At 40.8% G+C, this 62,670-nt stretch overlaps 2 protein-coding genes across 4 annotated transcripts in view; both read right to left on the bottom strand.

Moving 5' to 3' along the window:
- The window catches only part of LOC146561090 (zinc finger matrin-type protein 4), a 74,444-nt gene extending 66,352 nt beyond the window's left edge, over positions 1–8,092 (bottom strand). For all 3 annotated transcript variants that reach the window (XR_014894836.1, XM_085296860.1, XM_085296859.1), the window contains exon 1: positions 7,593–8,092. The gene's annotated coding sequence lies outside the window, so the exon portion shown is untranslated. The remainder of the gene's footprint in view (positions 1–7,592) is intronic.
- Positions 8,093–38,877: 30,785 nt separating this feature from the next.
- Positions 38,878–55,175, bottom strand: sfrp5 (secreted frizzled-related protein 5). Its single transcript, XM_085296861.1, has 3 exons — positions 54,198–55,175; positions 47,179–47,256; positions 38,878–40,374 (listed from the first exon to the last, which is right to left on the bottom strand). The coding sequence occupies exons 1-3, from the start codon at positions 54,751–54,753 to the stop codon at positions 40,046–40,048; spliced, it is 963 nt and encodes a 320-aa protein (XP_085152987.1). The 5' UTR covers positions 54,754–55,175; the 3' UTR covers positions 38,878–40,045.
- Between the last annotated feature and the right edge of the window lie 7,495 nt (positions 55,176–62,670).

Genomic DNA, 62,670 nt, shown 5'->3' on the forward strand with positions numbered 1-62,670 from the left:
CCACTTATTTTGGAAAACAACGAGTGTGTAATCACTCACATGGTACAACCAATCTAATCCCTAATTCTGATACTGTTAGTCAAAGACAGTCACAGTATGCTTTGTATCTCACTGTCTCTTATCTTCATCTCATTTGCCTCTTTTCTCTCCCAGTGGTGGAAATATGCCCTTTAGGGCAGGGATTATTCATGAAAGATGGTGTAGGCTCGACTTATCCACTCTTGGGAGAGAAGAGGAGATAAGCTGCAGTATTATGCACCTTACTACTGGAATGAATTTTAGTGAAACTTAAAGTTGGAGACTCACATTCGTCCAAGAGGTATATACTGGTATTTTATGTAATATTTGAGATGGATGTATATGTGAATTCTGAGCTTATCCCAGCCAAGGAGATGATCATTATAATAGTAATAATAACAGTAATAGTGACTTAACAAAATAAGCTTAACAGAAACAAAACAAAATTGTAAAAACACATTTTCCTGATTAGTCAGCCTTTAGCATACAGACTCAATTACGTCTATTGTGCAACGCACAAGAATTTTTCAGTGTAACTTATTAGGGGTTTGGCAGCTTTGACAGATGGCTGGCAGCTCAGGTAGCTGTAGCTGATTTGAGCTCATTAGAATCACTGAGCCTTTTAACAATGTTTATGGTTTTGGTGTTATGTCTTTTTAGCAGAATACACAATATGGGCTGCTGTCTATGACAAAAACACAGTGAGCCAACCACCACCAACACCAGCAGATGCCATGGCAGCCCAAATCATCATAGACTGTGGAAACTTCACATTGGACATCAAACACTTTGGATTCTGTGCCTCTTGATCCTTCCTCCAGTTTCTGGGACCCCGATTTCCAAATGAAATACAAAATTCTTTTAAATCTGAAAAGAGGCATTTTCAGACGAAAGCACAGTTAGCACAGGTAAGATGCATCTGACGATATTCAGTTTTTTAAGGTACACTGGTACATAGATATTTACTTCTATTAAATGCACCAATCCACACAGACTACTAGAGTTTAGACTCTGATTATGCACCTGTTTTCTGGCTTTGCTGTCAATACAAAGCGATCAATGAAACGACTAAATCTATCAACACTGTTTATTGCTTCATTTTAGTGTTTCCATTAAGAATATTTATGCTGTCAGTCAGCTTGGTGAAGACAGTTTATCTGAACGCTCTCCTTTCAGCTCCTCTGTACTTCTGAGAGACAGACTGGTTCTGAAGGCAGTGATACTGAAGGCAGATCGGTACTGGTGTGGATTGAATAGATCAAAAGCTTCAGTGGTGCTTTTGTGTTTTGTGTGTGTCTGATTTTCCATAAGTAAAAGTGTCTATTAGTCATCTCTATTTATCAATGCATTTATATTTTATAACCTCTCTGGCTTGATGAGACCCTTGTATTCATGAGGGTACTCTGTTAGTTTTATCTCTGAAAATCTCTCTCAGTGGACCATTAGTTGTTAATGGTATTAATAACAGATCTAACCCTTTAGGCCATAATATGGGCTCATTAGAGGGAGAAAGAAGACCATTATCCTGGGCAAAGTTAGGTTTGCAGTTTAACAGCTCACATTTCCGCGTAGTGTCTCTCTGCCTGTGTGTGTGTATTCAGTAACAGACTTCTAGGCAAACTGAGTTAATGGTGGGAGACCGAAGGCAGCCTGAAATTTGAATGGGGGCTGTTAAGTTACTTTAACATATGGGAAATGCCATGTTAGAAAGCAACAAAACTGTTGGGGTTTATCAGTTTCATTAGCAACTGATTGGATTTTCCTTTTATATGCTTATATAGTTTGCCCCCTTTTGGCCAGATGTTCTTTTTCTATGTTATGGGACTTTCTGGACATGTTTTCATTTTAAAATCTCTATTTGAAAAAGGTAAAACAACTTTTGACAAAATGCAGACTTGGTATTTGGATGGCACCCCCCCAAAAAAAACTATGTGACATCAAAGAACAGTCTGAAGATCCAATATAAGCACGAAAGTGGAGAGGAACTTTGTACAAAAGAACATGCTGCAAGGATTTTGGCTTTTAATGGTTGTCTCAGTGTACATTATGGCAGCAGCTATACACACAGAGACCTGTTCTGACAGGCAGTGAATGGAAGTGGGATCAAGGCACTAAAGATAAGTCAGTATTTTCATGAATATATTTTCCCAAGTCCAAACAAAAAGTCATTCAGGAATAATATTGTTCCTTTTTTTCCACCTAGAAACCATATTATACAAGCAGATTAGAGCAGAAGTGAGCAAGCAGACAGATTTCCCAAGAGCACCTCAATGCGAAAGATATACATTTGAGACCAAGCAGGAGGGAGATGCACACAATATGAGAACATACTGGAAAGACACAGAAGTAAAAAATTAATCGGGCATAAAATTTAGTGGAACAACTAAAACGACACAAGCCACATAACTCTGACATGATTTCATAAAGCTAATTGCCAATCGCTCTTCCTAATTACCAAAACAAGCTTGTTTAGCTTCAAAATTCACAGAAGCATCAATACATACAGATTATCCCACAGCATCATTCAGTTAAATAACTGCATGTCTTCTTATCGCATGTCTGACTATGAAGCAGGTGTGTGAGTAGATACAGTACAATACAGCTGAGAGTTGATTTTCTATTTACATCCTCAGAGGACGTTACAAAGACATCATGGTACGATCATCTGTCAGTCACAGGGCTTCTGTTTTACATATGTGTGTAATGTGTGCCTGTGTAAAGTGTGTGAATGCAAGCTGAAGTGACAAACCCATTGATGTTACTTTTGCGTGACAATTTTACTCTTGCATGTCAGCAGGCAATATTATCTGATGCAACATTAAAGCGTACAAATACTGTACACCACTAATTGCTGGTGTATGCGCAGAGAGCTGTTCAGTTGCACAGAGCCAAGCCTGGTAACTGCAGTTGTGATAAAGGATGCTGCCTGCAACTTCAAATTTGACAATTAATTTTGTATAAATTTTGCACTGTAGAGATTTTTTTTCAGTGTGCTTTTTTTTTTTAAATTTTTTTTACAATTTCAGTACAAATAGAGGCTTGACTTTTAGAGCTTGCTTGGCCCTTGGGTGTTTGTTTGAGAATTGTACTTCCATCAGCTGCGGCTCCAAGATCAGGGAAGCAATTAATGAGATTGATTACTGCAACTAGCTCAACTCCTGAAACAAAGGGAATAAACTCCATGTTGAAATTAACCAGACAAGAAAGCAACTAAAACTTTAAGCCATTTTAAGTTGAGCTAAAACTTAAACATTCGGTAACTTTTAAAATAATGCTTTCCTCCACAAGTCTGCATGATGACACAGTGGTTAGGACTGTTGCCTCACAACAAGGTCTTTCTTGCTTTCTGTTCTCCCTGTGTCTGCATGTGTTTCATCTAGGTATTCTGGCTTGCATGCAGTTAGTGGGGTTAGGTTAGGCTGAGTTGGTGATTCTAAATTGCCCATATGTATATCTCTGTGTTAGCCCTGCAACAGAGTTGCAACCTGCCCAGAGTGTAACCCGCCTCTCCCCCTATGGCAGGTATTCATTCAATCTAGATATCCACGTTTTGACACTTCAGTATGTGCCAATAAAGATGTGGATATATGAGCAATAGAATTGTTTCCTGGTTTTTTTCCAAGTCAAACTCCACAGGCAGAGATCACTCTTGTTAACTAAATAGGCCTGAAATATGACAGAATCTGCTCAGTTGCAAAAAGAGCTTCAGTGGTCAAGCAAGCTTTCAGGAGGTAAAGCATTAAACGTTAATAAACACTCACTTCCATGGCATTTTTGGAGTGAGTGTTTTGGTTTTGGGTCAAAGCCAAAGACCTAGCTTAAACATCAGTGGTGATCCTTCATATAAAAGCTAGGTAAGTTTGACCAGAGAAGATGTTTTCTCTCTGTGTCACTTTGATGGTAAATTTATAGATGTGATCAGATCAGAACAGGGCTGCAGGCAGTGATCAAAGAATAACAGCTGGGAGCGGTGCAGCCCTGCAATAAGAGATGACCTTGAATGGTCATAACTTTAAATCAAGCAGAGTTATGGAACTTTGCAGTTGCACCTCGTGTGAGTTTGGGAATCCAATTAAAAATGAAAAGCTGGTTTTTATTTCGCGTTTGAGAAATATTTTCAATACAGTACAGCACCGATTCTTTTATAGAGCAGCAAGGTTATAGGTATATGAGTTTGTACAGCCTCCACATGAACATTGTACTGCTATCGACAAAGTTAGCACACTCGCAGCACTGTGTTCACGCTGTGTGTGCATGGATGGCCACACACACGTCCTCACAAAGCAACGTGATACTGATATGACTGAATGTAAAAAACATGCTGTGCATCACACAAACAGATGTATACACACAGAGACACACACTGGCATGAAGTAAATAGGGTATGACCTTGCAGCACCTAGCCTATATAAATAGCCTGTATAAAGTGTCTTTGCTTCTTCGACTTGCATCTGTTCCTTTTGGTGTGAGTGTGTTTTTGAGAACTGAGTCTGAAAAAGAAATAAAAAGCAAAAGCATGAATTCTACATCTGATAAGCATTTTTTTTTCTTTGCTCATTCACTAATGCACCCACAATATTCCCCTCTCCTCCCCATGTTCACTCCCTATCTGGCAGCAGGCCAGTTTCCTAACACGGTGATGGAGCAAAAGAAAATTGATTTCTAAAGAGCTGCTATGCCCGGATATGAAATACGTAACCAGTTATTAGTCTAACCCCGATATTAACACAACACGACAACCGTGTCAAGATGTATATTTGAGATGTCGCTCTTGTTTCCTTTGAGAGATACATAAAAAAGGCTAAAAATGATAAACTGCCACTTGTTCAAAGCATTACAAATCAATGTCAGTATTGCATAGTTTTGATGATATCTACTTTGTTTGAGAGAAAAAGGAGAACAAAAAGCTCTAGTTGGCAATGCATTGATGCTGCTATGAGACGGACTCAGTATCTTGATTGTGTAGACAGTCAGAGTGAGCGGGTCCATATTACTTACTATACTGCTATTAATGAGAGGCCAAATGGCCCACACACTGATGTACTGTACATGGTCTCTCTTGCACGTACACTTATTAACACAGAAGCAGATGCACCCGTGCAAAGACAGCACACAGTGAGCAGTAAGGTCAGGGCTCACAGTGACTGAGAAAAAGATATTTGAAGAAGATATGCTGCCTGTTGCTATGGAGCACTCTGAGAGGAAAACATACACACAAAGACGCACACCTACACATGATGCTCTATCAATCCTAAAGAAAATGGACCAATCGCACACCCGGGAAGATAAACACACATATACATGCATGTATATACGCACACGCTCAATCAATCATTATCCTATTACAGAAAGTAATGAAGCTACAGCGTCTTTCAAGAGCATCACAGCTTCAGTTATTGCCCTCGGACTCTGTGTGTGTGTGTGTGTGTGTGTGTGTCAGCGTTTGTGTCTTTTCCTTCATATGTTTTATTTATATTTAGAAAGGAAAAAGGGGCCATTCTTCAAGAACAACATTGCTCTTCCATTTGTTCCTTTAGGACAGGGTGAATTATGCCAGTTGGTTAATCAGATTCTTCACCAGAGAGGCTCAGACAGAGGCACAGCAAGGGGGAGAATGAAATAGGCAACCATACTTCTAGACGCCTCAGAATTGGGAAGAACAAGGGCACGGCATAATGTGTGGCATAATGAGCATGCCTGTTAATTTGCTTTATTTTTTGAAGGGTGATTTAAAAACTTTAATTAGACTATGAACTCTGTTGTTCATCATAGAGGGAACTGGCACAAATAGCTGGAACAATTCTATTCACGTCAATAACAATACGTTAAATGAGCCATTATACTCTTCATGAACCCGAAAGAGAAGAATACAATAGAATGTAAAGCATAAAACATATTTACCATTGTAAATAAATGAATATGTTGTAAAGCAGTGGTAGATGATTTAGCACTCTATGTACTTTAAATCCTCTCAGACACTTTTTTTTAAAATCTATGTCCATAAACTGGCACTTTGCAATAATTCATTTGCTTTAGCTCTCATATTTTTGAACTGGGAACCTTTTACTGTAATTATTTAACAAATTTCACAGTGATATGAATGATTAGTTAGTTGTTGCCTTCAGAGGGTGTTTTTCTTTTCCGTTCCAGTGCTCAGAGACCCAGCCCACCTGCCTGCCTTCCTGCTGCACTGACCTAAAGTACAGTAAAAGTCAGTGCTGGCTGAATCGATCACAGTGTAGGACTGAAGATCACTTGCGATGACTTGTGATCGATAGTGTAACTCCATGTAAACAGAGCATGAAGGTTCAGTGCTGTTCGGACAGTTGAGGCAAATGTGGGAAAAACTGAATCAGTGCCACTCAGTGGAAGTCATATATGCTCATTTTAGGGACAAAACAAAAGACTGAAAAGGACACTGAGATGATGGCCGCATGTGATATTAGTAAGTGTAATTGTCCAAATTCATATTTCATCACATCGTGCTTAAGTGAGGGATTTTTAAGGAAAGCCTGTGCTGTTTATGTGTGTCTGTATGTGTGTGTCTGTCCTGTTGACGGGTAGGTGAATGCCTGAAAAGACCATAAGCTCTTATCACTCTGCTACAGACACCCGGTATCAAGCTGACTGGACATTCCTCCCAAAGTGACAGATGCTAGCAACAAGAGTGCTCTAAATGAGAATGGATATGGAGCAGTGAAGCAGCATCAAAACTAATCCATATTACATCCGACGCGTCTCATTTTCATGTTTCACAGGAAGTCATTGAATGTGGACCAGATGCTTTGAACAGTTTCAGAATGAGAAAATTTCCTGCACACAATTTAAACTCAAGCTCAACTTTCTGTAACTTAACTGAAAAGTGAACTCAACCAGGGATGTTTAAATCATTCCAATAAGAAAATTAATCTAATACTATTTCAGCAATGCACTGTTCATTAAAGTCATTTAACCAGCAGTCCATCTGTTCTCTGGTTTCATGTTTTCTAGTGTTGCATGCTCTCTTTGTGTCACTCCACTCTTTAGATTGCAAATGTTTAGACTCTGGCATGCTGTGATTGACGGCTTTTCTGATATTTTGTAGATCAGACAAATAAATTAACAACCTAGATTAACCGGCAATGAAAACAATTTTTAGCTGCAGACCCAAATCAGATTTCTCCACATCAGTTTAGACTTATCATGTTCAACACACTCAGAGATGGCCCCAGTGGATGAATGAATAATAAATAACTCAAAGTGCTGCTTTTTTAAATAATAAAGCAGCTAAGAAAGATGTTATGAGCATTAGATGAAAACCTGTGACACCATGCAGCAGCATGGCTGTACGTCAACATACACTGATACCACGTTTCTGGTTTGCCTACAGTTAGAGAACAAAAACAAAGTTTGCAAAGGTTTTCCCCAAACCGACGATGAGTATCCCAGCAATTCCACGTGATGCTCTGAGTGGTGTAAGAACTTAGGTATTCTACAACAAAAAATCAAACAAGGCCAATCAATACAACAAGTCATCCAATGAACAAACTGATGGGGGGACATAGCGACGGTGGAGTTTAGAGTCCATCGCTCACCTTCCGCAGAGGCACTGACTCCTCTCCGCGAACCCGATGCACCTGCGCACCTGCACCGCGAAATCCGTCAAAACTTAGCGCCAGTCCTCCCAGTGTAGCTGTTTGATTTGTTCCTCGTCTTAAGCTGCGATGTCCCCCTCCAAGAAAAACTCCCTCGCGCCGCCGTCTGTCGTGATGCGCTTGTCCCCTAGCGACTCCTCTCCAATCCTCGGTATCGCGGAGGTAAGAAGGAACGAAGCTCTGTTGATATCATCCACCACTACTCCGCGCGAAAGGCACCGCGGAGAGGAAACAAATAGAGGGAGAGAAAACACACACACACACAAAGCGAGCTATCCCAGCTTGAAGTAAGCGAGAGGGGGGACAGAGAAGAAGAAAAAAGTGTGAGCAGCCTTCACTGGGATGAATGAGAGACAGAAAGCGCTCTCGGCTCACGCAGCGTGTGAGTGATACACGGAACGCTCGATTTGTAGAGTGAGTGAGTGGGAGCACTGGTCGAGTGAGTAGGTCTTCGCACCCACACGCATGTCATATTACACGAGCATAACCCGAGAGAGCACCCAGATTCCCTGTCATTCCAGTCACTGTAATATCGATGCTCTGTTTCCATGACCCCCCTTTACAAAGTAAGGCGTCTTTGCTCACACTCACTTTTTAATCCCCATCATTTCATTATAAGGCATATCATGCACTGTTACTGTCTTGTTGAGAAGATGTAGTGTAGTTTCCAGCTGTGTGGTCTTCATCAAGCACTCAGAAGAACCACAGGGTTCATGTGCAGAGGTGCCCCGAAACCGTAATCAAGGCTGGGAATTTGACTTCATCCCAGGCCTCTCTGTCAAACAAACCACCAGACTGCAAATTCCATTTGTAGGCTAAATCAATGCGTTGATGTAACACTTACAAGACTAGTCATGAATATGTCCACTGTGCTCGTTTGAGAGAAAAGTTATCCAGATTTTTTTTCATTTTCAAGAGGAAAAAAGTATACAAAATGTACTACTTACCAAGAAATGCATCTGAATGATAACTTTTAAAGGTTTGTTAGGGCAACTGTGTGCTGCAAACACTTACACCTGCGAAGAATCAGAAAACACACAACTCATAGCATAATAATCTCTTTCCTCCACCTTTACTTTTCTTCTGACCACCTGTGCAGCCGGGCTTCTATATGCATGTTTGCCACATTTGCAGCGACAATGGTGAGATTTTGAGACGTGCGTCTACTCATCTACCAATAGAGTTTGAGATGAAGCAGCACTCTCTATGTTAAAAAGTTTGTTCTCTTCAACCCAGAATGGTCCTCTGAATCTAAATGCCGTGAGGTAAAAAAAATAAAATAAAATAAATAACAGGGATGTCAGTCTTTTGTTATATTGCTCACCGTCCACTGATGCAACTGTTTAGGTGGGTTGACATCCTGCAGACCTGCAAAACATAGAACCAGTGTGACTTTTCTTCTGTGAACAGGTTTTTGTTTTGTTTTTTTTTCCCTCAGCCACAGAGTCCATAAAATGATTATCTCAGAAAAAATAAGAAAAAGAAAAACAAATTGCTGCAAATGAACTCAATGTTTCAAGAGGAATTATTTTGAAGTGTAATCTGAATAAACAAACCGTGGCCTTTGAATCCCAATCAAACCGAGGCAATTTAACACAGTCGTGAATCCCAGTGAAACTCACAGGAACCCAGTAGCTGAAGCCAGAATGTTTACCACAGCCAACAACAGAAAACTCCCCCGGCTCTTGATCTATTAGAAATGGCATTAATTCACTGTGGCCTGCAAACAGTTCCCAAAGCAATCATGCACCAAATTTAGAGCTTAGCTGAAAAGAATGACATTGCCATGCCCCCCCTATCCTTTCTTTTTTATAATTTTTCTGTTCGATTATCCCGAGTCTTTTTGAAATGCCACATTTTCTCACTAGTGTATGGATGTGTATTCATTCCGGCAGAATGGGCGCCTATTACACGCTTTCAGAGGCTGTGACAGCAGCCCTCAGTGAGGAAGCCAAACACTTCACAGCTCAGACAATGTACCCAGGCAGACGTGCATACACACACACACACACACACACACGAATGCATGCACTCACAGTTTCAAATACACACAAACCCACTGACACAATGCACATCGACGAGATGAAAGGGCCAATTTATCAAACCACCAGCTAAGGCAGGCCCGAGGACGTATAGTGTCAGCACTGGTCTTTAGAAAGAGGACAGGATGTGCCTCTCTTTCTGTGTTTGTGTGCAACTTTCTGTGACTTTCCTTGACAGTAAAATCATTTTCCTAACATAATGTGCATTTTTGCCTTGGGCTAATTTTCTCAGGTAAAATGCATCAGCGGCTGATGCCTGCTGACACGGCTGCACGAAGCGGGGAATTTGTCGTTCTTTTGATTGCCAGGTGCTTTAATGCCAAGAAAAGAAAGTGTGCACATGAATTTGTTAGAAAGAGCCGGGGTGCTAAAGAGAGGGAGGGAGCGATGATAGAGGGGTCTGTCCCATGTTATTTCTCATTAAACTGCAAGATCGATGTTTGTTGTCAGAGTTTTACAGCATTTATAAGCCCAAATGAATCCACTATTAGACTGCCGCAAAGCAGACACAGTAAGCAGTGCTTGGGAAGAGTTTGTGTTGAAGTGACAAGCAAAAGGGAATTTCACGGCATTTTGCCGTGCAAGGATGTGCTTGCTAAGTGGCACTGGTCAGCTCTGAGATGAAGTGAATTCTGAAAATGTCTTTCTGTTTTTGCTTTTTAGGTGAAACAAGAGAGACATAAATACAAAGTAATTCAATCACAAATCAATCATGATGTAACTGCACTCTTAATTCACTTATTTCAATGATTTTGTGCAGATCGTTGATCATATAGAACAGGTGTGGTGGATGTGGATCATTGTGACTTGAGGAGAATTAAATATAACACACACATGTAAATCAGTCCTGAGGAAGTTCCTGAGGGTACCATGGATTAATACAGGTGTACTGCAATGCCCTTTTAAAGCAAGTATCTTCTTTTTCATTAAATATCTGAGACGAAGTTGTGATACTATCATTATTAACTCTGACCTTTTCAACCGTACAGTAAGACCCTCATCTAAACAAATGAAGCTTTTTTTTTCTTTTTTCTTTATAAAACAGCGAAGCACCTGCAAGGACAAACAGAAAACAGCAGAGATTAAACTCTGAGACACCAGATTTTATTTCCACTCATCTGCTAACTCCCTTGCTGAGGCAGTGTTTATATTTAGCTCAGAATATGAGTGTGTTTATGTGTGAGGGAGAACATTATAAATGTAAGTCCCCTGATTTTGTGATGTTGTCTTCAGTGTGGTGCATCTGTTGGGTTTTGGCTGCTAGGATACTGGCCCGGTCTGCTTGATACCGTTCCAAGGTCTGGGGGCAGCCTGCTGGCGCTGCCAGTTGGTGGCAAGCCGAGCAGGGTGGATTGCCCATTATATCTGGAAAAAGAAAAAAGGAGTGAGGCCAGCTCCAAGAATTGTGGTCCCCAAAGAATTTGAAAAAGTGATATGGCTGTTTGTACACCACAGGTCAGAGATGCAGAAATGCATCAATAGAAGCTTGAATGTGCAGCGTGCCTGTGTGTGTAAGGAGTTAAGTGAATGTAAAACTAAGAAGATACCGGCAAATAAAGGTCCGATGTTCTCTCCAATAAGGTGTTTATTGGCAACAGGTGAGAGCAAATCCAGGGAGAGAGAGATATTTAATTTCAGGAGCATCAGCAGCTCGTACACTTACAGCTTGGATCGCTTACAAAAAGCCATATATAGAGGACAGCTGACACTGAGGGCGTACAGAGGAAGCTAAATCAAAATTAACATGATCTTGTCACCACCCTGAACACTGGGATGGGAAGATGGAGTGAGAACAGAAAAGTAATTGATTTCTACAAAGTCGGCTCCACTACAAATTTATCTTTGTGATTGGTGTCTTATTCCTTTTACCAACAAACCTGTTAAAAGCGATTCAAAGATGAAGCCCCATTTTTGCCTCTAAGGCAAATATTACAAGTGTTTTCACCGTCAGCTCTACCCGTTTATTTACTCCACTTAATATTCGGCTTTTCTCCTCGAAACCCATCACCGAACACGTGTGACCTCCGAGTGTGTGAAAATGATTTACTGTGAGGTGACAGACAGATCTATGTCAGCCCCAGTGTACAGACCCGATACTTGTCATCAGATGCCAAGAGCTGTATTTTTAATGGTCTAGAATATGCATGAGATTATGTCATGAACCTGATGTGTGAAAAACAAATTAGCTGGACTCTTGCGAATCAATTTCTGTCATATTTGTTTTTATAAAATATCAACGCTGCTCATTTTATAGCCTCCCACAGCTCTTTAAGTGAATTTCCTCATTTTCTTCCTTGTTTTTGTGCTCTTTGATGAAATAACAAGCACAAATCTGGAGTTACAGCTTCTGGAATGCTGATTAGTATATAATGACTGGTGTGCTGCAGTTAGAGAACAATGGCTTTTGTTGACCTTCACACATTTTTAATAAGTCCTGTGGTGCTGCAAATATCAGTCTAGTGTGTAGTTGGTAGCTGTCTCCATCTAGAGGAGAAATGAGTACAGTGAGGGTTCACATGCCTTACACTAAAAGCTCTCACACTGCATTAGTGGTTTTCACCTGAAAATAATCACTCACTTCCCAATGTTATGATGAATATGTGAACATATATGTGATATATTTCATTTTTAGTGTATTTTTTTCCTACAATCCTGTTAATTTTCTGACATTTATCGTATGACTTGTCCCCTCGAAGGGGTTAATCTCCATGTGCCATAAAACTCTGTGTAGATTCACTCCGAAATCTAAATGTACATGTGCAATGTTTTTGCAAGATTTTTAGGTAATTCGCGACCCTCTTTTATGAATTGAATTGCATGTAATCTTCAATCTTCAATTGCATGTAAAATCACTGTTTGTTTCACAAGTTACTACAAATTGCAAGTAGGACAATTGTAAAGAAGCCAAAATTTACCAAATATCAAAAATGCACACTAAGAAGAGAAAAGTGAAAAAGAAACATGTCTTTGATTCACTTCCTTGTTCAATCATAAAGAAAAGAGCTGGACTATAAATAAGAGACAAAATAAAACAAACAAATATCAGTTCGTGCAAGTAAAGCAGATGGTTAGTATTTATAGAACCACAGTTATCGATAACAACAATAACAGGAACATTCTGTAAAGATTTAGTACACACATAATCCCAAATTACACATGATTTACAAGAGGAAAATTCTTCATAATAATGTGGGTAGAGTTGCTTAAAAACAAAGGACAAACGGATTGTTTTGTTATTTGTTCTTTTTATCATTTGCCTTTCTTTGTTTCACTCTCTCGGGCTCAACTTGTTGTAAAAATGTATGAAATGCGTGTAAGATTTATTTTTTATACCAGTGTCTGTGGGGGGAAATGCTTATACAAATACATATACATATAAATTGCAATGCTCAAAAACATTAAGGGAAAACTCAGTCATCACAGTATAACACAAAGTCAAACTTCAGTGACCTCAATCTGTCGATTTAGGAAGCATAAACCATCGTGAATCAATTCGACCCACTTTGGTGCAAATGAAGGTGACAACAAGTGCACTGGAGAAGCAACGGGAGAGATCATTGCTGTCTCCTTATCGTTCCAGACTCATTTTTCTCTAGTTTTACTTTGTGCGTGTGTTTGTCACAGCTGGTACCATGAGGTCATACTTATTCAGCTCATTCAGGTTGCCCAAAACTGCAGATGCATAAATGCTGTTGCAAGAAGGCTTGCTTTGTGTCCCACTAATCTCAGAAGGAGAGGTATCTGCTTCTCCGTGTTGGGAGGAACATTCCCAAAGTCCTGCAAAATGACCTCCAGCAGGCTACTCATGTGCATGCTTCTGCTCAAACTGTCCTAATCAGATTCCACGAGGGCCCACCATCCTTTAGTGGGATCTGTGCTCACAGCCCAGCAAACACGGATCTTGATTGGCATTTGTCCAGGAGCACGTTCATGCTAAGTACATGTGACAAGTGTGAAAGCGTCTGTAGATGCTTTTGTGACAGAAATTAAAACATCAAGTTCATTTCTATATATATATATATATATAAAAAATTTTAAAATTCCCTGGTAAGGTAAGACTACACGCCTTTGGAGCGCAAGTTCGATTCCCGCCTGGGGTGTCTGTATCCAGAAAGGGTCCTAAGGCTAGACCCCCCATGCTAAGTGAGCCTACCGGAGACATGAGTGAGACAGATGAAGACATGCCGGCTCGGACGTCGCCCGCATCAACAAGGTCCGCTGCAGGTGTTGAGGAACCAGGACACCCTGACAAGAAGTGGGCCACTGAAACAAGAAGGCATCGGTGCACAAGAGACGATATATATATATATGTATGTATATATATATATATATATATATATATATATATATATATATATATATATATATATATATATATATATATATATATATATATATATATATAGCTTATTTTTGAATTACATACAGAAAAATTACATAAACCAGCATTGTCACATTTTAAGATTACCAAAAGAAAATGAAAGTTTATCATTCGTAGCACAGATGTTGTATTGGACTGCATTCAGTTTTTTATACTTGTGCCCCAACCCCAAAAATGTAATCATTCAAAACAAGTGCAGAGGAAAAGTCTCAACTGTTGTAGGGGTAATTAGAGAACACAAGGTGGCGCTAGAGAGCTGCAGTTTCACTCCATGCTGGCTGAGCTGAGATTAGAGGAAAGACAAATTAGAGTACACGAGTAAGAGAGACAGAGGGAGTCAAGTCAAAACCTCAGCAATGTTTTATGACACACAATAGGCCGAGCGCTTCCATTTAAACCAACATTAATTAAATTTATGGCGAACTGAGTTTACACAGCGGAATTGAGTTTTTCTATACTGAAATCACTTTGAGTTGATTTACTTCATCTTTTCCACTTGGTTGCCTATAATTACATCCAAATGACTCAGCCCTCATTACACATGTCTCCTTGGAATTTAGACGGTTGCGTTCAGTCGCTGTGCATCTCCCTCTGCCTGGGTTTGTGTGTGTGTGTGCTCGTCTGTGTGTCTATACCCAGATCATTTTTAATTATCTTACAGTACATGTAGGTATTTACATTCTGTGTGCACTGTGGTGTGTCTTCTTTGCCATACCGGTTGAAGAGCATGTTTTTGCAATGCATCACTGACGTTCCCAGCCATGTAAAGTACTTTGCTCCTTGCCAACAATCTGTGTGACTCATGATCTGGTTCCCCTCTTGCTGAGGAAGTGGGGACATTTTAATCCCTTTTGCCCCCACTTTCTACCTTTGGACTTCCCAATCCAAACGTTTCCCTTTGCACATCCAGGTCTTATCTAGATCTCTCTGGGATATTTAAGCTGTACTGAGGTTGTACAATGCACAATTTATTCACATGCACTGAAATCCATGTGTTTGCATGGCTCAGAATGTAAATAGACACACCTACAGATGTATTTGTAGATTAATCTTACCATCATCTTTTCCAAACATGCCTAACCACAAGTTGTACCTAATCTCTGTGAATTTCCATTCCCCGTGTATCCATGCCACTCTGAACAATGACATGATCCTCAAATGGCTTTATTCTAAATCCCCAGAAATCTGTAACAACCACTGGCATGACAGTAAAGCATGGTAACCCTTTCCAACAAGCCATTATTCTCTTTCTTCTGAACAAAAGGGACTCAGCTTTCCAGCTAACAAGACTGAACTCATGGTTTCGTGGTTGTAACTGAACAAAAACATTAACAGAGACCGTATGCCGCGGGGTCTCTGTGTAGTCGCATCCATGTATTTGTGCTGGTGACTGTGTGCATGTGTGTGCGGTGTTACTGCATATTTGTTGGGGTTTTGAACTGTACCTTGACAATTCGTCTCAGGCAGTTCGTCGTTCTAGCAGATGATAGGATTACAGTCTACTGGAGACTTAGAGCAGAGCAGCCTGGGTGAAAGTGAAACTTTACACTGTGACCCTTCTCCTCAGTTGCACTTAAAACCAACAATAAGAACATACCAACAAATACAGTTTATTCACAGGCGGATTATAGCTGTTGGACACTCATCCCTGCAGAATAAGGGCTTGTTTCCTGTTTTTGTGTTTGCTGCCAAATTCATTTGGACATTACAGCCAAACAGTTTAAAGTCTCAAAACTGTGTCAATAAGCTGAACGCACATGATGCTTCCTTTCGCATCTGGACTTGATTTGATTAATTATATAAGAGAGAGGGAAAAAAAGAAGAAACAAAACAAACATGTTTTTCACAAACCTCAAAATGTTAGACACGTTTCGACCAAAGGAACTCAGGACAAATGTGGTATTTTCTGAAAAGCTTCAAGATTAACTGAGTCAGAAGAGATTTAAACCTTCACATGGCAATGTTCCAAGGCTTGGACACTGGTTTATGTGGGATAGTATGCAATGTTTATTTCAGTGAAATATGGTTCTTTGTGTGTCTTGAAGCAATGCACAGCTGGAACAAATACTTTTTAGAGTTATATCAGACTTCAAAAGGACAAAAGACAAAGAAAGCAGAGGAAATGGATTAACTTTAAGTGCATTTATTTATGAGCAATATATGGCACAAACTTGATAATTCACCGTGCAGCCGTGCACCACCATCTCATGCCTCGTCGGCTTCATGTGCTGCAGACAGTGTTGAGAGTCAGTGGAAGTCTGACGGCACCAGTTCTAAATTATTACACACTTGTTTTTTTGTATGATCTGCAAAGTTTCATACATCGCCAGTTATGATAGATGTCTATAATAGACTTCTATTTACTGATATTATTATCAGGCCAATCTTGCATCTGTCTCTACAGAAAATGCAGTCTCAGACAAATTGACCTTAGTTTAAAATTTGCTTAAAGCTTTAAGCAGAAGCAGTTATTCTATGTTAATGACAGGATCAACTTGCTTGTCAAGTAATTTTTTCCCAAGGAAGTGGGGGGAAATGAAGAAAATCTGATATGGAGAAATGTCTTAGACATGCAGAACAATTTGTGAAGTGAACCCTGGACCGATGTGAGTGCAAACCCAAATCTGTTCTGGGCAGGTGTATTTAAAAATGATTTTAAGTCAAAATACTCAGTCTTTTTTCCTCCCATCACTCCTCGCGCATTAATAAATGTGACAATATCACTCTGCGAGGGTACTCCAGTCTGCTGCGCACACTGGAATCTGCTGTGCACACTTCTTACCTTGTTCCAGTTTGGCCTGAACAAACATAAAATTTAATATTACACTGCAAGTGTTTAAACAGACAGTCCAAGAAAAATGGAAGTGGTGACTTGTCGAAGTCATCAAGGAGAATTACCTGTGAGGCCTATACCATTTGTGTATTTTGTGGTGTATGTGTCTGTGAGTGTGAAGACTGTTATTCCACTAATTCGATATCCATCATTTCCTACATTTTTCTTCTCCACTTCTGGTGTGTTTTGCCAAAACATGATTGACTGCTGTGCCAAGGTGGCTCTCTTGTGTTTGGCGCTCACTCACTAGGTCTAGTGGCAGTGATTTATGTCTCTCAGATGGACACACAGTTTCTGGGGGAAATATCAGATGGTGCAGACATCGGTAGTGTTGTTTTTCTCTGTTTTAATGCCCCAGTGATGTCTCTTAGGAGAGTGTGAATGTAAAGTAAACAGGGGAAAAGACTTTGGGACTGCACTTTACAGCCGTTACAGCTTCTGATAACAGGCTGTTTGTTTAATCACACCTGGAGATCCATCACGCAGAAGACTGCTGGCCACGCCATCACATCACAGCACCGTGTCTCTGTGGTTGCTCCTCTGCATCCTGTTGCTTCACATCTGCTCCTCTGAAGCTGTTCTCCTTGTTTCCTCACTAGCGTAGCAGAAAGACCCATTTGTCTGTTCACTCTTTCCTGTAACTGTGGGACAACTTTTTTTTGTATTGTGCACCTCTCTGCACTAATGACTTGGCATGTCCTGTGTGTGTGTCTCTGTGTGGGGATGCTGTATATATAAATGTGTCCCTTAATGACGTGGCATTTGGAACAAGTATCCTTTTGGAGCAAGATACTTAGTGAGACACAGAAATATGTCATCAGGCAGGGACAGGGTGGGGAAGGAGATTTATGAGGTGCTGAGGCGGACACAAGCCTTACTCACGTTGGTAATGCTCAGTCAGTTTTTTAGATAACAAATAATCATAAACACTTATAGCCAAGAAGTTCCCAAGGTACACATACATATTCAATATGTAGGGCAGGCGAGTGCATACAGTCACATACGACCACACACACAGAAACGCTTGGAGAAAATGTCCTTGCCATTCTTCTGTCTGTCAAACAGTAACACATTCTAAATGAACAGACAGGGAGAGGGAGGGTTTGACATGGATTTTACACGTGATTTATAAGGTGCAGATGGATCATTAAAATGTTACCAATCCGAGAAGAGCATTTAAGGTGCAGACTGAAGCTTCACTCTGTGCTGTATCATTTGTCTGGAGGCTTTGAGCCCGGGTATCCTGAACCCAGGTGCTTTAGCTGTTCTCCTGCAGCATGTGTTGACCATGACGAGCTACACTTTGGCTCACCTCAGGCCCGGAGGGCTCAGTTAGCTCCAGATGTGGATTCCGGATAATTAGGCACATAATGGAGGGCCAGTTTTACCTGCCCGAGGGTTCTTACAGGGTCAGAAGTGAGTGCTGCGCAGGGTTATATATCATACATACAGTATGTGTATAATCAAGGTAGACCACGGTGCCACTTCTTTTTAAGGAGGAAGTGGGTAGTTTTGTCATTGAAGTGGTCCAGTTTGTATACAAAACATGCTTTATGTGTCTGTAAAGTGCACTGAGGTGTGTTTTATGGGTTGTGTTTAAGCTACCAAGTAGTAACCAAGGAGCTAGTTAACTTCATTTCAAGCCTTTTCTCTCTGTTGCATTTCATATCCAACATGGAAAGAAAAACATGCATGGCAGCTCAGAAGAAAAAAAAAAAATAGGTGCCGTCCAAAACACCCAATATGAAAAGGTTTGCACAGTATTTAGCTTCAGTTGATAATTCACTTCTTGTATATAAAGAAAACTTTTTGATCCATAACCTTTTCTTCAGGAATTTGTCTCACAGCAAAAGCCCCAAATCTTTTGAAGGTGCTCTGTATCGTCTTTTCAGTGCTTTGATGAAGCTGGCATTCTCACAATATATTATATTAATGTACACTTAAGAGTGGCTGGCATAAGAACTGAGACTTCAGAAAACTGACGAGATTAAGGGATCTAAAATAAAAAGTATGGTAAGTAGGCCAAACTGAATCAGAGACTATTTCAGATGAAACCTGGTATTTGACACCGCTGCATCACAAATGAGTTAAATCCCTAAAAGACCAGAGCGATTTTTGTTTTCCTCTGCAGTGCTGCAGTTAGTCAGTCACTTTATATAAGAAAGCCAGTGCACATACAGTCTGCACCTGTGATGAGGCAAACACTGTACCATGCACAAATACCATACACTGATATAAGTGCATGCATGCACTATGTGTACATGATCAGAAACTGACCATTCAACAGGGAACCCACAGTGAACATTGGACAAGTAAGGATTAAACTTTCAGTAAGCAAATTCCTCTGTTCATGTCTTTCATCAGTGTCTAATTGGCATTTAGCTGCTTCAGTGGAGCTGGGTCAGATAGAGAGGTAAAGAGAAAGAAGGCGAGAGAGAGACAGAGAACATGGGTGTGGGATTTTTTTTTTTTGATGTCTGTTGGTGTTGATGTTTTAGACCAATCCCAGCCAGAATTACAGTACAGCGTTTTTAATGAGGGACCCGACAAGCAACAAATGCATGTGTTTGTGTGTATGAATACATATCTGAACATCCACCACGTCACTTCTTCACCATTTTATTACAAACGTGTCATATGATGAAATTTCAATAGGGGTGAGTCAGATAACAATCATCGTCAATCTTCAAGCGTGCTTGTGTGTGCAGTTATTTATGTGATTTGTAATTAGTATCTACCTGACTCATACTCTTAACGTGCTTTGTGCAACTGGACCATCTGAGCTGCTTTCATTTAACGTGACGTCGCATTTAGAGGGAATTAGAGGGGAAATACCATAACCAGACTAAACAGGCTTTACCTGCCTGTTTGCATGCGTGTGTGTGAGACTAAACAGGATTAAGAGTCAGAGACAGTAGATGTGGTTTATATCAGAATAACAAGTAGCCATTCTGTAAACAGACATCCGGAAACACGCAATTGCAGTAATGAGCGCATGTGGTTCAGTGGTGCACATCTGCTTAACATTGACACCAAGTAAATGACCATTTGTGGTGGAGTCAAGGATGAGACATGCATGGGTTTGTGTGTGGCAAGTTGGGATGTCAGTGTGTGTTTGCACAGACTACAGTGATGCTAACAGGCAGCTCTCCCAAGGGGCACTACAGTGGCAAAAACAGACACATGCACATACTTTAATGTCCACCACCACATTTAACACTCTCGGGCTCTAAGGATATTATTCCCCTCTCTGTTATTTACTTATGCTGTTAGCACTGCCATGGCAACTAGCAGTGTTTTGGAGAGTGCTTATTCAGGGAATGTGAGTCTGGGGATGGATGAAAGAATACATGGGACCCTCTCTGCTTCTTCGGGTTCCTGAGAGGGGGAGGGAAGTTAAAAGAAAGACAAAAAGGCAAACAGAAGACTTAGTAAATGACCTTTTATGTACACCTTGAATGGTATTTTACATATTACTGAACATGTCATTCAAAAGCATACATGCTCTGCGTAGTCCCAAGTGATACACATTTAAAGAAAGAAAAGGAACATCAAGTAGACATGTTGTATGAAAAGGTGCCATTTTCGTGAGTAAATCATAGTACGAGACAAAAAGCACACTAAGACAACTGGTTCTGGAAGAAAATTATATTAGGTGAGTTTTCAAAAGCACCCTAGCCTGGAGCACAGTTGCGTTATTGAAATAAAACATATTTTGTGCCTCTTGATGGCAGACAGGAGAGTAAAATTTTTAAAATCAAACCTTTCTTGTTAGAAATGGAGAAAAGGCCCTGTTTGGCAGAGCACACGGGGTCTCTCGCAAGCAACAGGGAAAAATAAGTTTTCTGCGATGCACACATTTCTATTACATTATCTGAGCTTTAATAATAGGTCCACTTGAGCTTTAAGTGGACCTATTATACACTTCCTACATTCTGTCATATATATACTGTTACAGTGATGGATGGCCATATTAAATATTGCCAGAGATTCGAATAATGAGGTCAGAGTAGGTGCAAGAAATCCATGGGAGCCAAAAACTCAGGCTGTAGACTGCTTTAATTGCTCAGTTTTTCAACTCCTGTCAAAGAGTGAGAGAGTTTACAAGACAGTACTGAAACTTGCTATGATGTGTGGTTCGAAGATGGTGGCCCTCGCAAAAAACAAACAAACTTGGAGGTTGAGCTCGAGGTGGCAAAGATACTCAGATTTTCATTTGGAGTAACCAGGATGGACTGGATTAGAAATGAGTACATCAGAGGGAGAGCCTAGGTTGAGTGATTTGGAGCCAGTGTTAGAGAGGCAAGGCTGAAATTATGGAGGAGTATAGGGAATAGAGTACAGACGGATGTTGAAGGGAAGGTGGAAGGGAAAAGAGGAAGTCCACTGAGAAGATTCATGGATGTGGTGAAGGAGGACATGCAGAATGTTGGCGCTACAGAGGATGCTAGGGATAGAAGTCAAAGACAGAAGCTATTCTTAAATATCTCAGGCACACCACTTTGGCTCTTAACATAACAGTCCCAACTCACATGATGTTCAAGTCTTTTGTTTGCAAGGAAGAGCTAATGAGAAGGAAGGAAGAGGAACTGAGGGGCTGCACCAAGGCCCAGTATGTGATAAATCACTATTGTTTCTTAACTTTGATTTTTTTTTTCGTTTAATATTTTAGGGTCTATAGCGTACAATGTAAAGGATGGCAACAGCTGTGAATTGGTGTCATGTGAATAAAACTGAAATGAACTAAACTGACAAAATATGGAGTTACCTGTCACAATTTTAAAAATCTTTTGATTTTTAGTGCAAAAATCACAGAAATGAATAGTAATTTATTGCAAAAAAACGACATCAGTAATTCCAAACTTCCCTTAATTTAATAAAGGAAAACACTTTAAGCCATTCAATTCAAGGTTAAAAGGCCAGAAGAGGGCAGTCATGTGCAGGATAAATAAATACCGGCTATGTTTACAGATAAAGCTTTTTTTTTGCGTGCTAAAATGTCTTCTGTGTCCGTATGTGTGATTTTATCTGTTGTGGGGGTGGAGGGGTTCATGCAGTGGGTTTCCCCTGCAGAGCAAAGAATCTGAGGAACGTGTATGACCTGATGAGTGAACCGGTCCAGTGGTGAGGGTGTAAATCCTTCTGTCACATACTCAGCAGATACACAGTGGCCCTTTTCCTTCTCAAATAGCCAGATTCAACTGTTTTTGCTCATCTGACGCTGTCCATAACTCAACTTCAAAGAAGGGGCTGCTTTGTGTGGTTGGAGTGATAAAACTCCCCTTGAATGTAAGAATGTTAATGATCAGGGCTGCTCTGCTTTTGATGGAAGAATATATATATAGAGTCAAGTGAAAGCGTGTGAACGGGACTAAGTGGGTGTCTATGGTATTTCACAATAAAGGCAATAAAGTGCTTGTAATACTTAACATGATGCACAGCAGAATCACAGAGATAAACAGCACTGTTAGAGTTTAATGACGTATCAGAGGAAAGAGTCCAGTGTGGCTGCTCTGGGTACTGGGCAGGCTTGTACTGTAAGTTAAAGCCGGTTAAGTGTGTGACCACAGACACTGATGAATAGCCCGTGTGAAAGTGAGGCCTGCTATGCTGTGCTGCACAGGGGGGGGGGGGGGGGGATTATGATTCAGTTCCTTTTGACACTACAACTAGAATTTGGGCTCAGAGAGAAGGAGAGAGATAGAGAGAGAAGGGCATGGAAAAAAATCAGGGAGGATTTACGGTGTCTGAGCCCTGCTGTGAGAGGGCCTTTCCTCTGAAAGGCAAGGAAATACTTCTTCAATCTGTCTCCCTGCTGACACCGGTGCGTAACAGACGCATACATGCCCCCTTAACCCACCCCTTGCCTTTCACTTTCCTGTGCTGCTCTTCATCTGCCCTGCCTTTAAATCTGCTGGTAATGATGCAGCTCATTGAAAGTGGTGAGAGGAGGGGAAGAAAGACTGTGAGTGGAAAAAAAAGTGAAAAGAAAGAGAGGAATACGTCCAGTCCCCAGAGCCTCAGGGAATTCTCAAACTGTGGAAAATGTGTGCTCGTCGTCTCTTCATCCTTCTCCAGAGAGCACAGTTTCCAGGAAGCGCAGGGGTTATGCACACACAGTTTTTTAGTGACCTCCCACCTCTGATTAGCCTTGCGTAGCTGCTAAGTGGTTCTCTGTGACTCCTCTGCTAAGCCTGCCAGATCTAAAGCATTTTCCACACAGTAGCAGCAAGCATGATCTATTTCTAAAGTCATGTTGTCCCAGGTATTGTGATAAACTGGTATGGCTTACTAATTAAGGTAGCTTGGTTTCACTTATGGTGCAAATATGCATGCCCACTCTACGACAGATCTACAGCCAGTCGAGTGGAACTGAAACATGCTACCAACAGGCTTTGGTTCTGATGCTCTGCACAAACGCCTAGAGGCAATAAGTCCAGCTTGCTTGCGGCTTTGTATTGTGTGATTTTTTTTAAAAGCTCTAATGCTGCGTAGCATAACCACCAGCTTTGCCATTGTTTTTTCCTCTTCTCCCACAGCTGACCCATTTCTGACCCGTTTTTTCTTGTCATGCTTGATATTAGAAAAGTTTAATCATTGCTGGGAGACATACAAAGAGGATTAACATTCCTAGGTCTCCTAAACTCAGACATTGCCCTTCTCCCTCCCATTTCTCTTTCACCCCCAAGCACCCCTTTCTCCCTCACTTCTCCAAACTTTATGCCTGCTTTCATTCTGCTTGTTACTTCTGTCTTGCCCTTTTTATAACTCTGCTAACAGTCTTGTCACCAATCAGATATCTATTTGTCTTCAGTCTGAAAATGTTAACACTTCCGTTAATGTCTGTAAAAGCATGTGGACTTGTCAGCATCAGATGTTCTTGTGTCTTTCCTCCCCCTGTCTTTGTTTTTATCTGTGCAGGATATGACCAAATTGTTTGTGTTTGTGCTGCATACTTAGGCTGCAATTACAGCTTTTCACCATGGAAGCTACTTTTGCTCTCAGCCTGAGGGCAGAAGACTCTGTGTGGGCTCCCCGGTGCCATGTCCTGTATAATACTTACAAGTTTTGTCTGCTGTCTATGTAGACTGTACTCAAGTGAGCGTCTGTATGCTGTCATCTAGTGTATACAGTTCTCTCTGTGTGGACAATAATAGATGGTCGGTATATCACTTTTAATGAGTTTGAAGTGAGATTAGTGAGGTTAGAGTGCACAGCTCTATATTTCTAAACATCTCCGTGCCTCTTGCATCTACAACTTATCGTGTGCACGTTTGTCTGTGGTGTGTGGTACATGTCTTCAGTACCACACACCATCAAGGTTTATGTTGCTGATTTTTCTTACATCAGACAAAATCCAAATTTGCCCTTATCAAGTGTGATTGAGCAAGGGGATGACCACCATCCCGTTCTCCCTCATTTTGGGTGTAACTCCTACTCCCTTTTGACACACCCTCCAACTATTTACCAAAGGAATGAGTGAAGGAGTATTGAATGTTCAAAATACTCCTAGCAGGCATGCAGCAGTTGTACATTAGACCTTTGATTTTAAAGAAGAAACAGCTGTCAGATCCTGTTTTACTGTGTACCCTTGTAGCATGAGTTTAAAATCAATACGTAGGCTCAGGGTGCTGATTGTGCCGCGAGATTGTGAAGCGCATGCTGAAGCTGGATGTTCACAGTTATAGAAACTGTTGAAGTATATTGAAACATTCCACATGCATGCTTTCCATGGAAAGCCTTGTGTGGGCTTAAACCAGATCACTTTCTACTGCAGCCAAAGAGCAGGGTTGTATTTCCAGGGTTTGTTTGATGTATGATGCTATCGACTGAATGTATAGCACCACCTCAGTGCTGTCTCCAGACTGTTGAGTAGTCTGCCTTAGGCTATACAGTAGAGACTTGGCTGGCCTTTGATGCTGATGAGGTCAGTCATCATTTGTCACAGCGTTGTTCCAGCCGCCCTCATCATGCTTCAAGAAGTTAAGTATTTTCTGGAATCAGGTTCTCAAAAAAGAATTTTTAAAAGCTACACTAAAATGAAAACAATTTGGGTGAGACATAATAATTTCACGGATATCTTATCATCACTGGCGACCTGTCCAGAGTGTACCCCGCCTCTCGCCCTATGACAGCTGGGATAGACTCCAGCGCCCCCCGCGACCCTGAAAAGGATAAGCGGAAGCGAATGGATGGATGGATGGATGGATGGATGGATCTTATCATTTACACTCGTGATATATTTAGCAATACACTACTATCTTATATTGATATTTTTAGTAAACATGAATGAGCTCCCCCCATATTCTCATTCATTAAATATCACAAATGTAGATAAAGTGAACAGGAATAACTGGCATTTAAAATAAGAAATTTAAAAAAAATCATTGGGAAAAATGATAGAAGATTCGAGAAACCACATCAAAGAGCTAATTAACTTAATTGAAAGAATGAAAAATACTGTATTGAAATAATTCAATACAATACAATACAGCAAAAAGACAATGCAACAAGCAAATAAAAAATGTGGCTCTTCTTTCTTCTCAATTATATCCTGTTGTATCATAGATAATCTTTTCTTGCAATTTATCAATTATCGAAGAATCACACCATCACGATACAATGGTAATCATGTAATACTGGTTACAAAGGTAAATGATTCAAATCTTCTTGTCATGCTAGATCTGGATATGACAATATTTTTTCCATAAGAGTTAAGAATGTTTTTTATTCATTGCTGTTAAGAGTTGGTTAAATTTGCCTCTGCACCATGGCATACCTCATGTTATTTCCATTCTCCTAACATATTTTTGAGATCAGCAAGACCTGATGGTCTGACCAGTTCCATCCTGCTTGCCATCACTCCCTGGTGGCATGGATCTAAAACACATGATGAGAGAGTGGCATGCATCTTCCTCAAGACTACTGACACCCGAAAAGACCAGATTCTAAATAAACTCGTCTATTAAAAAACTAACAAAACAACCACAAAACTGCTGGTCACACATTGTGATAAAACACAGACATAAACAGTGTGTTAAGAGTCAGTCACTCAGGCCTAGAGACCAGTGAGTGACCCAACTCTTGGCAAAAACCGGTCAGTAAGTGATGCAGGTTGCAAAGAGGTATGTGGACTTGCACTGAAAATCTTCTTGCAGATCGACTGGTTGCATTAAAGATGTTGACTTGTCTGCAAACACTTGTAAACAATTTATCAAGTGTGGTCGAACTGTGAAATATGTGACAGAAACCATAAACAGAGACCATTTGACTTTAAAGCAAATGTTTTGCTTTTTGGTTATTGGACTTGTCTCTGCATAGTGCTTTTGTGCTTGCACTCAAAGTGCTTCATACAACTTCACCCATTCACACACACATTCATACAAGAATATTTGATAACTAGCAAGCTCCAGCAACCAAGTACATTTCTTTGGTGACCAAAGGATTCCAGGGGGTATTTGCGTCTTAAATTTGAAATGTTATGGTTAAGACCTGTCTATTACTGACTCTTAATGCATTTCCGTTTATATATATGTTACATAATTATTTAACGCACACAAAATAATTTAGACAAAAACACAAACATACTAGCATAGCCACTTTTTGTTTAGTCAAAACTTTTCTAATTTTAGGACACTATCTATCACATTTGGAAAATAGGTTTCCAAGTCCATAATCTAATTTGGTCATTGGTGCGGCTTTTATTTTTCTTTGTCAGTGTGTTGGCCAAGCAGTAAATAGTGAAATAGCTCTGTCATTAGTGTTATCTTGCGTATGCTGCGGTGCACCCTACCACAATCTGACCCCTTCCTCTGCTTCTGCGTCGCAGCAGCTTTCATCAGTCAAAGAGCTGTTCTTCTCAGCCTATCATCAGCTGCCATTAGTGCTCTGAGAGGCCCATGCTGTTACTCACACACACACATTCACACACACATGCACAGGTGACACACTGCGAGCTGTTCTTCAAGGTTAGGTCTTAATGCCTCACCACATGGGAGTCTTTAATAATAGTTGAGTCACATGTCTCAGTGAATAAAAGACATTTTCATCATTTAGCCATTTATTTGTTGGAAATGACATTATTAAATGAAACTTTGTGACAATTTTCATCTGATGTTTTTGACCTTGTCTAGGAGGAAGAACCTTTACCTAGAAACCTCAGCACACACCCTAATTGATTGCTATTTGCCATTGACCATGACCGGTCATAACACACCAACACACAGACGCATAACTGCCCTGCTCTGATACGGTATCTTCTCCAAAGGCATTTCTTGTTGACAGGTGGCCAGTAAAGCCATCATTTTCTGGGGCGACAGGATGAATTATTGTAACCATTCTGTCCCCGTCTCTTTCTAAATACACACATTCTTCTTCCCCTGTAGTTCCTTTGACAAAGACGTGACCCACTTTGCATTCTTGAAGCCTGCAACCAGCCTTTATCATTACTTGCTTTTTATTGGTACATCCACATCCCTTCAAGCATGCTGTTCCTTTTCTTATGTGAGTGTTTTTAATCCTTGAAAAAAAGTCTTTGAAACTCTCAAACATTTGGCTTAGCTAATAAAATATGAACAGTGGTAGTATACGCACCGCCTGCTGGTTAAATCCACCAGATATTTACATGCCATATTATATGCTGTTCCTTTGGCTGTACTACATTTTAGAAACCAAAGAAAGTAGAGGAACAGATGATAAGCATAGCTATGGCTGTGTTTTTTGTGTTTGAGAATCCCCATGCTAGGAGCTGACTTAGTTACAGTAGCTCTGGCTTTTACTGGAATCTCTGGCTGATGTGAATGACTCTCAGAGCTCTTGTTGTTGTTGTGAAAATGTGTTGGTGTTTGCTTTGGCATAGGGCAAACTTGTAAAGGTCTATTCTAAGCCATTGAAAAATTAAATCAGGCAGCTGCCAAGCTGCTGGCTGTGAAGTGAGGTACTGTGTCATGTTTGTGCAGGGTAAATATAGATAAAAACATATCAATGACAATTCTGTGTGTTTCAAGTGTAACCGTGAGACTAATTACAGGCATTTGTATTTATTTGTGCTGCTAGTATGTATACGTATGTGTGCAAACTCCTGTCCATGTGTGGATGAGCCAGTGGAGCACAGTTTGAGTGTTGTATGATGAGTTCAGCACAGGAAGCTGCTCGTTTGTTGACTTGTCCCTCTACACCAACAGAGCTGCCAGCAGTTGATCTACAGCTAGTGAAATGGCAGAAAGAGAGGAAGAGAAGTTGAGGGACGCAGAGACTGGGCTGGACCACAGTGCGGGACTGGCATCACACGGATCATAGTCTCCTGTAAACTGTGTCCTGAGGATACACGCACACACCAGACAGCAGTCAACGTATGCATTAATCATTCATTTAGGGCTGCAGTTTCTAAGAGTGCAAACCCGTTTCAATATGAACATCCTCGCATTGCAGTCTGGTGCCAGCAAATGTCACCCACCGTGTAGTTCATCAGTCATCCGACTCTAATTAATTCATTTTCCGTCACTTAACCAAACGTTTTGGCATTGTAACAGCTCATGTGGTTTAGATCACACTTGTATGTGTATAACAATGCTTTCACCACTTTTATCACAAGAGCTTTCACCGCTAACAGTACACTGCAATAACATTATCCATGTGTCATACGCTGCATCTATTTTAAACAACTTTGACAGAGATTAAACACATGTTAATTGCATTTGGGTATATGGGGCATATGTTGATTTAACTGATCCTTATAATTCTATTCAAACTCTTAGCACGCAGAGAACAAAGCATATGACAGAAGCTGCTCATGTGAGTGAAACTTACACGAATAGGGTCACTACACATGAATTTTTGAGTGGTGAGTCTTGGCTTGGAATAAAACCTGACGCCGTGCCTTCCAGGCAAAGGGTCGGTCCCCTGGGTAGCACCAGTGACACATCCAGCAAGTACAGCTCATCCGAGCCTTTGAGTGGTGAACAAAAGGAAAGTTGCTTGTCAGAGCTGGTCAGAGTCAGAATGTAAGGATGGATGGAAATATTTGGTGAATGTATATTAGTGGAGGGCTGTGTTTCCAGGAAAGGGGTCTAAGGGATAATACAGAACAAGAAGGGGTAAGGCAGTGGGGTGGCAGTGTTTGTTCTGCACCCAAAGCAGATAACCCTCTTTTACTGACAGCACACATTCATAGGCTAGGAATCTCCCTTTTGATTGTGCCAGTCTGTTATATCTGAGAGAGAAAAGGCAGCATCCCAATGCAGGACACAAACAGGCTTCAGAAGATGAATTTTACTGAAATAAAAACAAGCCGGTGCAGAATCCAATAATAAAAAATAAATAAAAGCCAACGAGAAGCACAGAGAATGAACAGAGGCAGGGTACTAAACATAACGAAATGTACAACATCTAAAAAAAGGCACCAACTTGAGTCACTCAAAAAACACAGGCAACCACCAAAGGCAGCCAGGGAACACAAACAAGCTGACAACTAAAGCAGGACGAGACAAGACTATAAATATACTAATTGCAAAACAAGATGCTAGTGAAACCAATGATGGGGGGGCAGACAATCAAAAATGAGTGTATGTTTGTGTGTGCTGTCGTCCTGTGATGACTTTTCATCTTTATAAGCTGGTGTTGACAGACAGAGACAGAGGTTGTTTAGAGTATGATTAAAGAACCAGGGAAGCTCTTTCAGATAGCTGAAGGTCAAAACCACCTTCTAGGGTTTCACATCAACTACACACACCAATGTGCTTTTCCTTACAGTACTTATAAGAAAATACAACTACAAAATCATCTCTATGCTTTTTATTAATGCTTTCTAAAAGGACATGTTGCTTTTAACATGGAGAAAAAAAGAACAAGACTTAGACAAGACAAGAACAAGACAAGTTAAAATATTTAGAAAGTCATAAACTAGGATTTCAACCAAGCTCAAGATTATAACCTTGTATCTGCTTCTTTAAACTCGTAGCGGTTGAACTGTTTTCACTGTGAGGCAGCCATAAGCATGTAGATCATGCAGATGAGCCACTGTACATGTAGGATCTAGGAACTAACAGGAATAATAAACATATTCTTGTTCTGCCCAACGCCTGCAGTTGCAGCACATGTAACCAAGGTAACAGGAGCATCTTGTACATTTTGTGGTGCAGCGTGCCTTAATGTAGTTCCCTCTCAGCGAATGCGACAGGAGAAATCTTTAGACTGTATTTAAAAGATGGACATAACACCAATGAGGATACCCCATTGGTTTGTGTAGTCTCATTCTGAAGCCTCAAACACAATCATCTTGGTTTCTTGGACCCATGTATGACAAACATGGGTCTGAGTAACACTGGTAATGAGTAACAATCACAGGAAAACCACAAAGTGCTTTATGATCTATTTTACACTACTTATTTTACAGGCCTGCAATTTACTTCATCATTTAATAAATAAGACTTGAAACTAGTGATTGAGACCATAAATATGGGAAAGTGTTACTGAGGTCATAGATCATGCCAGCAGCAGTGCAATTATTACCCTGTGTTTATAGTAAAAAGACAATCAGAGGAGTTGCCCCCTGCTAGCCATTAGGAACAATGCGGGCTCAACATTAGCCTAACTTTTCAGAGTCATCTTTCATATACAGTCTATATATGATGGCTTTATTTAAAGTGCTTCAAGGTGATTCAAGTGTTCCACTGCTTCTTGTAGGAGATTGATGGCTCTTTTTTTTAAACTTGCTATAAAGAACATTGTAACATGCCATGTGTTGAGTTCAGTGTTTTTGCAACTCATTTAAGTTACTGAAAAAATCCCATGAGGAATGAATTCATGGCTATATATGATTGACATAAATGCTTTCAGCTGCACTTGCCTTTACTGTACCTACACATAAAACGTGTGGACGTTTTTAGAGTCTGTTCCGCTGTTTCATATTTTTACCACATGTGAGCGGGGTCGCCAGTAGGTCATGCAGAGAAAGCAGGTTTTACGCGATTTATGAATGATTATATGTAAAACGTTTTTGTAAAGAATGTGGCACTTGATCTGTCCTTTTAGACCAGGGATTTTAAACTTTGTGTTACCAAGTTGCACAAGGTGATGGGCCAAGATTTCATGGCACACCTCTATTCATATCTATGCAAAATAGCCTGTGTTATCTGACATCGTATCCCTTTTTCTTTTCAGACTAATGCATTTTTGACAGCCCATTTGTCATGCTAGGTATAAGGTCCTAGCACCTTGACACCTACTTTTTATTTTTTTTTTGCGAGCATGCCACAACTACATTACCTCTACTGACTTGTCAGCTTTGGTTACAGATCCAGTGCTGTTTGAAGTATCCCAAGCATCTCATAAAGGATATTTTGTTTCCATTTCCAAAAATGGGTCTTACAGGGGAAAGGTGTGTGTACAAAGTACTGATAAATACTTTAAGTTATGAAATAAATTAACAAGTTATGGGTTTTTGTGCAGTTGTATATTGCAATAGTAATACAATAATTGTAATGAACTCCCATGGTACAAATGGACTTGCCACACCCCATCTGGGAACCACTGCTCTAGACGACCACAAAACCTCCATGGTAGAGCCGAATGGCGTGCCTGTACTGTTTGAATCTCATGGCTGCATACTTTCTGTATGTGTGTTTTTTAACATATAAAAAGATTTCGGGTTAACTATTTCATTATCTATGCATACAGTCCACTAGAAAATAAAGTCTTACCTCTTCAAACAAGTTAGTAGGGTAAATAGTAGCTAGGTGCTGCTGATACTAAACCTACTAACTTAATGTGAGACCTTATAATGGCTTCTTTCCCTGATAAATTCACGACGACACAGAAAAGGAAGCAAAAATAAAATATAATATAAAAAGTTCCTTTTGATAGTCTTTCTATCAACAGAATAAAAATCATGATTGTTTTGAGTCAGTAGCTAAATGCTACTTTACCAACACAGTATCCCATTAAAAACTTGTAATAGCAAAATTCACGCTTTGCCTCTCAAAAGTGTCAAATCGACACGCATGTAACTAACTAATTAAAACAAGATAATTCTGTCTTGCAGTTGTGCTCAATGTTTTGCTATAAATTTAAAATTAGTTGGTTTTTTATGTCATAATTTCAATCGACAAAACATAAAATGGACCAAAAAAAAAGCAGTTTGAAGATGTCATGTTTGGCTTTTGGGAAATACTTATGAGGCCACTGATCAGTCAAGAAAATGCTTAACAGACTGATTGATAATGACAGAGGAGAGAATAGTTGTATCCCAGCAGCATATATCAAATGAAGGAGCAGATCTGACAAGAGGGGAGCATGATATCTGTAAATCTGAAACCTGTACTTGTGTCCAAGAAGCTCTGACGTCTACTTAAACACCTGTTTTTCATTGGTCGTCTTAGATGTCGCTGTGGTTGGACACTTGATGTTTTGACATCCTTGGGGTACTCACACAACCTAGACCACACAACCCTCATATCCCACACCATAAAACAACACAGCTCTTCTGATGAAACATTTTCCCATTGATGCACGCTCTGTCTGCTTACCCAAGTGCTCCACTATGCCAAACATGTGCTGGTCTTTTGAAATGTTGGACCGTTAATGTCCATAAACACTTCAAACACTGAAGAGCAATTTCTCTGAAACCGAGCTACATTTGCTGGGGTTATTGTTTTAGGCAGCAGGGGAAAGTACAGATTTCTATTTTTTTCTTTGGGCAAGTGATCTGCTCATGGAAAGGATTCAGAAGTTTAAAGATTTTGATGATTACAGCTTTGCAGGCCGTATTCACACCAAGGACAAATAGCAGTGGGAAACATTTAAGAACCTCAGTTAAAACAGATTTGTGTGAATATTTACCGCTTTACACTTTATTGTAAATTTTCTGGCAAAGATTTCCAGGTCTTTGTGATATATTATGAAGTTCAGAGTACTGAAAGAAAAGTGATACAAAAAAGACTGTGAGTAAAACATTAATTATATGGCTTGTCATCGGGGCAAAGAGAAGCAAAAGAAAAATAAGAAGAAGTGAAAATAAAGAAAAGGACTGAAAGCCTAACAAGATGCAAAAACAGGGTTAGGTAGGGTTTAAAACAGCTGAAACAATGCTCAACAAAGCTGATTACCATGAGAACACTTGTGCAAGTAAATCCAGCTTTTCTGTTAGAATGGTGCATACTGCACAATTGTTTCCATAAGATTACAGAAAGACAAACGTGAAGGAATCCATTTGCCAAGTTCTTTGTCTGCCTATAAATCATAAGGAAACTACACTGTACATGTTCTTTCTCTTTTCATTTCTTTGCATTTTAAAAGTGACATCTGTTATGGCTCATTTTCTGCCTTCCAATTTGAAACCCTTTAATTAGTTTTTAAATCTTGGACCACAACACACCGCACAAGCCTCCCCATAGTTGGCCTGACAACACATGTCGGCAACATTTCCAGAGTTATTAAGGAAACCAAATCTTACTAGGCAATTTATTTTCACGATTGGTTCTGATTATGTTGATTTTTTCTAACCAAGCGATTCAGTAAAAAGTCTGCTCAGATTCAGGTCCGTTAAGGAAGAGAAGGAAAGCTCCTGACAGCAGAGTGAACAATAACCCAGGGACTATTTTCACTGCACAATAGTGGTATGCCACCCAAAGACACTCTCCCCGAGACACACTGGTCTGTTTGAAAAGAGACTGGCGAGTGGGAGATGGGAGATTATGTCATTTAGTGGCCACAGTCCCACCTGACCAAACTGCCTTGTCTCTCAGGGTCTGATGGGGTCAGAGTTCATGACCTCGCTGCCAAAACATGGGGGCTCCTAACCCCCAGCTGCAAATGAGGGCTTTGACTCTGCACACAGTTTTGTCAGCCTCCAACCCCCCCACACACAAACACACTCAACAACACACTTTCACCTCCCTCCGACCTTCTGACTGACCTTGACCTCTGCTGTTGTGCGTGTGAAAAAAAAAGAGTGCCACAGAGGGTCAACAGGTCGCCAGGGAAACAGATTTATTTATTAGCCGATGCTTGTCTTTCCAAACGGGTGTAAATCTCCACTCCAGCCAAGTGTTTGTGCACGCACGTGGGCGTGCGAAGAGCATGAGCATTAGTTTCTGCTGATGTGTTTATGCCAATATTTGTTTTGTCTGAGCCATTGCATCCTGGCAAGAGTTTGTATAAATACGCATGGATGCGTGTTTGGCTGCACCTGTGGGTGGATCCTCTTTGATGTTTGTATGTGTGAGGGTGTCGGTGTGTGGGCGTGTGTTTATGTGCGCGCTTTCCATGTGGCAGTAAATCTCCAGACTGACATGTTGGTTCAGTAGTGAAACAGCAGGTTTGGGACACACTGATGGCCTTCACAGATGGCGTCAAGGCCCTGCCCATGGGAGGCCTTCTACTCCACCTATTAATTTATTCATTTTCCACTGCAGAGGAGGCATTGAGGCCAATGTGATTGTTTCCGATTGCCAAAGTCCCTTGAGAGCACCTTGGTTGTTTTCTTATCCAGTCATGTCTTCCCCCTCATTCTTTTCCCAAGTCCCTGTCCCCTGTTTTCTTTTTCCTACGTCAGTGTTGTGTATGTGTGTGATCTGTGGATGTAATCCCTGTGCTGCAGGCTAGCTGATAGGTTGTGAATGTGATTTTATTAGTATTTTTGTGTTGGTGAGTCAGTGTGGGAGAAGCAGCTCACACTTGTTCACATTCTACATTTTTGGTTAGGTTTTTTTTTAAAGTGCAAATTCAGTCAGCACTTTAGAGGAACTGCTGTTGAATGGCTCAGAAGTAGTCGGCTTCTTGTATTCTAACCAGTTTAAAATATGTGAATGTGCTTTTATTTTATGGATTTTCTATGTGCATTAGCCCTATACATTGTCATCAGATGGCATTTCTATTAAGGAGGACGAAAGAAGAAAGAAACTACTAAATGATCAGAAAGTTTCTGACAGATTGTTTTTAGCAGTCACACCTTCAAGAGTTGCAACGCGTACAGGGAAAACAAAACAGATGCAGTCAGATGAGTTATCTAAAGTTATAATACACGTTTTATCTTTTTATGAAAAATGGGACCCGGTACATGTAAACACACGTGAACACCTTTAAATAATGACGCATAAATGATGAAGCGTGCAGCAAACGGAACTGGTGTGTTAGCATGAGCGAGTATGCATGTAAATAAGAACAATGCTGTGGAAAACAGACTTCCCACTGGGAGGACCACATGTAAAAAGTTTCTTTGACTTTATTAAAGGGAGAAAATGATTCATTGGCTTGCTCTAGGCCTTTTTAAACAAGTGTTCTTAGTAAATTTATGCACATGCACAAGCACACAACAAAAACATGCTACGTCTTTATTGCATTTTACTGAACAAGGCAGGCCGGAGCTCTGAGACAGTGCAGTGCTTCTGTCAGAGCGCTGCTGTTTCCATTCTCTCCCTCTCTCACTCTCTTCTTCTAAATGAAAGAACAAGTCTGTGTGTCCACCCTTCCTGCAGAAAGGTGGTCTAGTGCTTCAGACCAGAAGGATGTTGGCTTACTGTCTAATGCTGTTTTAATGGTACCTTGTGTGGTGGTTAGAGGGAGGCATGCAGCACCTAATAGAAATTATTCTGACTCTCCAGGATGTTATATAATGGTCTCATTCTTTGCAGGCAGACTAGTCAAATTTGATTAACCTGTGAGCGTGTGCGTGTTCATTCATATGCTGACTGGTCTGAGAGTGGATATTTGAGTCTGCGTCATGTTTGTGTTTAAAGAATTTTAAAAACCTGAACAAATATTGAGATTATTCATAATTGTCCTGATAAATATGAGCGTATGAGACTTATTCTTGTAAATACACAATTTCAGGTGTGAATGATATTTTTCAGTACTTTCGCTTTACAGCAAGAAGGGTCCTGGTTTGAACTTGCATGTTCTCTCTGTCTGGCTTTCTCACAGTCCAAAGACATTATATTAGGGTAATTTGTGATTCTAAATTGGCCATAGGTATGAATGTGAGGGTGGGTGTAACCCACCTTTTGCCCAATGACAACTGGGACAGGCTCCAGCCCCCCTGTAACCCTAAATTGAATAAATGGTTAAGAAAATGGATGGTATTTTTGTTTTATTAAGAAAAAATGTTTCCTGTTGCCAGTTCCCAGTTCTCCAGGAGCATTTAATGTGAGTCTTTTTGTTGTCAGTTAAATTGAAGAGTGATGATTTCCATCCGAACTTTCCTGTAGCTCTCTCCCACCCTGAGTATTGGATCAATGGAGGTTTTTTTCTTTCATTGCCCATAACTCAAAAGGAAATCAGATGAAGTTTAAGTAATAAACAGTTTTAGGATTACTTAAAAAAAAAAAAAGAGTCAGTACTTAACAGCCACCGACTTCACATACATTCATGCTTCGTAAGCTCATTTCCCAAATGAACGTTATCACATATGCAAAATATTTTTTCAAATGTTGAAAGAAAAAGTGGTTGTAAGTCGATCACATCCAGGTCTCTGGGTTTTGTCAAAAGAAATTAGTGAAAACTTGGGAAATCAACAGCCTAAAGAAAACAAGTGGGTGGATGCTGGAAAATGTTAAAAAATATACATGTTTTTTTTTCTTTTAAAGGAAAATCAGTTTGCAATGCACACTGTATGACAGGGTGTGAGGGGCCGTGATCTAAGATATGCTTGCACGTGTGTGCCTACAATTGACAGCCTAACAGACTACCACTATTTAACTGAAAAAAATGGTCGTGCTTATCAGGACTCTGCAATAAAAATACACAATGTGGCCATTCTTCTATGGTGTGTATATGTGTGGGCACGCACGTGTGTGGTAATCCATTTTTTTCCACAATTTTTTTTCTGGACCCAATCAAGTGTATTTGAATGGAGGCCTCATTAGAATAAGGGATGTCAATGTAAGTTTGTCATCTTATTGCATATTCCCAACATATGTGTCTTTTGAATGGATGTGCGCATTTTCCACGTGTGTCACTGGTCACTCCCTCATCAGGCCCTCATTAACTACACAAGTGACCTTTGAGGAGCTGCTGATGGATGTCTTTGGGACTCAGCCAAGCTATCCCTTGTCTCTTTTTCCACCTTCCCTCTGCGCCTTCCCCTGCTTTAACTTACGTCTTGATTAATGAAAGCTGCTCATCATTTTCTTTGAAGGTACATTTTATCTACTGCACGTGTGCTGATTCACTTCTAAAGGAGAGGTCAACACTTTCCAACAAAGGCTTCCTCACTTCAGCTTCATGGCATTTAAACTTTTATCTCAGTCTTTAATCGGTTTTGATTAAGTTTCCAGTAAAGGAACTCTTGTCCAGCATATTTCTATCCAATATGCCTGTCCCCTCCTGTTTCTGTCATTCCACAGCCTAGAGACTGTGCTCTATCTCAACAATCACTTGGAAATAGGTCACCACTCCACTGGCATTTACGCTTGAAACAGCCTCCAAAACTCTCCACATTCCGGGAAATATGGGTGGAAGACAATAAACACTGTAAAGTGTCACAGTTGATCCGTTTTGCATTTTGGAGAACAAAGATTCCAAATCTTTTTTTTTGTAGTAAATTAGTAGTGTATGTGTCTGGAGTGTTCAAGCTATGTATGGTTTTGATAAAGTTGGTCAGTTTCATCGCAGCCTGCTGTCTATCTGCATCACCCCTTCACTCTGTCAATAAATACTGGTGGCTTTGTTGCCCAGGCTTTGCTTAGAGCTGAGGGCCCAGTGTGGATCTGAAAGGTTTTGGAATAGAGCAGCGCAAAAATGAGATTTTACTTCTTTGTTTCCTTTTGCAAATAGAAATGAAGGTGTGTGGCAGCCCATGCGCACTTTCACGATCCTTATCCCCTGATGTTTTTGGAAAAGCTGCAGCTTATATTGGGTGTGTGTAACACTGCCTTTGGTAACCTAAAATAATCTCCAACCTGTTCCTCAAATGACCACTCGCCCCACAAGCAAGCCAGTACACATCAGCTTCCATGTTTAAATGTCCACCTTACCAGCGGAAACAAACAATCAAACAAACTGTCAGTTTGTTACCGAAACTGTTTGGGTCTCAGTGGCTAATACCCCCATTCACAAAAACGAAACAGATTTGCTTATTTTTGACTCACTTGCTTTAAATGATGTAAAACTGAGATTGTGAATCACTTGTACTAAGAGCTATACTAATAGCTCAGTCACACTATAGTAAAAATAGGATGAGAACCTATTGGTGGATGCCCTGTTTTGTTTTTTGTTTTCACTTTCAGAGACCAATTTCAAAACCTAACACAAACTCTGGATGACCACTTTCAGTCACACAGTAATTACGAGTCCCTGGTGGAAGGAAACCTGTCTCCAAATAATTGTGGTTGGATCTGGGACTGACTGCAATCAATCTCAGGCACATTGTTGAATATTTGCAGTGTTTTTACAGCTATGTTGCAGTTAAATCACAATCCTGCAGTAGCTACGTCCCTGTTTGTGGAGAAATCTTCTTCTGTTTTAAATCTAGGAGGTTCTGGCTGGAATGTGAATTTAAATGATAAATAGACAGTGTGCTTTATGTCAAACACATCATAAGAGAATAGGATGGCCAAACCAACAAACAAAAATCCCTGTTTTTGATTTACAGCCTACAGTGAACATTGAGAAACATCAGACCAAGACATTTTCAACTTGTCAACTTTATTTTATGCTTTGACAGTTGTTGTGGTAGATTCAAAAATTTAAAAAGTGTAAATCAGAGTAGTTTCCTTTTCTATTCGCCCCATTTTATTGCATCTAATTGGCCAGTGAGAAAAGTATCTGTTTAATATGAAAAATGTTAAAAAATAAATGAAGTCGTAAAATACTGAGCATCCTCATTCAAGTGTGTTAGTTACTTACGCGCTTTTTTTTTTTAAACCAGTCGAACATTTTATGCAGATGATAGTCTGAAAATAATTTTTTTAGGCATGAATATACACTTTGTGGTTTATTGGTAATAAATGTGAAACATGACATTTCAAGCAGGTGTTCTTTATAAAAATTTAAAATATATTTTATTCATTAACTTTTTCTGTAAAACAAAGATCTATTTCAGTAACAGAACTACTTACAGGTTAATAGGTTAGAAAAAAAATCTCTCATTGTTACAGCAACAGTGTATTCAGGTGCTCTGTGTGTATGATTTTTTGTTTTCATACCATAGATGTTTAACTGAAGCGTTTAAAAAAAAAAGTACAAGAAAAGAAACATTTGAAGACTGATAGTGAAAAATAGCGAGTACAAGAGACTTATGAATCCAACATTGTTGGTTGTGTCCAGAGTCTCTCTCTCTTTCTTTCTCTTTTATTCTCCACTTGTTTTCCAGACGATGCCTTCACTGCCCTAACTTTATTCTCTTTCAAAATTAAAAAGTAAAAAATATTCAAGTTTCCCTCTTTCAGGCCACAGAAATGGTTCTGTACAAAGTCAGTGGAAGCATCAGTCAGTCTGTCTCATTCCATCAGTCTTCGTTCCCAGCATGGATAAGAAAAAAAACAAATCCCAGTTTTCTAAGCATTTAGTATTGGTCTGAATTACCTACTTTTTACAACATGCAGTTAAGTGGATCATCAATATTTCTGTGCTTTGATGTTGTTCCTTGGAGCACTGTGCCAGCGTGTGCACTGGTACATCACACAACCCACATACGTTCACTCTCTCATTGCTCTCAGCACTTTTTGCACAGAAACAAACCTTCCCATAATTTTCATTTCACTACAGCGTCGAGCGTCTTTTCTTTCCAGTAGTTAAATTTCCATTTCTTAATGCTGATGTCTAAGAAGATTGCTTTAGGATATGATTTAAGTGATTCTATAATATCAGAATAGGCAAGCATATTAATGAAGAGTACATTAGATTCCAGGATGTGAATCAATATGAAATCATTCTTATTGTCTTTTTTTTATGGAAGGGAGGGACTTGACTTATTTAAAAAGCAGTTTTCCTCTCTCCAATAATAATAATAATGATCTCTAACATCAAAGGAGAAAAGGACAACTACCTGATTCGTGTTTAGCTTCGGGGCTGGTAAAAGATTTTATAGGATCCATGACTCAGGGATGCATTAGTGAAATAACTGCTATAATCTAAGTGAAACAAAGGTTGAATCTGAAAAGCAAAGTTGTGGAAAGTTCAGCGAACACTGCAGTGAAGCAGGTCACTGGAAGACGGTGTGGTAGGTGGGGCACTGATGGGACTTCATGTATTTGATGGCGACCTTGAGCTCCTTGCTCTTCTTGTCCCACTTGTGAATGGATGTGAGAAGCAGTTGTTGGTCCACTTTGCGGCCCATGATGAGGAAGTTGGAGCCCAGGCTGTCCAGCTGGGAGCACGGACAATTGGCACCATTCTTAATGTACAAGGTCAGCTTCTTCAGGTCCTTCTTCCTCAGCACGCCCTGCTTCAGAACTTTCTTCTTCTTTTGTGCTGCAATCAGCTTCCGGTCACCCTTTTCCTTTTTCACCTCCTTGATTTTCATCTTTAGGACTAAAGGAGAAGAGAAGAAGATATTTAAATTTATTTTTATTCAGTAAAACCCTAAAGGTCTTACAGTTTTTTCTGAATGCTTAAACCCTAACTGTGATTCCTGTAGCACAATCTCTAAAACTATTCAGACTTATAGCAAAACCACTCACTGAGTTTGCAAAACTAAAAGCACAAAAACTGCTTTGCACTCAGTTTGCAATTTTGTAACACACACTTTGCAAAACTGTAGGCACAATTCACTGCACAACACTCAATTACCAAATTTCCAACACACTCCTAGCAAAAGTATACACATGTATGGCTATCATTAACACTAATTTGCCAACTGTCTGGCACACTTTCACATGTGAAAACTTTTTTAGATAATTAGTTCACTTTGCAATCAGCCTAAGCACTATAATACAGGTAAGCTGTGTGTGCGGAGTACAATGGAGGGAGCAGAAAGAGTGAGAAGTAGAGGAGGCCGAGGAAGAGGACGTGGAGGTGAAGAAGTAGGATGAAGAGGACGACAAGGACAAGGAGGAGCAAGAGGAAGACGAGGAGGGGGGAGAGGAAGATGAGGAGGGGGGAGAGGAAGGGTAGGAAGAGTAAGAAATAGAATCGCTGATGACATCAGAGCTACAATAGTGAACCATGTAATCAACCGTGGAATGACCCTGAGGGTAGCTGGCCAACGGGTCCAGCCTAACTCGAGCCGCTACACTGTAGCAAGTACCATAAGGACATTTTGAAATGAGAATCGGTTAGCACAGTCACTTCGCACAAAGATTTGTAGCACTGCCATATGCCAATGAGAAACACACCAATACCATTGATGTGAAAATACTGAAATTGTTACTTTAGAGAATTGCTAGATGACCAGATGCTGGGGCAGAGGAAGCATGTTCACTGCAGACCAAGTAACCCATAGAGTCATTATGGCGATTGCAAATAATCCTATACTTGGAAATAAACACTTGTGTTTGTTTTGATGTGTGTGAATAAACACCAGTACTTGAAGTTTGGATCCCTCTATGCTTATGGATCTATGACAGAAGTATGAGCTCAAACTGACATAGCCTACCTTGTGCACAGAGAAAGCAAAGGCCAGATGTGTTTTGTATTCATACCATCAGTGTGCAGTTGGCGCATTGTGTGCTTAGTAGATGATGGCTTGTGTGTACTGTTTGATACGGAAACACCATTTTTACAAAGGTGTGAAGAGTTAATCTAGCTGTGTTTGCTTTTGCAAGAGAACTACAATGTTTTGATGATTGGGTGACAGGTTTTCTTATTTGTGTGAAGAGTTTTGCAAAATTAGCCAATAGTTACAAAAAATGTGCTTAAGCAATCAGAAAAAACTGTAATGTGTCACTCTGATCCCAGTGTTTCACTCTTATTTAAGCAGCTGTGGTATTTTTTTTTAACTTCTGGAAGTCTAGTACTGAGCTCTGTACTGTTCTAAAGCAGTAGCTATTTTACACCTCCCCCGAGTATCATCATTTAGACTTTCCTGAGCAGTGTGCAAAAACTGCATCCTTGTGAATGTCTGACTCGGGAAAAACTCCACAGTCCAACATCTTTTTGGAATTTGGTGTACATATTTTGGCAATATAAATCACAAGTCTTCTCTTTGTTGTTGTCGGGCTATTCCTGAGCAAAAATCATCTTAAATGATTTTGCTTTCAAGTCTCAGACAAAGTCAGATTTATAGTGAGGTTCAGGGCAACATCCATAAGTCTAAAAAACTGCTTGCAGCATAAGATTAATATTGCTACATGGAATCATTATCATCTGTTGTCATTCTGCCCTGCCTGTGTCATTGTTTACACACTTGCAGTGCAGTGTTTTGCGACCAGCTGTGTATTTTTAGGCAAAACATATGTAGAACAGAGAACCTCTGTGCACAGTTTTATTACATGTAGGATCCGGTTACAGCAAACTCAAAGTTTATCAGCCTAATGAAGTACTGACTTGAATCTCCCATTGCACCTTCTGTTTATAAGTTCATATTTTTATATGCGAGAGATTAAAATTGAACTGCCAAACATTCAAAAGAGGAATTCTCTGGGTGAGAATTTTGACAGGTGAAATTAATCACGGGTCGGGCAAAGGTGTGGGGTCGGTATGAAGCATCGCTATGTACCCCGGCCTGCTGGAAGATCGCCATTTCACTTCTCGCCTGCTTGTCTATGGTTGCATAAACATCCCTCGGTACGCTCAGATAGGTATACAGTACATGTGAAGTGATAGCGTGTTCAAAAAGGAATGCGTGCATTGAGTTGCCCCTTGTTCACATCCTGTTTCACATCCAGCTCCTTCGCCGCGAGTATGTTTATGCGCTGTATTTGCCTGCCTACATGCCTGAGCCGCGTGTGTTTTTGTGAAAGACTGCATTCATGTGTATGTACGGCGTGTGTTCAGTAAAGGTACGGAGGATAATTCATCTCCCTCTGCTTCACTTTAAATGCCCACCTGTAATCAGTCATATTTAGTCATAAGTGATGCAGTGGGGCCCTCTGTGCGGCCTGGCCAGCATCTTTGTGACAAGCTGTGCCCACGTCTTTATACAAAGTCGCTCTCTTTAAAGTGAGCAGAGGAGGGCGTAGAGGTAGAAGCAGCTGGAAAGAGAGGGAGTGAGGAGTGTGCCATCGTTTTGAGGAGAAACAGGTTTTCTTCAAACTGAAGCAAGCAATCTACTTTACAGTTTTTGCCCGTTGCTTGAACACTATAAACCCATGCTCAGACTAAAGTAACACAACGTGAAGCTTTTGTTACCATACCTCAAACACATGTACCCATACCTTAAACAAAAGCGCTGCTTTGCACCCCAGTACCAATTATGCAACACTCCTACTCCTTTATGCAACACACCTACCCCTTTATGCAACACACATGGTCCTGCATGCTACACTCTATTTCATACATAAGACACTTCGCTCACAAAATGAAATCTCAGGGTGCCATTTGGAAAACACATGTATCCAAAATACAAAACACATCGGATAATTGCAACCACTCAAATACACACCTGAAGGCACGTACTTGCAAAACCGAACACCAATTAGCCAACTACAAAAAGCCCTCAGCGTAGCCATTTCAAGAACTTTGCAAGCATGGATGGAGGGAGAGCAAGAGGAAGAGGTAGAGGAGGAGGAGGAAGAGGAGGAGAAGGCCGAAGAGGCCATGAACGGACCCATATTTCTGATGAAATAAGAGCAACTTTGGTGGACCATGTCATCAACCATGGCCTGACTATGAGGGAAGCTGGGCAGAGAGTCCACCCACATCTAAGCCGCTTCACAGTGGCATCTGTAATACGAACATTCCGACTAGAAAACAGGTATGTCTTCACCTCCATACCTTCTGCTCTACTCAGATGGTTTCATAGCACTGTTCTACAGTATATCACATTACCATATCAAGTGTACGGGGTGCTAATGCTCCTTTTGCAGCCAAAGTGGCTGATTCCTTATATTGAAGTACAGTGTTGTACAGTGGATGACACAGTACATACAGTAAAGTACTGTAAGAAAAATAAGCAAACCGATGACAATATGTGGTTGTATTTCTCCAGAATGACTCGAAGACCTTCTGGGGGAGGACGGCAACGCCTGTTCACACAACAGCAGGAACTTGCCGTTGTGGACCTAGTGAGGGCAGACAATGCCATCCGTCTCCACCAGCTACGACGGAAAATACTTGCAGACAGGCGAGTGTTCAGCAACATAAACCATGTGAGCATCACCACCATCAGACGCATCTTGGGTAAACTCAGCATCACCATGAAGCAGCTCTACAGAGTCCCATTCGAGAGGAACAGTGACAGGGTTTCGACATGCAAGAGGATATTTTCCCCGGTGCCCAGCGGGAGAGGACACTGCTTGCGATGTTGATGAGGTCCTGTGGCCAGACCCCAACAGACGGCGGGATCCATGAGCCCACTTATGCACAATTGTCATGGTTTTTTGTGTTTACAGTATAGTGTTTTTTCTATTGCAGTATTATTGTGTTGTGGTTTTTTTTTTTTTGCTTTATCTGAATTCATGGTACTGCGATGTACACTATTGAGTAGGTCTATTTGCGTTTTTGGTTGTTTGGAAATGTGTCTCCTGTAAATGTGCCTTCTGAATACACAATGGAAATCAAGGACTGCAGTGTTTTATGTAAAGAAGACTAGTGTGTTCCCCCTGATCTGTAAGTGTTTGCATATGATGCAAGTATGTGTCATTTTGTCAACAGAGTTACATTTTGACAGAGGAATGTTAGGTTTTGACAGCAGAGTTTAGGTTTTGGGAGTGGAGTTTCATTTTGGCACAGATGTGTATGGTATATTTCCCAGTGTTGTGTCGTGTTTACTTGTGTTTAGAGTTTTGGCACAATGAGCGACGTTTTGCCAAATGTGTTCAAGCAACGGGCAAAAACTGTAACAACAAGGTGTCGGCTAAACAAGACTCTTGTCATTTGTACAGCAGCTGGATAGTGCAGTAAGAAACGTCATGAGATCGTCCATGAAAAGCAGACCGTAGCAAAAACAGTGTCCAAAGATGAATAGGTAGCAGCATTCATGGGGTATGAGCTCAAGCTCTCGCACTACAGAATAACATTGTAGAGTTGTTCCTTCCTTGATCTCCAAATCCATATGTCACACTTACCTTTTCGACGCATTCCCTTGTGTCCTCCAGCCACATAAAGGCTGAGCCAATAAAACGTCTTTCTGCGGCTATCTGCAATCATGTTTCATATTACAGTTTTTTCTGATTGCTTAAGCACATTTTTTGTAACTATTGGCTAATTTTGCAAAACTCTTCACACAAATAAGAAAACCTGTCACCCAATCATCAAAACATTGTAGTTCTCTTGCAAAAGCAAACACAGCTAGACTAACTCTTCACACCTTCGTAAAAGTGGTGTTTCCGTATCAAACAGTACACACAAGCCATCATCTACTAAGCACACAACTAACCGATTCTCATTTCAAGATGTCCTTATGGTGCTTGCTACAGTGTAGCGGCTCGAGTTAGGCTGGACCCATTGGCCAGCTACCCTCAGGGTCACTCCACGGTTGATTACATGGTCCACTATTGTAGCTCTGATGTCATCAGTAATTCTATTTCTTACTCTTCCTACCCTTCCTCTCCCCCCTCCTCATTTTCCTCTCCCCCCTCCTCATTTTCCTCTCCCCCCTCCTCATCTTCCTCTTGCTCCTCCTTGTCCTTGTCGTCCTCTTCATCCTACTTCTTCACCTCCACGTCCTCTTCCTCGGCCTCCTCTTCTTCTCACTCTTTCTGCTCCCTCCATTGTACTCCGCACACACAGCTTACCTGTATTATAGTGCTTAGGCAGATTGCAAAGTGAACTGATTATCTAAAAAAGTTTTCACATGTGAAAGTGTGCCAGACAGTTGGCAAATTAGTGTTAATGATAGCCATACATGTGTATACTTTTGCTAGGAGTGTGTTGGAAATTTGGTAATTGAGTGTTGTGCAGTGAATTGTGCCTACAGTTTTGCAAAGTGTGTGTTACAAAATTGCAAACTGAGTGCAAAGCAGTTTTTGTGCTTTTAGTTTTGCAGACTCAGTGAGTGGTTTTGCTATAAGTCTGAATAGTTTTAGAGATTGTGCTACAGGAATCACAGTTAGGGTTTAAGCATTCAGAAAAAACTGTAAAAGATTGAGATATATAATCCTGCAATTAATCAGACAAATAAATATCCCTGATTTGGTAACGTCACGATGAATTACAGGAGACGTGTCTGCGTTTTGGTTGCGGCTCAGAGAGTCAGGAAGGTGCGCACGGACGTGTTTTGTTGTTGTTGGATGTGGTTTTATCATTTATTATGGGTCATGCTCTGTATATTCTGGCTCTTTTGTACATGTGGTTATTTTGTAAAACTGTTTTATACTGCAGGCATCTCCTCTGCGGGAAACATAAAATATGCAGAGAAAAAAATGATCCTGGCCACACATGCTTTTGTAATTTCACAACTTTTTGTCACCCTTCCTCATTTGGTGCTTAACGTGTTTGGAACAGAGCAAATAGACAGCAGTTTATCATTAACTGTAAACACTGTAAACAATTCAGCTGCTGTGATGAACTCAAATAACAGACTATTTATATAATTATACTCTGGCATCATCTTAAGGTCATTACTATTGTGAAACACGAAGGTTGGAAAGTGGAAAGTTTGAAATTGGGGCTAAGAAATGAAGTCATTTATCAGCTCATGTGAAGAAAAAGCCGATTCTAGCAGCGAAATTAACGCGAAACGGCTGCAATAAAGATTTAATCGATGGGAGGATCAGAAGTGAGAAACAGGGATGTGCAGGTGAGATTCTCTGTGTGGTTGCACATGCTTTTTAATTCATAATCAAAGGAAAATAGCGTAAATACCAGTTAATCTTCATATTATGTAACCACTGACAGCTCAAAGTTAAGCTTTCGTTTTAGGTGATTTTGCTATTTTGCTATAACTTTATGCCCATGGCATTTATGTTGATGGGAGTTTTTAAGGACACAGTGCTTTGACTTTTTAGTTTGTTATTACAACTTTTCAACACAATATTAAAACACAGATTTTATTATTACGTCATGAAACTTGTAAATCCAAATCAACACCGTGGTGAAATGTTTTGCTTGCACTCTTGTACTTGGCTGACTGTTGTACACAAAGCAATTGCACTTTTCTGCTGTGTTGTCAGTCTCTCGCAAACTCCAGTTTACCAGACTGCAGATAGGTAAGAAAGTTTCCATAACAGTGCTGTATGCTAGTGACCGTTTGTATCCATAGTCAGGTACTATGTTTTTCAGTTTTTTACTACTTACCAAAGTCACTTGCACAGTAATGCTCCATGATGTTGTCTTTCTTCAGCTCATTGTCACACGGTGGGCACACCTTTGACACTGAGGGGAAAAAAAGAAGGAAGAAGAATTTGTCGTCACCTGTATTCAATCTCGTTTCATTTGGTGCTTTTAAAACCAGATTAGCTCATATCTAACGGCAGCGTTGAGGTCAAGTGCAGTGAGCAAAACCAAAGTTGTGTCAGTATGAAATCGTTAAGCCCTGAGCACTTCTGAGGCACTTATTTGCCCCCCCCCCCCCTTGTCAGAGACTATTTGCTGCTGAGTGAACGCAGAGTCCAGTAGGCTGACTGATGTTTGCCCTGCAATTACACTGGAGAAAATGTTTTTATTCTGGCCCGTTGCATATTTTGGTGGCGCAGGCGTGGTCTCGGCTGTTCAGAAAGGTAAACGGTGCGGCGGGAGCTGCTGAACATGGTGAAAAGTGATTCAGTACACAGACGCAGCCATCACTTAGGCCACACAGCAACCGCACATTGTGAAAGAGCGAGGGGGAAACCAAAGCAACAAGTTCAGTTTATTTTTAACTCAAAATTTACGGTCATGCATGCTTTACTCAAGAGCGTGTTTGGCCTGTCTAACTTTGATATGGGACTTTGTGATTGTTGTTGTTGTTGTCTGCCCACACAGTTGAGACAGAGCACATGAGGGAAGAAATACAAGCCCTGCATAAAATCCTTTTTATGTATTTTTTGCATGTTCCCATACTTTTATATTTATATAGCTGAAATGGACAAATAAGGCCTTGCCATTCAATTAATAGGATTTATAAAACGTCAGAGACTTCTCTGACACACGCATACACGAAAACGCACCACCTTGTAATTTTCCCCTCGATATGAAACATCATCAAAACAATTACTGCTTCGATTCCATGTATTTTCAGAGTATTTCCAGCTCTACACATCTAATATCAGGCCACTCATCCACCAAACAGAGCCGCAAGCCAAGAGAGCAAAAAAAGTATAATATTAGAAAGGGCCACAGAGAGAAGGATGTGGTATAGAAGCATTGCCCTGACAACATACCTATACACCTAGGGGATAAATTTGACAACATGAAGGGAAAACAGTGCAGAACTTTTGCTGAGTTGGCAGCCTTTTTTTTCTCGAGATAACTGCTTATAGGAGAGTTTAGTTTTTCTGACATTCCCTCATTGCAAGATCCAAAATATGTTATTCCCCCACTCCCTGAGTTCCCTGTGCTTTCTCTTTCCTTCTGTGTCTCCCACTTTCCAGAAACACACCTATGCAAAACGACACGCCTCTCCTTGCACTGTGCAGGCCCTGGGTTAAAAGTCAGGGTTCAGAGGTTATCACCTCAGCCCAAACCTCAGCGTCTGGCCAGATAATGAGATGGGTCAAAGTTTAACATGCTTCGCTGCTTGGGTCATGGGGAGGTGAACCCCCTAACCACCAGTGAGTGTATGCATGTGTGTGTCTGCCTATGTGTGTGTTGGAGGTAGCTGAGCCATGTTCTTGTAGAGCAACTGCCAGTTTTTTCTCCTCTGAGGGTTCCCATGCTTTCATAGGCAGGAGACCTGTGAGGCCTGCAAGGTCAGGCTTCTAATTGTTTGGTGCTGACATGCAGACTGGGACAGAAGCATGGAAAAACACACACACAGAAACACACACACACAGAACAAGAGACAACAAAACTTCTCTGGATTTGTCCGTCTTGAATGGTTCCCTTGAAGCCGTTCGGTCTTATTCAGACTCGGTGGTAATTCATTCTGGTTTCACAGGGGTGGTATTTTGGCAGAAGGCCCGGTTGCGCTGATGCCAGAGCATGTGTCAGGAGAAAGCAGTCCCTCCATGAAACTTAGTTGAGCTTGGACCGAAAACCAGCCTTTGGATGGCGCTTAGAAATCACTAAAGGGACGACTGCCCTCATCGTCGGTCTCTGTCGAGGGAATCACCGTCATGTTCTGATGGGAATCACTGCTGCGTGGCTTGGTACTTTTTTTCCTGGACACATTTCTGCTCAGTAAATATTTTGACTTTGAGCTCATTAATATATTTTTTGCCATCATCTCAAAGCAGCTGAAGAATTTTTTACCATGCGATTAAATTGTGAAAATCTTGCTCTCACTCTGGTTGACTTTGGACTTGACCACCTCTTGTGTGCTACTTTTGGCATTTACCTACTGGGTTACGAACTTAATTACAGAAATTTTAATGTTCCAATTTATTATGACAAATGTTACTGTCTTACAGAGCTTACAGAACCTGTGGAGGATGAGGAGGTTGGGAGTTGATGATTGAGGATAAGAGGAAAGGGATAATGGGAATGGGGTGAGTAGGGAGGAGGTCTTGTGGAAGGCCCTGCTGTTAATCTTTAAACAGCAAGCCAGGGTGGAAATGGTGCACAGCAAGAGGGGGAAACTTCTCCAAAACTTCACTTACTCATAGCTCCGAGGTTAATAACATTTCAGTCTTTCTGCAGTGTCTTTTGTCTATAAAGAAATCTCCAAGAAAAACCTATTAAACTTATGAACGTGAAAACTCATTTGCAAAATAAATTTGGAATACAAAGCAGTGGCACCGTGTACCACTGCAAAGGAATATCTGTTCTCTTTAATGACATAGTCATTCTTATTTTGTTTTACTTAGCTTAGGAAATTGCTTTCTGGCATGAAATTTATTGGGCAACAACACAAATCATCGTGTCTGTTCACAGTGAATTCCTAATAGACACCGCTTGTCATCACATGATATTTAACAATCTAATTAACTTACTTTAAACATGCAGCTGAAATCACAAACACTACAAATCATATTTTATGTTTGTTTCATTTGACTGATTCGCTTGGAATCATTTTTATAGTTGGGTAAAAATGCAAGAGGTTACATGCCGCCGCTGCCTCTTTCTCTTATGCGCACTTTTGAATAAACACAAACACGTGTCTTCACACATCTGACGACCACATCTAACAGCACCGTCATCTGGTTCTCTGACATTTCTTGTACCTTATTGCTCGTTGCCCGAGCTTCACAGCGACTTTTATAAGAAGAATGTGCGCCGGTCACTATCTCATGCCTCATTTGGGTCTTTTAAGTCATGAGCAGCAGCACTTATGACATAAAATGGTACAATCCCGGAGATGAAATTCAGCGTGATTTACATCGGAGAGCCAAACATCTGTTGAAATGCGGGGCGAAGGAGGACTAAAGCATGACTCGGGGAACCCACGGGGCCCCTAAAACACAGCATGCTCCTTGCATCTGTAGGAAGCCTACACAGAAGAGAAAATACATCCTCATAACGCCTCGGCAGCGCTCCATACCCAGAGCATTGGATCATATTTTCCTTTTCATATAGTAACCAAGTTCATATGAGCAGTGACTGTTGTGCTGCTGGGGTCCTGACAGTGCTGCCTGTCTCCTTTAATGTGGTTGTAAATCACACTAGTCACATTTCATCACAGATTTCAGCAAGGACAGACCTTTCCTCCCATGCAATTTCACTGTACATATGTACATATCTTGAGTGTTCATTTCTGGTGCAAACATGCAAACTAAGTTAAGAAACAAAACTAAGAAACAAAACCAGAATCCAGTCTGTGATAATCATGCCTACTGATTTACAGATGCTGACAGCAGCTAAAAGTGGCATCATTAAAACAATGAGGTGTAGTTGATGGTGTGGCATTAATTGTTCCCTGTCTGACAGACTGAGCTCGGCTGGCCTTTTCCGCTCCCGGGATGCCTGGGCCCTCTTTTGTCAGCAGTCAGCTTGTCTTCTGTGGTATAATATACAGACTTGTATTTCACATAATCACACCCCTTGGGCTCTTCTCACACACACACACACACACACACACACACACACACACACACACACACACACACACACACACACACGTAAAGGCACAAGTGCCAGCACAAAACCTGAGCTCAGGTGGTGGTGAGTCTCTGCCAGTTTTGGCTGTGACACAGAGGTGGAAAGTGAATCTTGCTCTGTACTGTTAGTTTCCACAAGAGTCCTCGAACCGTGCTATATCATGTAATTGCAGAATAGCTCAGATAGCATCGGGGCCTCCCGGACTGGGAGATCAGCGAGTAAAGCTATACTAATTCTTGTGATTGATCCAACTCCCAAAGATTCACCTTGATTACCACAAGATTCTTCATGCGATCCCGTGTAAAGAAAATCGTCAGTGTCCTCCAGTGACATAGAAGCTTCCCGGGAAACTCACTTCTAAGAGCTCTTAGCTGAAATTCCTTTTTATTATTGCTGGCTGTGTTTTCATGTGTGTGTGTGTGTGTGTGTGTGTGTGTGTGTGTGTGTGTGTGTGTGTGTGTGTGTGTGTGTGTGTGTGTGCGGGTGTGCATCGGTGCGGAATTAGAAGCCAAAAGCTTGTCCTCGGGATGGCCTCATCGGCACATCTGAGAATCTCTGGTTCTTAGCGAAATGTCAGTGGCTGAGCCTCCGGGCTAGAAGTGATATGGGTTCACTCTCAGTGTGAAACACTCACAAGAATACACGCACATGCACACGCCTAAAAAAGCACACACCCAAATTTAACTTTACCGTTATTTCATTTTTGTTTTTGAGTGTCATTTTATTCTTTAAAAATTAAAATCAGCATATTTTTTCTTATGTTCTTTGTATGTAAAATTTCCTAACACTAAAAATCCTTATTTCCACTGATTCTTAAGGACCCTCTGTAATCTATCCTCCTCTGATCATTATTTGAATAGATGGGATCAACAAACAGTTGGCTGTTTGGGGAGGTGGCAGATGAACGTCAAGCCGCCTCCTTCTCAAAGTGCATGTAGAAGAATGAATTATAACTCCGCAAACCAAAATGTCACATACTTGATACGAGTCCTACAAAAACAGAACGGCCATTTTCCCTAATGGAAAAAGTCAGAACTGCATTAATTCACCCAAGAATCTTCCACTGGTCTTTTTCCCACTGCATTTTGCAAATCAGATTAGATACTTAGATGTCAGTATGCTGTGACCATTATTGATAAAAAGGAAAGATATGTCACACAACTGACTGACATTGTTTTTGTAATGATTGGTTTTCAGCGCTTTAGGAAATGTGTTTATCTGTCAAAGAACGTCTCAAGTAACAGAAAGGACATTTCAAGTGAAAAAAAGACCTTTACACCATAAACGAAAGAAGATGAAAAATGAGATTAAACGGTTGAAAGCAAATCGTAAAGTAATGTGAGCAATATGGCAATGACCATTTTATTTATATAGCATTTTTCAGCACGTACAAACTCAGTGTCCTTAACATAAAAGATAAATTAAGGCTTAGTTTGTAAAAATAAAATAAAAATAAAAATTTAAAGAGGGTTTTTGATTTTGGACACAGTTTTAATTGACTTTGGCTCAACAGGCACCTGCCCCCACCACCAACCCACACACAACCACAGTAACTGAAAGCACCTTCAGCACACTTAGATCTAATTCTAGGAATAGTTAAGAGATCTGCACCGTTTTCTAAACCGGATCTAAACCGTTTTCTTCAGGTTCTCATTGAAAGCAGAGGCAAACACTTCTTATGCTGCAGGAAGCAGCTTTTCTCCTCTTTTATTCGCTGTGTGCCTGTCTTTACTCTCCTGCTTCCCTCTCCTTTCACTCCTCTTCATTCTGCTCTCTCAGGGACAATCAGACTTTAGCGATTCCCATTCTCTGCCTGCGTCTCTTGTCCTGTCATGTCGACTAATTAGTGGGAACTCAGTAATTGGCCTTCTAGCTAATTGGCCTGCTGGCTGCCAGACCCAACAATGGCTGAGCAGACTGGGACACAGTGGGGACTGTCCCCCTCCACTGTCTAAAGACTCTCATCAACTCCCTCTCTCTCCCTCTCAGCGCTGACTGCTTTTGTGAAGAGGCTGCTTAAGTAGTTGTGCTTCTCACACACATGCACACACACACATACACACAGGCATTTGCACACCTCTTTGGATTTAGTTCCCACTCAGTCCCACTATTCACAATTGATACTCTTACTCATTGCTTGTGAAGAATAATATATTCTCCTATTTTTGTGAATCAAATTACTCTCAGAAACCCTTGATAAAGATTTGTCCTTTGTTTCATCCAGCTAAGGTTAATTTAGTAATTTGACTCTGTGCAAACCATGAAATAAAACATAATTCATTCACTCTTTGACTGTTTCGCTGTAGATGGATGACTACTGATAAGGGTGTGTGTCCATGCATGTGCCTCTGTGTAACTTTCAGTTAATACCCCCACAGTCCATCTATCTTAACTCAATGCGCGATCTGGCTGCTGGAGTCTCCAAGTCTCCTGGCTCTCTTGGTCTGTCTCCGTGCCTCCCTGAGGCATATGTAGATGGCCAGAGCCATCCTCAACTGTCCACTTAGGACTTTCCCCTGCAGCATCTTCCTGCTCCCGTCTCTTTCGCTGACCTCCTTTGGCTAGTTTTCCACTTAATCTCTTGTCTGTCATTGTGGAAATGTATGGAAGCCATCTGATTCTCTCATCCTCACAGTTTACAGACTCTCAGTGTATCCGATTGCAAGGACTTGAACGATCATTTGCTAAAGTGATATTATGAAAATAATGAAAAATTCAGAACTTTATCTCTTTGTTTACTTTCTGCTGAGTTTTTCATCTCAGCGCCTGCGTCTGCAAAACACAACATATTTTTCGGGGCAACTTTTCCTTCTGTCGAATTTAAAACATATGCGCATTCATATATCTCTTGTTTTCAACTAGATCTTATCAAATATACCAGGACAGAATATTTAAACACTGCTTTTTATTTTAAAAAATCTCAAAGATTTATTAAATGAGTATTTATTGAATTATTAAATCTTTCTAAAGAGATATTTACATTTTGTGGAAATCACCAGATTATCTTTTTGCTGCTGGAAAAGCTGTAATTTTAACCAGTAGCCTCTTCAGTAGTTATGCAAATTAAAATTGGTTATGATTTCATTGACATTTCTCTTCACTGTATTTTGCATAAGCATGCATGAATGAAGGTGGCCTACCTGGTGGCTGGGTCGCATGGTTCCCGGTGAACTGCATGGGGATGCACAGGTCGTTATCAATGGGGAACTTGTCGCAGGTCAGCATCTCCGGCCAGGGAAAGCCGTAGGTCTCCATCACCGGAGCACAGCTGTCCCTGACAGCCTCGCACAGTGAGCGGCAAGGGTAGATGGGCCTGTCTAGGCACACTGGTGCAAACAGTGAGCACAGGAAGACCTGCGTATCAGCATGGCACCGTTTGGCCAGGAGGGGCACCCAACTGCCTGCCTGCTGCTTAACTTCGGGCATGGTCTCATGGTCCAGGAGGTTGGGCAGCCTCATCTTCTTGTAGCCCACATTGTGGCACAGGCGCAGGTCAGCTGGTATGTCCAGACACTGGGGCTGCTTGGTGTAGAAGCGGCCATTGTGGAAGTTGTCCGACTGCCAGCTGTAGTAGTCATACTCATCTGCGGCCGAGACGGTAAGGAGGAGGAGGAGGGAGAAGGGCGACAGGCCCAGTGCCAAGCTGAAGGAGCCCTGGGTCAATGCCCACCTGGGGCTCTTTTGTCCGTTTGCCATGCCTCTACGAGTTCAGACCAACAATTCAAGAAGGTTATATCCAAAGTCTCCAAAGTAACTCAGTGAAGACAAAATGCAAGGAGAAGAGAGAAACAAGGGGGGGCAGGCGTGAAAGCTGTAATCCCTTTTTTTCTCCTGAGTATGAACGCAGCGGATTGAAAACAAAAGTGTTTAATTCCCTTCTTCCCTGGAGAGTCGACCCTCTAAGCCTCCCTGAAACACCTCCCTGTGTGTGTGTGTGTATGTGCCTCAGGTAGTGGAGTGGGGAGGCAGCAGTCAGGGAAGAGTGAGCTTACAAGTAGGACTTCTTACTTTTCCTAACTTTCCCTGTTCACAGTTTCTCACTTTCTTTCCCTGGTGTTCTCCTAGAACTGCCTCCAGCTCTCTCCTGCTCTCTGTCTATCAGTCTGTAATGAGGAGTACCTAGGTTTTAAGAGGCAGTGGTAGCTGCTCTCGTCTGCTGCCTGCCCCCTAGCAGGCGTCCAGACCATTCACCTTCCTACTGGCCTCCCCTGGACTCACTCAGAACAGCTCCAGCCAATCACAACCCCAGGGGGAGGCTCCCACTGGCCCTCAGGACACTCCTTCTGCCCCTTATTTTCACCAAAAGCCCTCCTCCAGAAGAGCTTAACGGGAAAGAAAGAGAGAGCAGCCTGTGGCAAGTTTCTACAGCTGCATTTTTATATTGATCTCTCGAATATGCACACGATTCTTTAGTTGGAAACACACCCAGAAGACACTGCCATCCTCTTACTCATGTTGCTTTTGTGATGGATTTCTAAACTCTTTAGCCCACTTCCATTTACTTGTGAGAGACAGACTCTACGGGCTCCCTGCAGATTGCTCCACGTGTAACAAAGGATGCGTGCTTGCAATTCAAGCACGCTCACTTCATTAGCTCAAAACAGTCTGGCAGCAGCTTTGGCTGGCATCAGCAGTGAGAAAACTTACAAGTGCGCACATTCACATGCATAACTGTAAACGTGAGAGATGCAGGAGGAGAATATGAATGAAGTTGAGGGGGGAAAGGGCATCAGCATGGGAGAAGTGAGGTTACTGAGTTGTGCAACTACAGGTGGCTAGGTGGTTTATCCGCGCCAAGGGAGTTATGCTAATGTGTATGTTGGCTGTGAAAAGAGGCACGCTGCATATCTGTCTCTTTCTATCAGTGCCACTGACACAGTGAGGGCCTTCATCTTTGGAGCAAACTCCCTAGAAGGGTCACATTCAGATTCAAAAGCCTGTAGCATTGTGAACAGGATGTGGGATCAGTGGCTCACTTGGAGGGTGTTCCTGCATTTGCTATTTGATCTGCGTCACGCATTAATGCTTTTCCTCACGTGAATAGACTGTAAATGCAGGCCAATACAAATGATTTTAAAGTGACTGTTTTCTGTACTATATCAAGATATATGTGGATTGTGAAGACACCATATAGATCATCCTGCAGCTGGATTGTGGAGAGACTAAGACGAAGTAAACAAACTGTATGTGGCAGTACAAACAAGGGGACCGGGAAAGTGCGTGCATGTGTGTTTTTCAAACAGCTGGTGGTGTACTTGGATGGGAATCAGGAACAGTATTGTTCTGCGCCTGTAGGGTGGAAGATAAAATTCCAGAAACAGCAGTGAGTCCGTAGAATCTAATTCAATAAGATGATATGAAATCATGTTTTAATAACAGTTAACCAAGCACATCAATAAAATAAGTCCAAGAGCCCGTAGAGTTTTATAGTATCATGACCAAACATTCACTTATTTCCAAACCCGGGGCACTGAAGAAGATTACTGCACCATCAAATCGTTTTTTACTCGACAATGGAGTTGAATGTGTTTCAACTTTATCATGCTGGGCTGCGATTCAAATCCCTGTTAGTACGCCCTTAGTGTGTGCGGATGCTTTTTTCGGTGGATTGGAAAAGCTGCCAACAGAGCGAACAAAATCTGCAGTTTGCATAACCTTCAAATGAAGAAAGATAAGATGGTTGTTAGCTGATGTAGCCATTTTTGAAGGAAAATTATAAATAAAAGCATTGTTGAGTGAGCATAAAGCACTTATTTTGTTTTCAGAACCTCACAGCCAAGACTTATTTGACTCACTGTGTCTTTCCCAGCAGTAACACTTTCATCCGTCAACATGCTGTACTGACTGCTAACCTTTGCACTACGACTAATCAACGTAGCTCACAGCTAATGATCTCTGGACCTTACTTTTTTAACAAGGGGTGGTGGGACTGTCTTGTGCATACCTCACTATCTTGGTAAAGGATTTTGTATGCACGTTAGCGCACTGGTGACCTATTTTAGGCCTGCTAGTGTTTCCTCTCGATGCAAGCACAGTGTCCTACCTTCAAGTCAGTAACAAAAGTGTCTTTCATGGTAATCAATCAACAATGCTTGTCTCCTCTTGTTCTCTTTCCCCTAACTGGCCCCTGTGGCCACCGGCCAATCAATTCCACTCTTCAGTTTCCAGCCTTCTGATTGGATGGAGGTTATAAGATTAGGTCCAGCTTTCATTGTTAGGCCGAAAGATTTAGCATGGTTTGAAAAGAGTGTCTCGGCAATTGTGTGAGTATGCCTGTCTGTTTGGAGATGGTGGTAGTGGGTATAGATAGTTGTGTGTGTGTGTGTGTGTGTGTGTGTGTGTGTGTGTGTGTGTGTGTGTGTGTGTGTGTCTGTGTGTGTGTCACAGTGATTCTAAAGAGGAAAGGCTTGAGAGTGAGTGAGGTGGCTAGCCGCCCAGATATTCCCTCCAAGCAGAGTTTGAATACCAAACCACACAAGAAGATGGAGGAGATGATGTAAAAGACAACAGACATGCCAGCATTTTGCATGTCTTTCTCTGCACACAAGCAACAGAAAGTGCAGGGAGTGTCTTTAACAAACCAAGTTCAGTACTGCGTTACGTCACTTATACTCAAGTCAGCTGAGTAAAGAAAAGCTCAAAAGTCTACCAGAATGTTTTTCAGTGCTGTAGAGCATGGGTAATTCATCAGATTTTCCGTAACCTTTCAAAAATGTATTCATGCATTGAAATGAGCAGAAAGTAGACAAATTCAAACCTCTCAGCAGATGCTCCTCTGCAAAATATGTTACTTCAGTGAACAAGAAGTAAATCTAATATCAGCGGAGGAGACTTTATCTGTGCAGTAACAGGTTTTGAATGAACCCGCTTCTCCTCACCCTGCTCACACACATACACACTCAACCTACTCTTGTAAAGCGACAACAAAGATTAGTTTGCAGAACTGTCAAAACACGCGTGAAACACACAAATTAGTGTCCAACATAAATTTTCTCTCTCTCTCTTTCACACATACACATTCACACAGATGCACACACACAAATGCCTTCATTTAGCCTGATTATTTCTTTAAACTGCAAAAGAAATGGCAACTTGTGAGACTTTTTATTTGCTTTCTGAGTTCACACTTAAAGATGCAGTGTGTGAAATCTTGCCATTAGATGTCAGTACAATGAACACTGCAGTCAACTGAATTCTGAATTATTATGTTTTTACCACTCCCAGTTCTTCTACTGTTTTCGTATAGAGCCATTTTTGTACACACTATATTTGAACATATTTAAACAATGTCAACATTCAAGATTAAATCAAGAATAAAACATGAATATGTGTCAATGAAGTATTTTTGAGGTATTTTATGTTTTTACATCTGAGTCACCTCAAAAACTCACCAAATTGGTGGAGGCTGTCAGTCCCCTCAGCTGTCGACATGTCGGGTGAGAAGCGTTTTTGAAAAGTGTCCCCTGCAGGCAGATGAGACAGTGGAGCTCGCGTCTGTCTGATAACAGCGATACTGAGTTAAATTGTTGAGGATATCCTGAACTTTTTATCAGCAAGGGCTGCTGTTTTTGCCACTGTTAACTGCTGTTAGCCTGTTTTCGTTGCTGCTAGCCAGCATTGATAAATCTTTCTTTGAATTGGCTCTAACTTTGTTGGATTCTGAAACCTAGAGAAGGCACAATTACACAGTGATAATGTACATTTATAAATACCTTTTTTTCCCTATTAAATAACCTCAAAGGATGACTGACTGTAGCTTCAAGTTTTAATGTCACGTATTAAAAAATTATCAGCTTGGTTGCATGCATCATTTTAAGTAATAATAGACTTAACTTTGGCCTGTTGACTCAGCTTCTGTTGACAATGACCAATTTTTTCAATACAGTTTTTTCATATCATGCCAAATCACAACAGCAGTCACCTTAAGGTGCTTTATATTGTAAGGAAATACTCTACAATAGTAAAGAAAAATCATCAATCAAACAAACCCCTTTGGGTAAGCACTTGGCAACAGTGGGAAGGAAAAACTTGCTTTTAACAGGAAGAAACCTCCAGCCTTCTGCCACAACCATTGGAGGTGACAAAAGCAGGGCAAAAGACACCCTGGGGGCACACTGGCTTCAGGTACAACTGACAGATTTGGGACTCGCTCTTCTTTGTGCTGCCAGTGCTTACAAAATAAAATAACTTGTAATTTATCTTCATAAAACAGACTATTTACCTGCACAACAAAAGAACAAAATTTTCACTTGTTCCTTGGCTACAATTCTACTTATTGATATGGAAAATCTGTAGGTAACACACTATATTTAGAGGTTAGTGATCTACAGACCACAATGGAAAAAGAAAAGCGAACCCCAGACAAGCAGACACAAACCCAAACAAGAGAAATAATCGGAGAGTGTTAGTATGGGTTTGCACAATAAGTGTCAGTGCCACCAGGAAATATCAGGCTTATGAGATCTGATCGAGTTCTGCTTCAGTTCAGACCTCAGTCAGTATACACAGTCACTCCACTGAGCCTGAGTTGAGGAACAACTTTGTCAGAGGGTACTGTTGCACATAGCTGCTGAAATGTGATGAAATTATGTTAGAAGATTTTAGCACCACAGAGCAAAGCGCTATAACCGCAAACAGCCATCGCACCGGGCAGTGGTAAAAAGACATGCTGTATATAGGTGATTGCCATCGTCTTATGAACTTTCTTACACAACTTAATTATTATTTCAAATATTTCTTTTCATTTTTGTTTTTTACTTTGTCTGTTTCCATCAAAACTCCTCCAACTGTTGTACCGTTATGGCACTGGAGGCTTCTTTAGATGTCAGGGCTGACGTAGGGGGAGTCAGAAGGTACATTCACTCATTCAGTCAGACAGACAATTACTCAGTTTCTCATCCTTTGCCCACCTGCTACACACTTAGACACTGACACGCACAGACCTCAAACTCTTAACAACTCGCTCCAGCTTACCAAGTTGGACTCTTTGTAAAGGAGCGTTGACCAGCTCACCGTCATGGAACCAAATGTAAAGAGACAGAGAGGAGAAAGGGAGACCCAAACGTCAGCTGAGGCCCTTTCTTTTTATGAGTGACGGGAGATTTCCTCTGAACCTTTTGACACACATACACATGTACTATAAACACAAGTAGCAGCACATCTCCAACAGTGTGTTATTGTAAAAGAGTCATAAATGATGGCTCTTGTCAGCATTTTGCGTAAACTTGCTACCACCGTGATACATTTCACACATTTGGTACATGTGTGTAAGCGTGAGCATGCTCGCATATCCAGTTTGCATTTCTACCTGGAAAAATGCGATTCCTCCAACTGGGATTCGCAAGTGACACCTTCAGTGTCCCATTTAGTTTATTTAGTATTTTCAGAACTTTGTAGTCAGCTACTAGAATAACAGAATCGGAGAGGAGAACAGCAGAGACAGTGAAAAGGTGAAAAGAGCACTGGCTTTAAGAGTATATATCCCACAGAGAAAATTCAATTTCACAGACAAAGCACATTCATGGAACATTTAGTCTTAACTCAAAAAAGCGGAAACTCCTTTTGACTGGTTTGACTAACTTGATTATGAGCTGGACCAAGTTGAGACTAATCGTTACCCCCATGACATTTTACCACTCGATCTGTGCATTTTTGAGGCAATCAGATGGGAACACTTCAAAGCAGAGATTTTATTAGTTTTGAAGAGTCAACAGAGGCTCAGCACGTTCCATTCAATGAAACCTGACTCAACTATTAGCAGACTTCTTTTGGTGGGAGAGATAAAGAAAAATGATATGCTTAAAGCAACCACAATTCCGGCTTTATTCGGGCATTCAGAATAAATGTATGTGGAGCCTTAGTCATGTGTGTTGAATGTTTTGGAATTGACTCGTATTGTCTTTAAATGCATCGGTTTTACTCACAACCTGCAGGTGAGCTGGTGCGTTGTAACGAGGCTTTTACTCATTGGTGTCGTTCCAGGAGTCGCTGTTCGTAATGTGAACCCAAATGTGAGCTGTGTGTTTAGGCTGTTGCTGCAACATCGGCTGTGATTTATGAGCCATAGTTGTCACGTCAGACACTTTCCTGTCACTTGATCTATTTGCTGTGTGTGTGTGTGTGTGTGTGTGTGTGTGTGTGTTCTGTATCTATCGACACATCTGCTTGTCTTTCAACATTCATTCCCAAGTATGTGAAGCAAAGACAGTCAGAAACCATTTTTCCTCTTCAACTCTTTCTCTTCATCTTTTTGTTTATGTGCATGTGTATCCACATGCCCTCTCTGATTATCTCAGTAATGGCCAGGGTCATCAGTTAGGGATCAGGCCTCACCTCTGTTGGGAAATAGATAGATATGAGTTTCAACAAATGGAAAGGATTTTCCAATGATTGCATGATAACATTTTAGTCTTACACGGGAACAGGTCTTGGCATTTATGTAAGCATTTAGCAGTCATTATTTCCATAAAATCATCAAAGTTGTATAAAATCCTTTAATTTATAGTCTTGTCTTTGAGCCTCAAGCCTACTGTACAACAGAAAAATAGTTCATGAGGGTCCTTTTTATAAATGAGCTGGAACAAGTGATAAACACCACTGGAATGCATCGGATACCTCAAAGCTTGAAATGTGATTTAATAAAGTGAGCAAACCTAGACTGATGCTTTGGTGTAATGGAATAACAATACAATAGCTTCTTGCCCAGTGCTGTGTGCGACTGCATGTTTCTGTTTTCCTTCTGTAGTGTTTTATGGGGGCTTTGTTATTGAAATGTTAAGCAGCCCTCACAAGGTTATTTTCACGGCCATCCACATTTATCAAAATGAACAACGCTGACACAAAGTCAAAAGCAAGGGAATAACGACTCTTTAATGATGTCACTGCAATAAAAAATTCTGGTTGTTCTCCAGTAATCAGTGTTATGGACACAGTGACAGCTCTCAGGGTTATTTCAGTCCAAGATCAAAATGAAATGAACTTCAATCAGATGGCAAAAAATAAACCACAATTCCAGCTAATTTAAGTCATCTAGTTTTCTCTCATGCAGATAAAAAGCAAGTAGACTTTTTCTTTATATAAAACTAAGTGGAGTTGATAGTAAAGCTTCATTTTTTTTTAGACCTATCTTGCTAAATATGTCGAAGTATAAAGGTAAACCAAAAATTAAACAATTAAACACTGAATTTAAAAAATGCTAATCATTTGTACATTTGAATTATCAAAAGTGCAATCGCTTTTTTTAATAAATGGGCATTATTTAAACACAATAGGCTACACACCAAGATGAATCCATTACTAATATTCTTCCATAGCAACTCCTGTATATTTTAGCAGTCCTTGGGTGAAGCACATAATTGAAGCTGTCAGAAGCCAGCAGTAGACGACTGGGAAGTACAAGACAGATTGTGCATAGCTGCAAGAATGTGACATATTACATAAGACCATGTGTTCTGAACAAACCCTGCCCAGATAAATGAAGGTAAGAATAAACCAGTTAATTGTTAAATACAATGGTGCTTTTCACTAATCCAGTGGGCAGACATGCTACTGTACTGTGTTAATGGAAGAACAGCAGTCTAACATTGGCAGCAAGGCCCTTATTCCAAACCACTT

Source organism: Mchenga conophoros, linkage group LG13, assembly GCF_057382185.1.
Source record: "Mchenga conophoros isolate Kocher_MC1m ecotype Shallow Benthic linkage group LG13, M_conophoros_male_GT1.1, whole genome shotgun sequence".
In the NCBI taxonomy this organism is placed as follows: Eukaryota; Metazoa; Chordata; class Actinopteri; order Cichliformes; family Cichlidae; genus Mchenga; species Mchenga conophoros.

What these genes read in the sequence shown, in the direction of transcription:
- sfrp5 (XM_085296861.1), bottom strand. Translation starts at nt 54,753, where the DNA reads ATGGCAAACGGACAAAAGAGCCCCAGGTGGGCATTGACCCAGGGCTCC. An exon ending in CCATGCGACCCAGCCACCAG is followed by an intron (nt 47,257 to 54,197) that starts GTAGGCCACCTT and finishes TTTTCCCCTCAG; the next exon opens with TGTCAAAGGTGTGCCCACCG. An exon ending in TTACTGTGCAAGTGACTTTG is followed by an intron (nt 40,375 to 47,178) that starts GTAAGTAGTAAA and finishes CTTCTCCTTTAG; the next exon opens with TCCTAAAGATGAAAATCAAG.